General features: G+C 39.0%; 2 protein-coding genes across 2 annotated transcripts; one reads left to right on the top strand and one right to left on the bottom strand.

Moving 5' to 3' along the window:
* Positions 1–16,164: 16,164 nt before the first annotated feature.
* LOC131245792 (acid phosphatase 1) lies at positions 16,165–28,252 on the top strand. Its single transcript, XM_058245495.1, has 3 exons — positions 16,165–16,646; positions 26,370–26,579; positions 28,033–28,252. Exons 1-3 carry the CDS (start codon positions 16,264–16,266, stop codon positions 28,208–28,210), a joined length of 771 nt encoding a protein of 256 aa, XP_058101478.1. The 5' UTR covers positions 16,165–16,263; the 3' UTR covers positions 28,211–28,252.
* A 9,514-nt stretch (positions 28,253–37,766) lies between these two features.
* Positions 37,767–48,289, bottom strand: LOC131245793 (peroxygenase 1-like). Its single transcript, XM_058245496.1, has 6 exons — positions 48,111–48,289; positions 40,055–40,204; positions 39,599–39,684; positions 39,420–39,514; positions 38,955–39,080; positions 37,767–37,944 (listed from the first exon to the last, which is right to left on the bottom strand). Exons 1-6 carry the CDS (start codon positions 48,229–48,231, stop codon positions 37,794–37,796), a joined length of 729 nt encoding a protein of 242 aa, XP_058101479.1. The 5' UTR covers positions 48,232–48,289; the 3' UTR covers positions 37,767–37,793.
* Positions 48,290–72,089: the final 23,800 nt, after the last annotated feature.

Genomic DNA, 72,089 nt, shown 5'->3' on the forward strand with positions numbered 1-72,089 from the left:
CCCTTGTAATCTATCTTGGAACACTAATATAACCTTAAGATTATCGTAGGACCTTAATCGTAGGTCGAAGACTAGAAGACGTGGGTCTAAGGATGCCAAAGGGTCACCTTAGGACCCTTGAATCTTGTTGCACCTAATCGCAAGGGATAGGGAGTTGTTGAGCACCCATGCGATTCATATGATTTGTCTTACGATCTTAGGTTAAGACTTATTTAAACTTTTGAGGGCATAACCATAATGAATCCTTTCTTTTAACAGGATTATGGCCTCAAATTCCCGTCATTTAAGATCAAGAACTTCCCATTTGCTAACTTCGCCGATAGACAAGGTGGCTAGAGAAGGGAGTCCTGAGCACTCTCCTGCACCTCTAGTCAGGCCAAGTGGCCTTGAAAGAGAGCCTACATCAGGAACTATCCCGTCTTAGTCGCCTATGAGTCATGTGGGCACACCTCCACCAAATGCATAACCTGAAACCCCACCTGGCGATGTTATTAGTTAGCTGACTGCCATCGTACAACAACAATAGGCTTCGATCGCCTCACTGTTAGAGGCTCTCCAACGTAATATGGGTGCATCGACCTCGAAGACTGAAGAAGCTAGTGGAGCAGATATGTTTGAACGGTTTCAGAGGCTGAGGCCATCGTCTTTCTCAGGAGCACCAGATCCAGTCCTAGTAGAACACTAACTAAATAGAATGGCTAAGATGATGAGATCGCTGAGATATTCGGACCCCCAAAAGGTTATTCTCACCACTTATGCCTTAGAAGGTAAGGCTGATATATGGTGGGAAGGTGTGCTAAGAAGAATCCCATTTGATTATGAGTGGACCTGAAATGAGTTTAAGAAAATGTTCAATGAAAAATACTTTCCTCCATGCTATCGTCACGAGAAAATATTTGAGTTTCTCAAATTGGAACAAGGGAATACGACTGTGCCGCAATATGAAGCGCGCTTCGACGAATTGTCACGATATGTACCAAAGGCTGTTGAGGACGAAGAATATAAATTGGAAAATTTAAGGAAGGTCTCTGAACTGAAATCCAGTCGAGATTGTGCACCTTTGACTTTACTTCACTAATCTCATAGACAAAGCCATGCGAATAGAGAAGGACTTGGAGCGTAGGGCCAAAACCAGGTGCTTTTATTCGAGGTTCAGCGAGCAAAGCCAAGGCGGCACCAATTGTATCTCATATGACTGAAGAAAGGATGGAATTAATGTCTCACCCAACTCATTCTTCGAGTCAGGATAAGCTTTGTGACTATTGTGGAAGGCCAGGTCACTTCTTGAAGCAGTGTTTTAAGAAACGACGAGATAAGAGGATCTTCCCTCTAGTACAACGACTTCAGCCACCAAGGTACGACCTTTATAAATCTTCCTTAGTAGTCATAAGGTAGTTCGTAAGGATTATAAATTATTAAGAATGTGTAGTAATGTGACTAAAACAATTAGAAATGATTAAATTAAAGATTTTAGGATAGCACCCCAAATAGCTAAATTGCAATGTTGAAACATGAAGAATTATTTAGCCTTATCCTATAGGGGAGTAAGGAATTAAACGGCCTATCTCAAAGGACTAAAATAATCAAGAACACGAATTGACGGAACCACGTTTAAGAGAAGTATATGCGGTTTGACGTAAATTCTAAATCCTAATGATTACAATGATCTCAATGCCCTAATCAAGCAAAAGATTGATACTCACTAGGATTGAGGAGGATACTAGTAGACTTACTGCCCGGCTAGGCAGAAGTTTGACGTATTGGATTCAAACCTACTACAACCATTCTTCCGTGTTTACCCAAATAAGAAAAATGTAAACAACCTTTACCTTATATAGTAAAAAGCCATTCTTAATTATATTCATAAAGGGAGAATTGAATTTCGGGGTGAAATTCTCTTTAAGGGGGGTAGATTGTAACACCCCGTACTTTTCAGTACTCGGGTGTTACCATGAGGACCTAATTTAGGATCACAAACCCGATTTAGTGATTCTGTACGCAACTGTAAACTCATTGGATTTTAGGAGCATCGGTCTAAGTGTATCTAGAATTAGCCTAGGAATGTTGGAGGACAAACATGATCTGACCGACCACCTGATGAGGCCCACCTGAGTTATAGATCTATACTCAAAGTCAGATGGGTGGCCCATCTTAAGTTGATCCATAATAACTCACTCTAAATGTATAAATATATTATAATACAAAATGATTTTTAATCATTTGTAATAATACATATGTTACTTAAATTATACAAATTATGTATACTATTTATTTTACATTATTTGAACTATACATAAAATAAATTGTATGTCAGCACATTATCATATAATTGATGTATATCGACTAATCATTACATTTTGTAATTTAAACTACAAATTATTGTATTATACCACATATATATAAAATATATACATCACTTAGAATAGTTTATATATATATATATATATATATATATATATATATATATATATATATATATATATATATATATATATATAAATATATATAAGAAAAATACATAAAGACACATATAGATATTATTTCAAATTAAATACATTATTAATTGATAAATAATTATTTATATAAAGTGTAAAATAAATACAATGTATTATACGTCATACTATATTATATACTATAATGTAATTTGTATTACTTAATATATATTATTTTTTAAAAATTAATGGACGGGCCGGATTCCACTTAAGATTTCCATAGGCCGCGCAGACCACCAATCGAACATGACATTGGCGTGTATAGCCCACCTAGGCCATGGATCTACCCCATTCTTTGGGCCAGACCCTAAGTCCGGCTGACGAAACTAATGAACGATGTGGATCAGATCCATACATCACTGTGGACCCCACAATTGTTGCGTGTGCACAGTAGGAACATGCACTCGCTATGCACTGAACCTTGGAGAACTGTTAGAGCTGCTCTGACCGAAAAATTTCTAAAGAAGGAAATCCCTTCTTTCCTTTCTCCCGCGTCAGGCGCATTTTTGAATGGACGCAGGACTGTCCCTTTGTTCCAATCGTGGCCCACTTTAAGACCTGTATCCTAGTCCATATTGTTCCGTACAATCCCGCGATTCTTCCCAATGAATTTCGGTAACCTGTGACCTATGATCGACGTTTACGCGCAACCCTAAGTCGTATCCTGTAGATTTGAGTCGTCTTAATCTGAGACTTGTACCATTATGACCGCACCATCGCCTCGGTTCCAACGTCGCGTCTTGCATACCGATCCGATACCCTGGCCGAGAGATGTGAGCCCACGTTCAGTTTGAGGAAAAACACTACGCTTTAGCAATTTCAAGAGAATCTCTACATCATGTCCCATCAATCAATCAATCAATCAATCAAAGCTTTCTTTCTCCTCAAGTAAAGCAACCATCAAGTCAACTCTTTCTCACCCTCTCTCTTACACACCCATACATGTCAAGTACACTATCCTCTCACCCATCACTCACCTCACATCCATCACTCCTTACAACCCTCTCTCTCTCTCTCTCTCATTTCTCAACACAATTCCAAGCAAAGAGAGGAGTGGACGTCCAACATTTTCAAGGAGAGAGTGATTTTAGTGGCCCACCTTCCCATCCCAAAAAACCTTCATCCTATCCATTCATTTCTCATCTTCCACCATCAAAGTGAGACACAAGGAGATCGATTTTCCAATGGACCAAGAAGATCAAACGATGGGTGCTTTATAGGCTAGATTTTTCATGTTTTGATGATGGGCCAAGTGAAGCCTACCGATTGATGGTATGGATCTCACTTTGAACCCTAGGTGTGGCTGATGGCCCACCTTGATTCTCATGATCATTCCATGATGGGACCATTCTCCATGGTCCCCATCATGATGTTTATTTTCTTTGCATGAATAGGGTCATCTAGACCTTACATCTTGGTGGAGAAAGGATCTCTACCATTGATTTTTTATTTGATGGGCCCACGTATAATGGGACCCACTTGATGTATGATTGAATGCTTGAAAGGAGGGCCCATAGTGTCGGGGTCCCTTCATGCACATATGTCTCTCTTTCTCTTTCTCTCTCTCTCTCCCTTTTTTGTGTGATGATGTAGTTATGTGGCCCACTTGGATGGACCCCACTTTGATGTATGTACTACCCACGCTATCCAACCCTTTCTTTTGGTGGCCCACATCCCTAGGTGGGGCCCACCTTAAATGAATTGTGTAGAAGCCCAAACTGTCCAACGTCTAGGGACGCTGGACTTAAAATGGAAACAAAAATATTAGCCTTGGTTCAAGGCTATTTGGGTGGGCTACTTGTATAGGCCCCACCTTGATGTTTAAACCCAATCCACACTGTCCATTCTTTTTCCCAGACCATTTTAGGCGTTGAGCCGAAAAATGGGGCCAATCCGACTTTTGGGCGGGCCATAGCATAGCAAATAGCGTGTTTACCGTTGAAATACCTCCTGTTGTTTCTATACACAAAAATATATCGGATATTAGGCTTGTTTGGCTTGTCTTGCGCCATAGCGACCAATGGTTGGGTCAGATCCAACTGATGAGGGCCCCACATGGGAAGAACCACCGAAAAATGGTTTTTTTAAAAAATTAAATAGCAGCAAATGCTGTTGCAGATGATGCCAGCAGCAGCGTCTTGCTGCGTGAATGGTGGGTGGGCAGGGGCCGTGGGTCCCAGCCGTGGGCCCCACCATGTTGTGTGTTGAACATCAACACCGGGCATTTGATGGGTCCCCTTTGTATATGGGGCATCCCCAAAAATCAACTGTATACCACACTCAGGTGGCCCACATCATAGGAAACAGTGTTGATTGAAGGTCTGCCATTGAAACCCTTTTTGGGTAGTAGAAGTTTTGGATCAGTTATGAAATTTGTTTTTCCTCTTCGTTAGGGTCTGTGTGACCGTATCAACGTTGGATGGAAAATATATGTTATGGTGGGCCACACGTGTGGACCCACCTTATGAAGCGAATTGGCTGGGGTACCACACACGAGCTATATAACTGGTGTATGTGACGTCACCAAGTTATGTGGGTCCCTCCTGTTTCATCCATGCCGTCCATCTATATGGGACCCACCATGATGCATGTGTTGCATCCAAACTGTCCATCCATCTAACGTGCTAGCCACGCTCGTGGACCCCACCCATGATGCATGTGTTGTATCCAAGCCATTCAACAATTTTGAAAGCTCGTCTTAAGGTTTGAGAATAAAAATGAGTTAGATCTAAAGTTCAAGTGGACCCCACCATCAATGTGGACAGTGACCTCCACCATTCAAACTTCTTAGGAGCCGCAGTAGCTTCCAATTAAGCTTATATTTTGTTTTCACTTTATCTAGCTCTATGTTAACTTATGAATTGGTTGAATCTCGAACACATCACTACGGGCCACTCCGTGATATGATCATCTGTGAGATCCACCTTGATGTATTTTTGTGGTCCATCTATGAGGTCCACCTCGATGTATTTTGTGGCCCATTCGTCGGGCCCACCTTGATGTATTTTTGTGGTCCATCTGTGAGGTCCACCTCGATGTATTTTGTGGCCCATCTGTCGGGCCCACTTTGATGTATTTAGGGCCCATGGGTTGAGGCTCATTATGATATATTTTCGGCCCATTTGGTAAGGCCATTGTGATATATTTAGGGCTCATGGGTTGAGGCCCATTATGATATATTTTCGGCCCATTTGGTAAGGCCATTGTGATATATTTGGGGCCCATGGGTTGAGGCCCATTTGATGTATTCAAGGCCCGTTATTGAGGCCCACCTTGATGTGTATAAGGCCCGTTATTGAGGCCCACCGTGATGTGTGTGAGGACCATATGATGAGGCCCATTTTGATGTATTCTAAGGCCCATGGGTCGAGGCCCGATGGGATGTATACAAGGTCTATTGCATTGTGTGATTTCATCATGGGTTATGTAATGACATTTATAGTGGGCCATGCCTTGGGAGCAATGTTGGTTTGACGTCCACATTGTAAGAATAATGTTGGTTAAATGTCTGTATTATAACTCTCCCTAGGGCCCATTGATAGGCCCATACTTGTTGTATGTAGGCCATCAAGGCCCATCTTCGTTGTGAGGATAGTTCATCACCATATAACATGCTTAGTGTAACTTCATGATTCATGCCTATACACATCATATGTATGCTTGATATGAGGAATGTTTGATTATAGCATACGCCATTGGGCAGACTATTAACGGGACTCCTTATGAGAGGGAGTGCCCACATTATCGCACCGTACGCGCAAGATTGCTGCATGACTGGATAGTGTGACTCATGCATCTTGCATATATGTGACTTGATCATTGTATGCCCTAGCGCCATCAGGGTTATGACCTCCACAAACACATCATGGATGGCCAGATGGGACACCGAAAATGCTTGGTTCTAGCACTGTGGGCACGTAAGATGTCCTTGGGTGAAAATCCTAAAACCTCCTTGGTACCAGGAGTTGCTCCAACGTCTAAATCGAGTGGAATATGAGCGCTAGTGCATATACCATGAGGTCGTGTCTCCCACTATGTTGTGGTCGGTTGGAAGGGGGTGTGGCCTTATCCGCCCCGAGTGAGGGGACTATAAGCTAGGCTGAGTATGACCAGCTCGTAAATGGGTCCACTATCGACGAGCCGAGTAGGTATTGACAGACTGCTGGCTAAGCAGATAGTGAGGTCTCGTCCACTCACTGGGCTGTGCAGCTAGGGAGGAGGCAGTTGCTGTGGAGTGTAATAGACCCTAGTGATTTCCCCAGAGAGTAACCATACTGATATGTAGACTTATTGAGCCGGAATTGCATATCCATTCATTCATTCATTCACTATCCACTCGGGTTGGTGGTGCTAACTATTTGTTACGTGTACCTTCGCATGACCAGGATTTTGGTTGGGCACGCGACTAACCTGAGATCAAGAGTTTGCCACATTGAGTCGGACTATCCAAATTTAGGTATGGGACTGGTTTGGATAGAAGTCCCTTGTGGTAGACTCCGTAGCTTGCGATACTACGTACTATCATCCCGACTTCACATTCCAACATGGTCATTTCATTCACACCACATATTATATTGTATCTGCAATACTTAGCATTTTGGGTTACTATGTTTTTGCACTTATATAGCCTAGATGAGGTTGATGGTATTCGTGGCTCTCGGAATTTGCATATTGCATTGCATCCTCAACATCTGTTATTGTCTTGTTATGTTTTGCATCGCATAGCCTTGGTACGGCTGATAGCACTCATGGACTTACCAGTATATTTCTGCTTACTCTAATATTGTATGATTCATGATCTTGTCAGTACTTTCGCTTATTCCGATGATGTATGATTTATGGGCTTTATAGTATACTTGACACTCGTCTTGCGCACACACTTACATCACCCTCTAAGCTTTCTATAAGCTTATGCATGATAGATGCGTACAGGTGATGTTAGGATGCGGTCGATTCTAAGGCAGGAGGGTGCAGTGGAGCTTTTGGAGTTTCCTTAGATATCTTCATATGTATTTCCCTTTCAGCATTGTATTCAAATGTTTATATTAGTAGATATGTGATGATGATGTTGCCTTTGTGATTTGGGTAAACTTGTGGTTATGCTTCTTACGAGATAAATGTACGTTAAAAAATCCTCCTTATAGGATCCCAGGATTGGAATCTGACATATGAGTGCCGGGATCCGAGAATGGGGCATTACGGAGGCTGTCGGCGCCGGATTCGGCAGTTAGGAATTTTGTGAGCCTGGTTTCCGAGTTTGGGGCATGACACCCACCATCATGGCCTGTATAAGTGATCTGATCCGCCCATCTGGTGCGTAGCGGGGATCTGACCAAAACCATGTTTGGATCATGCCATGGGTCGCACTCATGAGACCACAAATGCCAGCGCAAGAGAGCTGCTTGTGTTTCTTTTCTTTCCAAAAATCAAAAAATTCGGTTTTCCTCCACGCTGGCGATCCGCATGAGAATTTCTCCTGAGATCTCAGCCATCCGGTTGAGTGAATCTCAGCCCTTCCTTTTAGGGCATTCCTTGTCAAAATAAAATGAATAAATAAATAAAAATAGAAAGAAACGAGAGAAACAGAGAGTGTCGTTTCTCCCTTACCGTGCCCCAACTGAGTTGGGTCGAGCTGCGGTTCGAGTCGGGGTCTCTCCCCTGTCAAAAAAAAGGAGAAAGAGGAGAAAGATCAGAGGAGAAGAGAGAAGCAGAAGAACAAGAAATTAGGGGAAGAAGGGGCGGAGAGGGAGACCGTCGCCGCTGCCATTGTCGCTGCAGCCATTGCCACACCACCTGATTTTCAGGCTAGAGCCTTGTTAGAGATCTAGCAGGAAAGAAAGAAAGGAAGAAGAAAAACGGAAAGAAAAGAAGGAAGAAACAGGGAGAAAGAGAACGGGAGAAAGAGAGAGAGAGAGAAGGTGGTGCGAAGAGAACGGGAGAGACAGAGAGAGAAGGTGGTGCGGCTGTGTTGCCGCACCCATCTGAGTCGGGTTAGGTCACGGGTTGAGTCGGGGATCCTTCCCGGACCTGAAAGGAAGAAGAAGAAAGTGGAGAGAAGGAGATCAGGAGAAGAAGGCAAAGAAAGGAAGAAAAGAGAAAGAGAAGTTGTGACTTGGTCGGAATCGAGTTGACTCTGCTGGAACCGAACCTGACTGGGCCAAGACGGGCCTGGACCTTTTCAGGTTGGATTTTGCTGAAGTCCCAGCTGGGAGTGAAAGAAGGAAGAAAAGAAAGAAAAGTAGAGAGAAAAAGCAAGAAGAAGAAGAAGAAAAGAGAGAGAGTTGGTAGTTGAGTCAACTCACTGCTGAGTTGACTCGGTTGAAATCGAGTCTAGCCGAGTCAAGTGGACTTAGGGCTGGTCTAGGCCTTGCTGGACACTCCAGCATGGGGTGAGAGTGAAGAAGGATGGGTGGTTGTTGCACCTATCAAGTCGACTCGGGTTGAGTTGGTTCAAGTTAAGGCGAGCAATCGGAACTAGATCGGATCGGTCAAATCAGGTAAGTTTAAGATAACTACTTAGATTAAAAATTATCATTAAATAGAGTTGTTAATACTTTTATTGTATATTGGGAAATTTTCTAACATGGGTTAAATTGATTCAAGCTAATTCACACCTTCAGACCCTACGAAGAAGCAGACTTACATCCTACGGTGAGGACTCACCCTTTGAGCTTTCCACTTGATCTCATCAATTTAGATATAGATGATGTCATGATCCCTTAACTGAGTTACTTACTTTACTATTGAATATGCTAACTTATTGTATAGTTAATTCATGTGTTGGACGATAAATGTTTCTTTTAAGTTATAACATGCATGAATGATTTGATGATAACATGTTGTCCTTTATTGTATATGTATTAATTTATTTATACGCTACCACTTGTGCTTGAATGATGAATTGAATGGAACTTACCTTGGACTTATGATCTTGCGGTCCACATTCGCCTCACACGGCTTGAATCGCACATTTGCCCTTGTGGCTTGGATGGGTCATTGGTGCCCTTCCTGGCTTATTGGTTATATTTATACATCTTGTTGTTTCTTAGCCATCTTGCGGTGTTCAGTCGTATCATGATTTCTGGGTGGATCTGAAGTTCATTTATCGATTTTCTAGCCATCTTGCGGAGTTCACGTACGATATAATTCCGGGTGGTCTAGAGTTTGTATGTTGATTGTCTCTTCATCTTATGGAGTTCAGTCGTACCATAATTTTCAGGTGGAGCTAAAGTTCGCTTATCGATTTTCTAGCCATCTTGCGGAGTTCACGTACGATATGTTTCCAGGGTGAAGTGGGGGTATAAAGGATGATTTTCTATTCGCCTTGCGAATTCCACTTGTACCATGATTTCTGGGTGGAGCTGAAGTTCGCTTATTAATTTTCTAACCATCTTGCGGAGTTCATGTATAATGAGATTTAGGGTGTAATAGGAAATCGTATGTTTGATTGTTTGATTATTTGGACATGTTTCCTTGTATTGCGACTGCCATTATATTTTGCTTATGATGAAATTCTGTTGATATGTTCGATTTTCTTAATATGAGTATGACTATGTGTAGATACTGAAAATCGGCGCCCACGCTGATATATATTAGGTTTTGGTGGGGGTGATATGACCGATTTGTGGATGTTGGGGTCGCCACTACCCAATTAATCTCAGAATCCACCAGTCGGCTAGAACCCGCGAAATATGTAAGGTTAGAGAAATCCGAAGACTCTCCTACCTTAGATTGACTCCTGGTCCATGATCCAGGATTCCGAGTAAAGGACCTCGGTTATAAAGTGAAAAGGTGTTAGGCACCCTCTCTGCCCGTACGAATATACGGTCTATACTTGGTGTGGTAAGAAAATCTTAAGAGATGGATGCTATGGTCGGGATAGGACTAGGCACACACAGATTTCTGATGCAGCAAGATCCAAAATTTCCGTAAGCTACAGAGCATACGTCCAGGAATGCGTCTAGAAAGTGGATGTAATGATGCTTATGCCAAAAGGTGAAGAAAAATGGACTAGATTGCTAGGAATTTCTAATGTGACAGGATCCGATGTTCGGCAAGTCACAGAGTATACGTTCACTAGAGATCTAAAGAAGCAGGGGGGTTAAGAAGGGAATAGATGTCATGATGAATGCTTGTATGCAAAATAAATGGATATTTCGCTTGATCTTGAGTAGGCTAAGACATGGACTGAGCCATGATCAGTCCGGGGTAGACTTGGAGATTGGGATGGTTAGGAAGGTAGGGAGTAGACTAAGGGGATAGCTAAAAAATCTGGACTTGGAGGCTTGGGAGCTCCTCCTCACTCTCACTCTTTTCCTCTCTCTCTCTCCCTCTCCTCCTCACTCTCACTCTCTTCCTCTCTCTCTCCCTCTCCTCCTCACTTAAGCTTAGAAAATGAGAAGTGGATGGATGCAATGTGAGGTCGAGAGGGTTATTTATAGTCTTCTCCAATGGTCTTATGGTAATTGTAGGATTTAAGAGGGGTAAAAGGTGAGGTGGCAAGTTATGGTTAGTTGAGGAGAGAGGAATGCTACGTGGCGCTCTCTCATTGGCTATTGGGATTGGTAAAATGGTAAATAAGCTCGGATGGAGGGGTAATTTCTTAGAAAAATTGACTTTCGGATGCTGGGGCAACTGTCCCCAGAGCTTTACACTCGGGCCGTAAACGGCGGCATTCCAAGTACCGCCGGCAGCAGTCAAACTACCGCCGTCGGTAGTTTGACTACTGCCCGATAAGGGTTCGGTCCGGGCTCAAGTGTGTGGGCTTGTTTGATGCACTGGTTCATCCGATAATCCCCTTTTGGGGTTTTGGGGTTCAAATAGGTGGACTTAGGTTTGGGTAAAAGGGGTCTGGTCAGGGTATAGGGCATAGGCAGGGTTTGTATGTGGATTGAATGGTTTGGATTGGGGCTTCAGGTTGCGGATTAGAAATTTGAGGTTTGGGTCAGGGTTTTAGGTTAGGTTTAGGTTTAAGCTGAGATTAAGGTTAAAGTTTTAATCATGATTCCCAGATTGTCTTTAGCCTTCTTAAGATGTTTGCCTAGGTGAGTGTCTACACTATGAAATGCCCTGTTTAGTGTATCTAATTTCATGGCTTGTAATCTATGTTGGATTATGAACGATGAGTGCGTAATCTTAGAGGGTGCTCCTCACTGCGATAGCCATTGACGCTTTCAAACCGTAATAGTTGATGCAGGTATAGAGTGAGTCGATGCTGTTCGCTGAGTTGCTAGAGCAGGTTGGATAGCTAAGGAACTAAGCGGGGTCCCTACGGCCCACATCGATCCCCCACCACTAGTCGAGGGACTCATATTTTTGCTTACCTGAACCTTGTTATTTGAGATTGTAGAAGTCCTGTATGGGCGCTACATTTGGAATTTCATTATGGTTGGAATGTTCTTATTTAATGCATGGTTTATTCTAGCTTCGTTGCTGTTAACTCTTATTAATGACAAAGGGTTCAAATTTACACTGGATTTTATAAGCTAACACTCGGGTTTTTGGGGAATGAGTTATATACTTGGGTCCTGAAAACACGGGGTGTTACAGGCAGCTCGTAAATGAGTCCGCTATTGACGTGCCGGGTAGATATTGACTGATTACTGGCTAGACGAATAGTGAGGTCTCTTCCACTTGCATGGTTGCGCGTCCAGTGGGTGGCGATCGCGTGTAGAGTGTAGTAGACTCCGGTGATGATCCTAGAGATGTACAATACGGATACGTGAACTTATTGAGTACGAGTTGCATACTTAGCATTTTTTTCATTCATTCATTCACTATCCACTCGGGCTCTTAGTACGCAATTAAATGTTGTGTACCTTCGTAATGACTATGATTTCGGTTGGGGCGTGCGACTAACCTAAGGTCAGGAGTTTACCACATTGAGTCTGACTATCTAAATTTAGGTATGAGACTATTTTGGATAGAAGTATCTTGTGATGGACCCAATAGCTTGCGATACCACATACTATTATCCCGACTTCACACTCTAGCTAGGTTATTTCATTCGCATTACATATTGCATTACATTCTCAGCACATAACATTTGGTTTACTGTGCTACTGTATTACATAACCTGATTAAGGTTAACGGAATTCGTGGACTCGGTATCTGATATTTGGCTTATTACGTCTCCGCATTGCACAACTGATCTACATTGTTTCCTTAGTATATGATATTGGCTTATTATGTTTTTGCATCGCATAACTTAGATAAGGCTGATGGTATTTATGGACTTACCAGCATGTTTCCACATTACTCTGATATTGTACGATTTATGGATTGTTAGTATTTCCGCTTACTCTATTATGTATATACTTGGCACTTACCTTGTGCACACACTTACACTACCCTCTAAGCTTTTTATAAAGTTCATGTATGATAGATGCGTGCATGTGGCATTAGGTCGCAACAGCGTTGAGCTTGGAGCATATAGCTGTCTTCTAGAGCTTTGATTTTTGATATATGCATATTTTCCTTTCCGCACTCTATTCAAATGTTTATAATAGTGGATATGTGATGATGTTATTGCCTTTGTGATTTGGGTAAACTTATGGTTATGCTTCTTACGAGATAAACGTACATTGGAAAATCCTCCTTATAGGATCTTAGGATCAGAACCTAGTGTATGAGCGCTGAGAGCGGAGAATGGAGTACTACAGAGGTTGTCGGTATCAGATTTGATGATTGAGAATTTTGTGAACCCGGTTTCTGAATTTGGAGTGTGACACCAACCTAATGCTGGGTCGGTCACGGATTAGGATTAGTCAGGTTCAACCCGCCCAACTTACAGCCCTAGTTGTCAGCTTAGAATAGCTGGTTTTCTCCGTGGTCGTTTATTATTTATTAGGGGTCTTGATGGGCTGGACTTGCGCCCAAAGAATCTGAATTTTAAATAGGGCGAGCTAGAAACAGATCCAGTGACAGCCCTATTATTTATAGGCAGAGCATTTATAGGAACAGATCCGGTGCATTAGGATGCACGCTGTCTCCATGTCATTTCTGCACTCATGGCATACTTGGATTAGATTGGAGCCATCCACTTGATGAATCAAGTAGTGAATCAGCCATACTCCAATCACACTCTTTGGAAAATTCTGACCCTTTAATTGTTGGGACACTCAAAGGCAAAAGTCAGGAATGGTTTGAATCCATTGATACAAGGTCCATTTTTAAGACGGTTATGATAGTCTGACAAAAGCAAATTTTGACTAGTGGAAAATCAGCGGTGGAGACTACAGGATGCTTGGTCTGGATCATCAGATGCATGTGCCACGTTTACAATAAAAGATATGGTGGCACGAAAGAGCTCCCACCATCAAATAACAAGCTATGAGACTTACTACTCATCATCACTATCATATACTCTTCCCACGCCTACTCATCAATCCAAACGCTGCTGGAGGCTAACATCATGCAACCCACTGCACCGGACATTTATTGTAGTAGTTTCGGGAGGCCCACATACACCCCTTCACACGCAGCCATCCAGCACGTGTGTAGGAATCCGAGCTGAGTATCAAGTCGGACCCAGTGTCTCTGTTTAAGTATCAGGTAGGCCATGCATATACGAATGAATGGGCACCTAAAACAGTTGGAAATCTTTTCCAAATAGAGATGATCTAATAGCAAAACAACCTGGGTCTTCTACTAGATGATTTAGATGATGAGTCCCACCTGATGTACGGCACGGATCATCGGATGACTTAGGCATGCATGATGTTGGCAAATGTGGGTGCATGAGGAGGAGCGCGTGGAGCTAACGAACCTCAAATCAAACAAGTGCAATTAAGATGTTAGTCGCGGTCCATGTGCCACACGTATGTGAGATCTATGACGTTCATCAGGTAGACCACCCCATGAACATGATTTGGCCGGAATTTGGGGATGGTCCACTGATCAGGCGTCATACACATTCATCTCTTGTATAGATTGTTGGTGACTCTTTTTTTACCGTCCATTTTTTTTTTTTCTTGTGGACTCTCGATCCAAATAGGCCTGGGACCACCCACCAATACGGCCCGTTTCCAACCTTAGATTGGAGAGAGACAAAAGTTCCATTGTCAAAACAAAATACCTTGGTTTCCGTGTGGGGCCCTTTGTAGGATAGAGCGCTTGACAAAAATTATAATTGCAAATTACTTTAGACCAGGATCATATGGGCCTCCTCCACCATTTAGTAAACGGTACCAACCCAAGGAATCACTGATTGGTTCACTTTAGTTATGATGGATCCGGACCGTCCCATTTACAGAACACATATCCGATCGGCTACTGCCAAAAAATCACACCCAATGGAAGTTTACAACCATCAGTTCCATCACCTCCTATCAAACAGCCGTCGCTAAAGCCTAGACCAACCAATCATGAAAGCTTCCACAGGTTAAATGGCCAGAAACAACCAAATTCGCATGAAATTTAGATATTTGACCTATGCTGAGATGGGAAATTAGCTGATCGGTTTGGATTGACGACATGCTAACCACTCGTCTATTACATGGTTGACGCAGAGTGGACATTGTTCACTAAATGGTATTAGACGCACGCAGAGTGGACATTGTTCACTAAATGGTATTAGACGCACACAGGATGCTAGAACATTGGACGCGGATTAGGCGGGGTTGCCAACACCAACCCCAAGCGGTGATGTGTCGATATGTTGGACACTGTGAGGCCCAACGTGATGTATTTGTTTTATATCCACGACGTCCATCCATTTTTCCATCTCAATTCCGGGAATATGACAAAAAATGAAGTGGATTCGAATCTCAAGTGGATCACACCACAAGAAAAAGTGGAGATAATGATACCCACCGTTGAAACATTTCTAGGGCCCACCGTAATTTTTATTGGTCATCCAACCTGTTGAAAAGGTCATTAACATCTGGATGAAATGAAAATACAAATATCATTCTTATAAAAAACTTGTGTGGCCCTCAAGAAGTTTTTAATGGTGATCGTTCGATTACAACTTTCTTATGGTGTGGTCCACTTGAGGGTCATATTTACTTAATGTTTTTATTGGTTTCCTAAAAAAAGTTTTCAAAATGGATGGACGGAGTGGATATAAAAAATACATCACATTGGGCCCCACAGCGCCCAACACATCGACACACCACCTCTGGGGGTAATGTTGGCAACACCCCATCCTCCGCGCCCGTTTCGAAAGAGAAGTTCTCAAGTCCAATATTAAAAGAGAATTTCTGAAGTCCAACCGGTTGTACCATGAATTACTGACCACCTAGTGGATATCATACAAAATTTCATGTTTGTGTGACATGTAACCCGTCCAATAGGTTTTCCACATCATGACGATCACCTTAATCAATAATCAGCCACATCCACACGTTGATTGCAACTCATTTGTATTTTTTTATATATATATCAATGGCTAGAAATTGTTTTCTATGTTGTGGCCCACTTAATAAGTATATAGGACTTATTTTTTTCGAATGTGATCCTAATGATAGGACCAACCTATTGGAAGAGCTGGATTTCACACAAGAACAATACATTGGAAGTTATTTACTTGGTGGACTGTTTATTAAGGTACTACCGGTTGGACTATAGAACTTTTCCAACACCAATAGTAAAACCATGTGATTACTCAAAGCACGATAATGCAACCTGGCCCACCACCCATGTGCCCATCTATCATCCCCATCAATCAAGCACCCCCTCAAAAACCCCAGAATCCCATAAGACTCAACCTCAGATCCACCACTCTCTCCTCCTCACATCCCCCACGCCTTTACTGCCAAGCAAGAACAAAATGTCCACAACAACCACATTGCTTTTGCTTGTAACCATCACTGCCATTTTTTCATTGGTTGCAGGAGACTGGAATATCTTGAGTCCAAAATGGAAAAATGGGGTTGGAATTAACTTGAAGAATTACTGTGAGAGTTGGAGGATTAATGTGGAGCTAAACAACATTAGAGATTTTGATGTAGTGCCTGATGAATGCGTCAACTACATCGGAAAATACATGACATCGACGCAGTACAAGGCGGACAGCGAGCGGGCTGTGGAGGAGTGCAGCATCTACCTCAGCAACACCTTTCAGTTGACTGGCGATGGTAAGGATGCGTGGATTTTTGACATCGATGATACACTTTTGTCAACAAGACCATACTTCAAGAACCATAATTATGGGTAATTCAATCTCTTTACTCTGTAGAGAATCCTATGTAGATAAATGTATGTTTGTGTTGTTAATTTTTCTAAGGTTGTTGTGTAGCTTCCTGATTTGTGATGTGTGGCCATTGATCTGTGGGCCATGAGAATAGATTTTGTGCACCATTTCTATCTCATCGGTGGATGATGGGATCCACCTCTGTATTTTGTGGGTGGCAGATGGTCAACCAATGGTAGTTGAAGGGACCAAATACTTAGCTTCCCCTGCCAGTCATGATGTGATTCCCATTGTGGACGTGCCATGAAAATCACATAGCACTATGTTAGAGTGTAGGATACATATGCACATTAAGGGACGAAGGGGTAAAAATCTGGCTCTGATATCACATTCCTCCATAAGAGACTATACGGTACAAATTGTACTATATTTATTTAATCTAGAATGACAAGCATATATAAAAGAGGTGGTAGATCTGTATAAATTTATATGAGATCTTAATAGATATACATGAATATACTCATATATTATTCATAGTATGTATAGCTATGTCTAGTGTATGATGAATCTACATATATCTATATGTATAAATTTATATATGATCTTAATAGATAAAAATGAATCTACTCATATATTATTCATAGTATATCTATATGTAGATCTGTATAAATTTATATAATATCTTAATAGATATACATGAACCTAAGCGGATTTCAGATGGACATTGCAATAGGCCCAACATATTGATATCGCCAATGTACGTATGTATGCATGGACGGATTGTTGGTGAGATGGATGGATTTGTGTGTGGGTGCGCACATGCACGCATGGATGGATGGATCATGAATGTGTTGCTGTATGTATGTACGTGCATGGATGGATTGATGGATCCACCATTTTTGCCATGCTTCCCTAATGTTTTCCCATCAACAATACATGCTTTCAAGCTCCATTAAAGGAAAACTTATTATTTAATTCTCAAATATACAAATATACATCTTTTTAGTATTATTTGATTTTTAAATATGCAAATATGTGTATTTTATCATATTTTGAAGTATCATTGAAATTTTTTACCATTTTCTTCATGTTTCTTTAATTTTATTTATTTATTATTATTATTTTTTAAAAGTTAGCATTACATGTTTTACAACACCAATTAAAGAGTCACTTATTTTGTACGCATTATTTTGCAATTATCTATTTCATAAATATGTAAATAAGTGTATTTTAGTATTTCTCGAAGATTACCATCTACCTCTAGTGTGCAAAATCTTGAATCCACAAGATTATTCTTGAATACACAAGCAAAAAGGAAATATTGAAAATTTTATTAATCAATAATGTGTAATATCTATGTTTTCTCAATTACATCGCTAATTAAAAAATAAAACCCTAATTCATAATTACCAAAAATAGAAAAGTGCTAATCTTAATAGAAGTTACTCAAAATTAGAGTTGTACATGAGTCGAATCCAGTCGAGCTTGGTATAGCTCGACTCGGCTCGGTCCTCGAGCCTGAATAGCAAGCTCGGCTCGATTTGGTTAGTAGCTCGGGCCAGTTTGAGCCGATTTCGAGCCAAGATCAAGCCTTGCGGCATTTTCTCAAACACATGGAGTGCACCTTCAATTTCACACGGTATGTAAAACAATAACAGAAGTTCACATGTGTTTCATCAAACACTTAGTAGGCAACATCAAAATCAAGATACAAGGGTATTTGTTTCATATCCATACCTTCCTCACCACCAGCTGACACTTTGTTGAGTCATTTCATCAAACACTTGGTCAGCAACATCAACCAAATCAAATCAACTCGACTCGAACTTAGTTTTGAATCGAGTTGAATCGAGCTTTTTCGAGTCAATTTGAGCGAGCTAATCGAGCTAACTCGGTTCATGTACAGCTCTACTCAAAATAGTAAAACTCATCTAAAGCCTAATTTACCAAAAATAAAAAGTCTAGATAAATCTTACTGGAGTAGTCCCAACACAATTACAAGTAATTTCTAAAAAATATGGAAATCTAAAACTCTAAAATAAAAAATAGTACAAAAATCAGAATTACAGACAATTATTATTATTATTATTATTTTCTAAAATCTTAATTTTGAACTAGAAGCATGTGTTTTCTTGCGAATTGGACAAACATGACCCATTTTGTAGGTTAGTTAACTCCAGATGGCCTATTACAATAAAGATTGATAGGTTGTGTGTCCCATAACGATACCCAGATCAAAAGTTATGGCTGATTTACGGTTCACACTTCTAACGACAATTTCTCCCTATTCAGAATGAATTTCTTCGAACTGGACGCGCTTGGGGCTTGATTACATCATGTCATACGTATGAACGGGCATGGATATGATAGATTACCTCTACTTCCATTTGGTCTTCTTTTGGTCTAGCCATGATAAGAATGCATTTATACCACGTCTTACATCAGACCCCTCCGCTTGAAAAAAACTCGTCCTTGAATTATTTAATGGACTTGGTTCATGACGCTCATACATGTCTACTACATTAAATGTTTATAAGATCTCTATGCCCTTGGGAAGATCAACAATAATATAGGTTTTATTATTGATTTTTCAGAAGATCGAAATATAACTTATTTCTTATTCATCAACTTATTATACATCCCAATCGAAAATCTCTCAATGTGTAGATGAACTAGTTCATTATCACCCACTTCAAACACCTTATGGCATCGACATTTATAAACCTCTTCCTTGTATTTGACATTAGAATCCGATAGCCTTTTCTGGACATTGACATACAATGTTGTGATTTGGTTCGTCATATTTTATGCTGCAACACTCCTAATCGATAACTTAGGCAAAGGGACCAGGTCAAGTGTATGTTTGGGAACATAATCATACACAACCTCGAATAAGGACTTACCGGTGGATCAATTCTGTATGTCGTTGAAGGCAAATTCCACCTAAGAAAGACCAATATCCCGCATTGGGAGCAATTCGTCGGGAAGTTCATCGGGCATAATTCTATTGGACTCATATAATATCAGTTTCAATTTCTTTAGGATGTCCATGGATTCTACTTCTTTTTCCTATACAACCAATGCACTAATCTCTCCCATCTCAGATTTTTTTGACAAAATATGGTATAGTTATGAGAGACCGCTCCTCCACTTTATAAGTCTTGTGTTAGTTATCTGTTCTGATAAGGGTGATGATAATCTTTCTACTATCTTTAACAAATGCAAATATGTTGTCAGATGTCTTAAATCTGACGTTTTTTGATATGCTCGACCGGTTGAGGGACTGACACGACCGGTCGTAGCCCGCTCGACTCAAAGTCCAGCAAGCTCAGTTTTTGGTGTCCGGGCCGCTTGACTGGTCGTCAGGGTCCCTCGACCGGTCGAGTATTCTTCTCGATCAGTCGAGGTTATGCAATTTCGTTTCCGGATTTGATGCGGACTGCGAAAATTTGAGTCGGTTTTCGTAAGGGTGCGAAAGGGAAGTTGCCTAAACTATAAGTAGGTGTCCTTAGGGCTTTTTTAGGATATGAGAAATAATTTCTAAGGCTTCCTAAAGGTATTCTAAATGGTTCTAGGGTTATCAAAGGGTGTAGCAATGGTGAGATTCGAGGTTGTTCGAATCGGGTAAGTCCTCTCTCTTTGTAATTAATGCTTTCATAGTGGAATTTTGTCGCTTTGTGCCGTGATTTTTTTTTCCCGTAAGGTTTTTCACGTTAAAACTTTGTGTTCTCATGTGATTGCTTGACATTATTAGATTGCTATCTTAGATCTAGATCTGTGTGATTCTGCAGCATAAAGCCCTAACAAGTGGTATCAGAGCAATTGTTGGGGCACAGATCTGAATCTGCAGGATTAGTAATAATGGCAAGTACTAGGTATGAGATTGAGAAGTGCTCAGGGAAAAATAATTTTGAGTTATGGAAGATCAAGATAATCAGTTCCTTAATTAAGCAAGGCGAAGATGGTGCTCTTGAAGAGCGGAAGTTTACTATGACTGATGATGATTGGAATACTCTTGATAAGAAGGCTTTATCATTGATCCGTTTATGTCTCACGGATGAGGTTCTCTACAACGTCATGAGGGAGAAAACTGTGGCTAAGTTATGGGCGAAGTTCGAGGATGTTTATGCGAAAAAATCTTTTGAAAATCGCCTACACTTGAAGCGGCAGTGGTATAACTTCAAGATGACAGAGGGTGAAGATCTGGAGGCTCATATCAGTAACTTTAACAAATTAATTTCTAAATTGCTGGATATGAAGGAAGTGATGAAAGATGAAGAACAAGCATGTATGTTGCTGAATTCTCTCCTAGTGTCTTATGAGTCGTTCAAGGACACAATGTGCTCCACGAATAAAACCTTGAGTGTCGACACCGTTATCTCGGCCCTTCAAGGGAAGGCTATGAGAAAGCTTAATGTCGATATGGGGATATCTTCTGAGGCACTGCTTACAAGGGGGAGAAATTCTAAATAAGGTACAGGTTCTTTAGGTTCTAGATCCAAATCCAGGGGAAAGGGCAAAGGAAAGGTAAAAGTGCTGGAACTGTGGGATGGAAGGACTGTGAAGAAGGATTGTGAAAATCCTAAATCTAAGAGAGAAGATTCCGAGGCTTCGTACAGTGAGGCCAATACTGCCACGTCAGATGGATCGAGTGAATGTGATGGTAATATTTTGTCTGTGTCTACGATCAAGCGGCCATACGATAATCATAAGGATGAGTGGATGCTAGACACAAGAGCGTCTTTTCACATAACTCCTCATCAGAGTTAGTTCACCAGCTACAGAGAGTGCGATGGTGGATAGGTATTTATGGGCAATGACATTGCCTGTAATGTTGTGACTGTTGGTTCAGTGCGCATCAAGATGTTTGATGGGGTGGAGCGTACTTTGATTGATGTCAGGCACGTTCCTGATTTGGAGCAGAATCTAATTTCTCATGGTGTACTTGAGGCAAAAGGATGCAAGTACACAACTATTGATGGTGCTCTTAAGGTATCTAAGGGGGCATGAGTAATTATGAAAGCGCAACGACTCGGTAACTTGTATAAGTTGATTGAGAGCACTTTAAAAGGTGGAGCTGCAGTGGATGTAGCGGATTCCACCTCTGCACATGTGTGACATGTTGGGCATGGCCACATGAGCGGGTAGGGCAGGAAGGCTGAGATGCGCGGACAGGGATATAGAGCAGGTGGAGCAGCCACCTGCGCGAAGAATCACATGGCATGATCGCTTCGGCGTGGTATATGGACGACTCCAATATCATAGGGGATTCATCTTCTATTCAGATGGCTCTAGGTGAGCCTGGTGCTGAGAAGTGAAGGGTGACTATAGGTTATGTGATAGATTCGTTGTACCAGACTGACATATGGGAGCGGGTGGAGCTTCTAGTGGGCCGGAGAGCGGTTAGATGCAAGTGGATCTTTAGGAGGATACAACATAGATACAGGGCGAGGTTGGTAACTAAGGGTTATGCTTAGAGAGAAGGGATCGGCTTCTCAGAGATATTCGTGCCGATAGCATAACAGGTGTCTATTAGATCCGTGATTGGCGCTGGTTGGCCAATGTGATCTTGAGCTGGAAGGATGGATGTGGAGTCTGAACTTCTGCAAGGGAAAGTGAAGAGTAGATCTACATGAAGCAATCGGAACAGTTCGAAGGGGCTGAGAAAAGACTTTGCAGGAGGTTGTGGTTTGACTTGTTGCCTAGGTGTGGTTTGATTTCTTCATGGTGAGTTAGGAATTAATGACATGTAGATCGCCAATTATGACATGTCTGAAATCAATGTGCTGAAGACTCGGTTAAGTGGGACAATCAGGATGAAGGATCGAGGGGTTGCAAAGATGGTTCTCGGCGTTGAGACTGAAAGAGGAGTAAACTTTGGTTATCTCAGGCAGAATACTTTGGATAGGTATTGATTAAGGAGGTGATGGACCATGTAAAGCCGGAGAGCGTTCCATACGCGTCTCTCCTCAAGTTTTCCTCATGACATGTCCCAAAATAGTTGAGGAAAAGCAGGATATCTCATGAGCCTTATTCGAATGCGGTTGGCAGTGTATGCCATGGTCTGTATTAGACCAGTTATTTCACAGGCTATCAGTGTTGTGAGCAAGTACCCCGGCAAGCAATATTGGGTAGCGATGAGATGGTAAGAAGACTACGTCTTTTCTTTTGAGAAGACAGGAGCAAATGTGGTTGGGCATGCGGATTCAGATCTGGCAGACATGCTCTCCTAGATCGTTCCTGCAGAGAAGTTGAAGTTATGTGTAACTTCTCTGGGCTTGACGATGGCATAAAAGAAGGACGAAGTGTGCACGAGAAGCATTGATTGAAGCTATGATGCAATGCAGAAATAACAAAAGAGGTAAAAAATTTACACGGTTAAAGATTGAAGACATGGTGGAGATTGTTGTCAGATGTCTTAAATCTAACGTTTTTTGATATGCTCGACTGGTCGACGGACTGGCACGACCAGTCGAGGGAGCTGCACGATCGGTTGTGGCCTGCTCGACTCAAAGTCCAGCAAGCTCAATTTTTGGTGTCTAGGCCACTCGACCAGTCGTGGAGATAGCTTGACCGGTCGTAGGGGTCCCTCGATTGGTCGAGCAGTCTGCTCGACTAATCGAGGTTACGCAGTTTCGTTTCCAGATTTAATGCGGACTGCGAAAATTTGAGTCGGTTTTCGCAAGGGTGCGAAAGGGAAGTTGATTAAACTATAAGTAGGTGTCCGTAGGACTTTTCTAAGATATGAGAAATAATTTCTACGGCTTCTTAAAGGTATTCTAAAGGGTTTTAGGGTTATTAAAGGGTGTAGCAAAGGTGAGATTCGAGGTTGTTCGAATCGAGTAAGTCCTCTCTCTTTGTAATTGATGCTTTCATAGTGGAATTTATCGCTTTGTGCCGTAGTTTTTTTCCCGTATGAGTTTTCTACGTTAAAACTTTGTGTTCTCATGTGATTGCTTGACGTTATTGGATTGCTATCCTAGATCTAGATCTGTGTGATTCCGTAGCACAAATCCCCAACAAAATATGTTTTTTCAATCTTTATGTGTAGCGTCAACATGATACTATCATGGTTGACCAAGTAACATGTGACAAGCTTCCGTGTTAACTATGTCATACATTACTTCATCCTTATAGCATTTACCAATGGAGAAGGGAATACAATATTGCTTAGTTATCTTTATTTTTCTCACCTCTTTAATCCATCCAATTGTGTATGGAGATAAGTATTTTTCTGTCTTCAATTGCAACTTTTCCATCATAGTTTTCAACACGAGGTTCTTACTATTCATGTTATCTCTTATCAGATCATAGACCCTTTGGTTCACAGAGCACCTCATTCAAAATATATTGTGTCGCTGTAAATCTATCTCCTCCTTTGGCGTGTACAATAATTTCTTCACGATCAAAGTGGTGGCATGTGATTCACAATTATCGGGTGGTGGCCTGCGATTTATCATCATGTCATGCCATGAATATGATAACTGTGAGCTTTATCGCCAATCTCCTGTTGCTTATTATTATGAACGTGGGTCTATCATATATCTTTCATCAAACAGTTAATCACTGCCTATATTCTGGCTCGTAAATTTTTCTACTGTGCCACCTCAAATACTATCACCGTCAAAGTATAATTCCCACGAACCTTGGTTATATGTCATTGAGCCAAGGAAAAGCCTCACTTTGGTACCAACTGATGAAGGGAAGCGTGTGATGTGGAAGATCACCATCTACCTCAACTGTGCAAAACCTTGACTCCACAAGGTTATTCTTAAATCCACAAGAAAAAAGGAAATTCAAAATTTTTATTACTCAATAAAGTGTAATGTCCATGATTTCTCAATTACACTAATAATAAAGAAAAATAAAATCCTAATTCATAATTACTAAAAATAGCAAAATTCTAACCCTAATAAAAATTACTCAAAATAATAAAACCCAACTAAAGCCTAATTTTTCAAAAATAAAAATTCTAGATAAACTTCCTGGAGGAGCCCTATCATAATTATAAGTATTTTTTTTTTTTTAAAAGATGAAAATCTAAGACTTTAAAAATAAGAAATATGAAAAATAGAAATAACTAAAAATAGTAAAATTTTCCTAAAATCCCAATTTTGAATTGGAAGCATGCATTTTTTCACAAAACGGATGAATGCCACCCATTTTGTGGGTTGGTTGATCCCCAATGGCCTATTACAGTAAAGATTGATTGGTTGCGCATCCCATAACAATACCCGAGTCAAAAGTTACAGTCGATCTACACTTCACGCTTCAAACGAAAATTCCACCCTCTTTGAAATAAATTTTTTCGAACCGGACACGCTTAGGGCCTAATTTCATCATGTCGTACATGGGAATGGGCCCGAATATGATAGATTACTTATGCTTTTATTTGACCTTCTTTTGGTCCAATCATACTAGGAATATATCTGTGTCACGTCCTACATTATTTTCCTTGAGAATTTTCATCATTTCTTTATGTTTCCTCTGTTTTCCTTAGTCACCTATACATTTCCAAGTATCAACATTGGTATCGATGATATGAATATATATATATTGTATCCCCAATTAGCGATACATGTAACGGCAGTGATACTATGAACACTTGGTGGGACACCACATGGAGGCACTTAAAACCTAAATTTCACTTGTCGTGGCCTACACAAGTTTTAACTCCGGCTTAGTTTCAATGTCTCCTTTTATTTTGCTAGGGGCACTTGATGATTGGATACGATGGCATATACAAAAAAGAGGCGGTTTGTGTTCCTTCTCACATATACAAAGAAAAAAGGTGGAACCTGCGTTCCTTTTGACATATATGAAAAAGTAACACATCCTACCAAACATGACACTTTTGGTATTACCATCTAGAACTGGCATCGAGTTGAGTTGGACCGAGTTTGGGCTGACCTGACTTGATCCGGTTTTGAAATATGCCTGACCCAAACTCGACCTGGCTCGGTACCGAGTCTATCATGCCTGACCCAATCTGAGTCTAGGTTTGGCCTGCACTAATCTGGACTGAGTCCGATCCAGTCACAAATACCGAGTCGGGTCGGGTGCAGTAGGTATCTATGGGCTGAAATCGCAACTCAAAATATAAATTCACTTAGCATAATTGCAACCAATTCCCATCAACTATATAAAATCTCAGATGTGAAACGTCATATTTGAGTTTTTTTAAATATATATGTACGAGTCGAGTTGCAGATCGAGTTGAGTAAGTACCAAGTTAGATTTTGGGTTAGGTCGAGTCAAGTTACTAGGTGACTCGAACTTGACTCGGTTTGAATTCGGATTGCATGAAGTCAACTCAATTAGGATCGACTCACCCACTCGGTTTGGATCAAGTCCGATCTGAACGAGTCGGACAAGTTAAATTTACTGAGTGGAGTCGTCCCGTGCCTAGCTGTATTACCATCAAATACCGCTAAATCCATGTTGCCAAATGACTCCTTATGACTGTTCCCTTCCTAGCATTTCCCATTGTTCTCTTTGATGTAGCCCAATTGAGTTATTTGATTAGGCTAGATTTTGGGAGCCATCATTCAATGGATGGGTCGATTGTCACTAATTCACAAATCAAGATGGGCACTCGCACCAGGCAACATGAACTTACAGTAATTACCATACATTTAAACTGACTTGATCATTCTCCATTTTAATTAAGTCATAAACATGCATATCATTTTGTTTGTTTTGTTTTATTTTCTTTTTCTTTTGAATTATGTGTGTATATGTAGAGGAGAGATATTGAATAAAACATCGTTGGAAGAATGGATGAGAAAAGGGAAAGCACCAGTTCTTGACCATACACTCCGCCTCTATAATGAAATCAAAAGAAGAGGTCTCAAAATCTTCTTAATCTCATCTCGTGGCGAATGCTTGAGAGATGCCACCGTCAATAACCTTGTCAAAGAAGGATATTACAGTTGGACCGGTCTCATCTTACGGTTCGTATTCCTCCTTTTATGGTTCCGTTTCATTTTCATTTCCTTTTTCTCTTCTTAATTCTACGTAGCGTATGGCCATTACTACAACGGAATCTCTCTCTCTCTCTCTCTCTCTCTCTCTCTCTCTCTCTCTCTCTATTTATCTATATTTATTACGCTCATCTCTCTCTCTATGTATATATGGAAATGGTTCTATGCGGTGGAGCTTACGGGAACTTCTCTCTCTCTCTCTCTCTCTCTCTCTCTCTCTCTCTCTCTCTCTATATATATATATATATATATATATATATATGTATGGAAATGGTTCTATGCGGTCGAGCTCATGGGAACTTCCCATGAGGTCAAGCTGTGTGGGCTCCACTGTGATGCGTGTTGAACATCAACACCGTGCATTTGATGGGTCCCCTTTAAATTATGGGATATCCCAAAAGTCAGCTGTATACGGAACTCAGGTGGTCCATATCATCTAAAATAATGTGAAGATATTCCTAAAAACATATACAAGCACTTGGTGAGGCCCACCTAAAATTTGAATGCGTCTGAAACTTGGTCTTACCCCTCATCCAATTGGGACACAAATGGATGGGCTGGATTTGTGAACCACATCTCAGTGAGCCTAACAAATGATTATGAATGTTTTAATGGGAGGGTAACCCCTCTCAACTTTTTTATGTAGTTTGGCCCACAAAAGTCACCGATTGTGTTGATTTTTAAGCTCAAGACCCACCATTGAATGGTGCATCTGACTAATGGGATTGATGTTCAACACGCATCATGGTAGGGCCCACACAGCTCGACCTCATGGGAAGTTCCCATGAGCTCCACTCCATAGAACCATTTCACACACACACACACACACACACACACACACACACACACATATATATATATATAGGATGCTAAGCTGGCTACCAGTTCACTCGTGTAAACTTTTTTGAAAACTCATCATACGTGATGTGACTCCAAAAAATAAATGGTCCATGTGAACCAGCACCTCATGAAAACCCATGCCCAATTTTTACTTTGACCCAAATGTTTATGGGGCATAAAAAATGAAAACAGTTTCCTCCAAAGATTTGCATTTCTCTTTGCTATAGCCCACCGTAATTTTAGATCGGGGTGAAAATTTGTCCAATGAAGTATTATGGGATTCCGTATCAATGTATTATTCGGATTAGACACCCATAATATGTGTGCAAAAGTGCGCACATTCATAGGTCCGTAGGTGAGCATGACAGGTGAGCATGACTCTCTCTCTCTCTCTCTCTCTCTCTATATATATATATATATAGGTTCATTTGTTTATTTGACCATTGGATTGGTGGATACTATTGGACGGTTAAAAATGAAAGTATCTTACTGTCCTATTTCCGTGAACAAGTGTCCACGAATGGAATCAAAGGTTAGGATTGTTCAACCAATCCCATATTAACGTTTTGAGACACGTCTACAGGGGGGCCGAGGACAGTAACAAAGGAGTGCAAAAATACAAAACGGAGCAAAGGAAGATGTTGATAAACAATGGATACCGCATCTGGGGAATCGTTGGGGATCAATGGAGCAGCTTGCTTGGCCTTCCCAATGCCAAGAGAACCTTCAAGCTTCCCAACTCCTTGTACTATGATTCTTGAAACAAAGCATCTCAGCCATTGAAATAAGGTGTTGTTGCTATATAGTGACTATATATATAATATATGCTTGTCCAGAGACTCCAATGTTATTATCGTTTCTATTTCAAACTGTTAGAAGTCCAATATAAATAGCAAAATCCATAAAACACGTGCATGTCACGTGCCTGTGACGGATTTAATAGGTTTGATTTGCATTATTTCTTTAAATTAAAGGTTTTTGTCGCAAATTTCTTAATTCAGAATTTTTATAGTGCCTCCATTATACGTATACGAAATTGCTGAGCGGTGCTTTCTGTGGGTTGTAATTTCCAAAATAGTGTCTTTTTATTTTTATTTTTTTTATTTTTATTTATTCCTTCTCAAAGGGCAGGCACTAGTATGACATCCAACTCATCTGACAAATGCACCCCACTAGAAAAGCCAGATGAATAGAACTTTCTGATGGATGCAATCATTAGGTGGGCCACACTGTAAAAACCAATCACACCACACAAAAATATCCAAAATGCACATGTAACTTTATCCAAAAATATCCATATTCATGTGTAACCGATCAGATAATTTCATCTGCCATGTTGTTAGAAATCAACTAAACTTGATTTTCAAATCTGAGTACAACTAGAATTGGAATTGTTATTTTGTTTTGTTTATTTTTTTATCGTTTAAATATCTATTTTAATTTTGAGTCTTGGCTTTTTATTTTTAAGAGCAAATTTTGTTGTTTTAGAAAAAAATTATAAATATTAGAGAGGTACAAATTAAATTGTATGAGAAAGAGTTAAAAAGTGTTAGAAAGCAATACGGTATTTTTTTAATTTATTATTTCCTTCAGTTCTTATATATGAGGTATCACAACCATGGTGAAGAAGTTTATCGGTGAGCCAGGGTTAAAAAAATGTATGAGTAAGAATTTTGCTAGGATCTTGATGTGTGTACATGGCATTTATGGTATATAGCAAAGAAAATTTAACTTGGGTCCTTATAGATATTCAAGGCATGCATTTTAGACTTATACATTGGTAGAATACTCAGAGTTTAAATTTAGTAGCGGTGGTGGTATTAAGGAAATTGGAGATTATTCCTTGTAGAAGTGATGAACATGTTTAATCCATAATGGCAGAAAAGCTACTACTAGCTAATTACATGATTTGGAGAACTAAAATATGCATCATGTGGAAGGATATTGATGGAAACAAGATCGAGATACTAAAGAATGGATTATTAAGATTGATTTGGAAAAGAAAATTAAAAGAAAGTACTAGTGGTTTAAAAAAGATGATGAGTGAAGATGTCATTATTTCGAATGAAAATGAGAGTGAAGGCCATGTGATCCTTCTAGTATTATGGAAAAGGCAGAAGCAAAACATATGACTGATGATTTTGAATATGCCAACGAGTGAAATTCCCTAGAGAGATTGAGAATACTGAAGAACCGAAGAATTTGATTGGAAGACGATATTAAAGACATGAGATTTGTAAAAAACAGAGAAGGATGAGAAATGGAAATGAAATATTCGACTTTAACTTATAAACATCAATAAATACTAAGAAAATTATTACTTGCTGTTTACTTACAGCTAAGAAACCATATCGTAAGGCATTAATAAATCTAATGGAGTATGAGAAAATTCAAATTCAAAATCCATTGATGAAAATGTGAAAGTAAAATTGGATTATTATTATTATTTTAAAAATTAAGATCTTTAGATATGAAGAGATTCAAAAATGCATTTACAAAGCCACAAGTCATGACAGACCATATATAATACAGTTCGAGTTCTATCATTAGTTTGACATAGAAAGTGTTCGGATTTGGTCTGCGGAATCACACAGGGATAGATCGAGGATAACAATCCAAGAACACCAAGCAATCGCAAGAAACACAGAGATTTAACGTGGAAAACCCTTACGAGAAGAATCTACAGCACAAAGCGACAAAAAATTCTACTATGAAAGCACAAATTACAAATATAGAGGACTTATCCGACTTGAGCAATCCTCAAACCTCACATTTTCTCCACTCCTTGAAACTCTAGAATACTTTTAGAAACCTTAGAATGCCTTAGAATTCCCTTAAAAATACATCTCAGTCTTGTATACACCCCTTTATATAGGTTTAGAAAGAAGTCAAAATGGAATAGTAAACAAAAATCGCAAAATCTGCATTTCCGTAGAAAATCTGCGTAAACCCTTTGATGACATCGAACTAGCTTCGATGTCATTGAAAAATGACAAAACATGTCCAGTGAGCATGGGTGAAAATCTCAGAAATACTCGATGGCATCGACCAACTTCGATGTCATCGACTGGCTTCGATGACATCGAAGCTGGTTCGATGTCATCGAACAATGAACTGTCAGATTGAAGGCATCTAACACCAACAATTCCCACAATGTCTTCAATTTTCAAATATGTAGCTTCTTGTTATCTTCTCTTATCTCTATATTGCATCATAGCTCCATTAACACTTCTTGTGCACATTCTATCCTTCTTTTACCCCATCGCCAAGCCCAGAGAAGTTGCAGAGAACTTGAACTTCTCTATAGGAACGACCTCAGTGAACATGTCTGCTGGATTCACATCGGTATGAATCTTTTCCAATGTTACGCCTCCTTCCTCAAGCATCCGTCAGATAAAATGGCGACGAACATCAATGTGTTTAGTACGTGAGTGATAAACAAAATTTTTATCCAAATTGATAGCTGACGCAGGGATGAACGTGATGAGGATAACTACTCCGAATCCACGGAGCTTCTCTGGACTCCTCACAGAGACTTCTCGAATCCACGAGGAAAGAAAGCAGAAAATAGAAATAAATTCTAATAAATTCGAAATTGATTAATTGATGAATAAAAACGAGTTCACAACCCTTTAAATAGGGCTACCAAGCAATGGGAAAGAAATTAGAAGCAAACTACAACTCAAACTCTTAGAATCCGCGACTTACTATAAATAGTAAACTTACTATTTATAGACGGTCGTGATGTCTACTAGTGCGCAAGGTTTTCGGCCAAAAATAGTAAGTGTCCTATTTGGCTTCACCAAACCGTTCTCCTAATTATTCTAAGCTCTTTTCACGTTGGGCGCAACTCCTAAAGCCCGACGGATGAAGAGTTATAATCAAACTAAAACTTACTATTTATAGTAAAAACGAAATTAAAACAGGGAAACGACCGTCAATCCAGGGGTTTTTCGCAATTTCGGGCTGCGTAACCCGGCATAGCGGGGTTGGTTGGCTTCAGTAGCTCGTTCTACCCCAAAATCATATATTTTACGTTAGATAACTCATTCCGGATTGCAAGATACTCCCGATTTAAGGTTCGATGGTCTGGATCACTTCTGTCGTCGACCGGGCCTTTTCTGATCCATCTTGGCCATGTAATTGTCTGCGATCCGCTCTACATCAAACTTCATCCTAAGTTTTAGCTTATTATTTAAGGCACTACATTAATAGCACTCTTGCTATCACAGTTAACCGGCATGACCTCTTGTTGATGTTCCAACTGATTTATCATGCCTCTGAGCCAAACACCTTCTTTAAATGCTTCCGTTACTGCCATATATTCTACTTCGATTGTTAAAGGAACCACCATGGACTAAAGCTTTAAAATCTAACTGATTGCTCCACCCACTAGTACAAACGAGTATCATGAAGTAGAATTTCTGGAATCTACACTGCCGCGTAGTCTGAATCCACATACCCTACCAACTTCACCCGTCTTCTCAAAAGTTAAGACAGTCTTTTGTACTTCGAATGTATCGAAGTATCCATTTCACCACTTCCCAATGTTGCTTGTAGGGTTTGATATGTATCTACTCACAACATCGACTGCCTGTGAAATATCTAGTCTCGTATAGACCATGACTTACATTAAACTACCAATCACATTCAAATAAGACATATGAGACATAACTTACTTTTTCTCATTTGATTTAGGACATTGTTATGAGAAAAGCTTGGAGTGAGCCGCGTAGGGAATAATATTGGCTTTGCCTGGTCCATCCCATACTTGATCAGCACATTTTCAAGGTATTCTGCTTGTGATAACCAAAGCCTTCTCCTCGTCCTGTCTTTATGAATATTTATGCCGAGAACCTTTTTTACAAGCCCCCAGATCTTTCATCTCGAATGTCCCTGATAACTGAGTATTCAGTATGTTGATTTCAGACATATCATGACCGGCGATTAACATATCATCAACATACAATACAAGGATGATGAACTGCTATCACTCAGTATCTTATAATAAACACAGTGATCATATTCACTCGTAGACACAGTAATCATATTTACTCCGAGTAAATTTCTGACTCAACATGAAAGAATCAAATTTTTTATACCACTGCCTAGGCGACTGTTTCAAGCCATATAACGACCTCATTAACCTGTAAATTTTTTTTCTTTGCCTCTTTAACTTCGTAGCCATCTGGTTGCTTCACGTAGATCTGCTCTTCCAATTCCCTATGCAGGAATGCAGTCTTAACTTCTATTTGTTGCAGCTCGAGATCGTATTAGGCAACCAGCGCCAATATGAATGTGATAGACACTTTCTTAACCACTGGCGCGAATATCTCTGTGAAGTCGATTCATTCTCTTTGATCATAACCCTTTGCTACCAACCTTGCTTTGTATTTATTATGTTTTCTTTTTAATAACCACTTGCATCCGATCGCTTTTTGGCCTACTGGAAGCTCCACCAGCTCCCATGTGTGATTTTTGAGTAACAAGTCCATCTTATCGTCTATAACCGCCTTTCACTTTTCTGCATCAGACTCACTAAGATCCTCCTAAATAGTAGATGGGTCCCCCTCATTTGTAACGAGGGCATATGCAATTTAGAGTCGTCCCTGTATCTTGCCGGTAACCTGCGATCACGTGGTGGGTTTTCTTTCATAGATGGCTACTCCACCTGCTCTTGTACCTCTTTCTGCACATCTGTCTCTGCCTGAGTATCATCTGTATTAGATTTTTCTTTATATTAGGAATGTGCCTGACATCAGTCAAGGTATGCTCCATCCCATCAAACATCTTGATGCTCACCGTACCAATAACCATAACATTACATGCATTGTCATTGCCCATAAAAACCTGTTTACTATCGCATTCTCTTTAACTGACGAATCAACTCCGATGAGGAGTCATGTGATATGACGCTCTTATCTTGAGGATTCACTGATCTCCATGATTGTTGCCACTTGTCTCTTCATCAGATTTGACAACATTGAAAAGGCTGCTAAATTTTCTTTCTTCGCTTTAGGATTGGTACAATCCTTCTTCATGTGTCCAGTCATCCCACAGTTTCAGCATTTTAGTTTTCCATTATCCTTGCCCTTGGATTTGGATCTAGGTCATGAAGATCTTATACCTCGCTCAAAATTCTTGCCTCTCGTAAATAGTGCATCAGAAGATGTCCCCATCGCACCGTTTAGCTTTTTCATATCATTTCCTTGAAGGGCTGAGATAACGGTGTTGACACTCATGGTTTTATTTACGGTGCATATCGTGTCCTTGAATGATTCATATGATACTGGAAGAGAATTCAACAACATACATACTTGTTCCTCATCTTTGATCACTTCCTCTATATTCAGTAATTTGCAAAATCAATTTATTAAAGTTGCTGATGTAGGCCTCCAGATTTCCACCTTCTTCCATCTTGAAGTTATACGGCTGTAGCTTTAAGTGTAGATGATTTTCAGAGAACTTTTTCGCATAGATGTCCTCTAACTTTGCTTATAACTTAGCCGTGGTTTTCTCCCTCAAAACATTATAGAGAACATCATCCGTGAGACATAAACAGATGGAGGCTAAAGCATTGCTATCAAAAGTCTCCCATTCTTCATCTTTTATAGTTGATTTTTGCTCTTCAATAGCTTTAACTTCACCTTGCTTAGTTAATAGACTAATCGTCTCAATATTCCATAACTCAAAGTTATTTTTTCCTGAGTACTTCTCAATATCAAATTTGATGTTTCCCATTATTACTAATCCTGTAAATTCATGTCTGTGCTCCAACGATAGCTTTGATACCACTTGTTGGGATTTGGTCTGCGGAATCACACAGAGATGGATCTAGGATAATAATCTAAGAACACCAAGCAATCACAAGAAACACAGATTTAACATGGAAAAAACTTGTGCGAAAAAACTACGGCACAAAGCGACAGAAAATTTCACTATGAACGTATAGATTACAAAGATAGAGGACTTTCCTAACTTGAACAATCCTCAAACCTTACCTTTTCTCCACCCCTTAAAACCCTAGAATTCTTTTAGAAATCCTATAATGCCTTAGACTTCCCTTAGAAATACATCACAGTCTCGTATACACCCATTTATATAGGTTTAGAAAGAAGCCAAAATGAAATAGGAAAAAAAAAATCGCAAAATCTGTGTTTTCGCAGAAAATCTGCATAAACCCTTCAATGACATCGAACCTAGAACTAGCTTCGATGTCATCGAAGAATGACAAAACATGTCTAGCGAGCAAAGGTGAAAATCCTGAAAATACTCGATGACATCGAGCGGTAGTGAATTGTCAGATTGAAGACATCTGACACCAATAGAAAGTGAGATAATTGAATATAATTCATACATCAACAGTAATTGGAATAACTAGTGTAATTTGTATTTTCAACTCCAAAGATAAGTGATGGACAAATTTATAAAAGTTACTAATAGCTAAAGGTCCCGGGAACATGAACCATCTCCTATTTCATTAGGAAAACAAATACATTGACACACATTTCACTATATACACCATGTTATGAAAGAAAAAAGGTCCTGCGTTTTAGAAAGGCATATATATATATATATATATATATATATATATATATATATATATATATATATATATATATATATATAGTTGGAAGAATTGACTGAAATAAGAAACAATTGAGTTTAAAAGAGGCAATGATCAGAAGTCAAGTAAAGATGATTTTTAAATATTGGTACAATTAAAATTAAAATTAATAGTTAATTTACTTTTTCGACAATTATAAATTTCAAACCTACAATAGTGAACTTTCAATTTTCAAGTATGAATTGTATTCCTTGAAAGAATTTATAAAGATGAAGAGGTATAAGCTTGAAGAGAAATTATGAGAGAAAGGAGAAAAGACATGTGACCAATACAATATCTTTTATTTTATCAATTTAGTATGCGTCTTGAGAGAGTTGAGAGAATCGGAGAACAATAAAATAAATTTTATTTTGTTCCTTTTGCATGTAATATTATGCGATGGTACCTTTATAGTCTACACATGTTTTGATTTAGGTGATTACATACGTTTTTTGTTTAGGTTTTGTCAAGGTGCACATGTTGAACAGGTCTGAATGGCTATTACGTGGGCTTCACCAAAAGCACCTCCCAACTATTTCAATTCATGAAGGCGCATGTATACATATGGCATAGTTGGTATTGAAAAAAAAATTAAAAAATCCCTTAAAATTTATTATAGGCCCTAGGCCCACCTTAAGCTTGTGACCACCACAGGTGTTCGAATGGCCCACGTTAAAAGAAATCAACTAAACTTGATTTTCAAATCTTAGTACAACTAGAATTAGAATTGCTATTTTGTTTTGTTTTGTTTTTTATTGCTTAAATTTCTATTTTAATTTTGAGTCTAAGTTGGCTTTTTTTAAATTTTTAAGTGCAAATTTTTGTTGTTTTAGAAAAATTATAAATAAAGAGGTACAAATCTAAGAGAGTTAAAAAGTGTTAGAAAGCAATATGGTATTTTTAATTTTATTATTTCCTTCATTTCTTATATATGAGGTATCACAACCACGGTAAAGAAGTTTATTGGTGAGAAAGAGCAAGGGTTAAAAAATGGAAAAGGAAGAATTTTTCAAGGATCTTGATGTGTGTACATAGCATTTATGGTCTATAGCAGAGAAAATTTAACTTGGGTCCTTATAGATATTCAAGGCATGCATTTTAGACTTATACATAGGTAGAATACCCGAGAGTTTAAATTTAGTAGCAGTGGTGGTATGAAAGAAATTGGAGAGAAATTGGAGATTATTCCTTTTAGAAGTGATGATCATGTTTAATCCATAATGGCGGATAAGCTACTACTAGCTAATTACATGATCTGGAGAACCAAAATATGCATCATTTGGAAAGATATTGTTGGAAACAAGATCAAAATACTAAAGAATGAATGATTAAGATTGATTTGGAAAAGAAAACTAAAAGAAAGTACTAGTGGTTTAAAAAAGATGATGAGTGAAGATGTAATTAATTGGAATGAAAATGAGAGTGAACGCCTTGTGATCCTTCAAGTATTATGGAAAAGGCAGAAGCAAAACATATGACTGATGATTTTGAATATGTCAACGAGTGAAATTCCCTAGATAGATTGAGAATACTGAAGAACCAAAGAATTTGATTGGAAGAAGATATTAAAGACATGAGATTTGTAAAAAACAGAGAAGGATGAGAAACGTAAATGAAATATTTGACTTGACTTAAAAACATCATCAATAAATACTAAGAAAGAAAATTATTACTTGGTGTTTACAAACAGAGAAGACACCATGTTGCGGTCCATTAAATGTAATGGGGTTTGAGAAAATTCAAATTCGAAATCCATTGATGAAAATGTGAAAGTAAAGTTGGATTAAAAAAAAATAATCTTTAGATATGAAGAGATTCAAAAATGCATTTACAAAGCCGCAAGTCATGACAAATGGTAAGTGAGATAATCAAATATAATTCATACATCAACAGAAATTGGCATAACTCAAGTGTAACTTGTATTTACGACTCCAAAGATGGAAAATTTTATAAAAGTACCTAATAGCTAAAGGTCCCAGGAATATGAACAATCTCCTATTTCATTAGGAAGGCAAATACATTGACACATTTCACTATATACACCATGTTATGAAAGAAAAAAGGTCCTGTGTTTTAGAATTCGAAGATCAGATTATAGATCTTTTAGAAAGGCATTAAGGGCCAAAAAAAAAAAAAAAAACTTAGTTGGAAGGATGGGAATAAGAAAAAATTGAGTTTAAAAGAGGCTATGATAAGAAGTCAAGTAAACTTCATTTTGTTCCTTTTGGATGTAATATGTGATGGTACTTTTATAGTCTACACATGTTTTGATTTAGGTGATTACATACGTTTTTTATTTAGGCTTTGTCAAGGTGCACATGTTGAACAGGTCTGAATGTCTATTACGTGGGCTTCACCAAAAGCACCTCCCAACTATTTCAATTCATGTAGGCACATGTATACATATGGCATAGTTGGTATTGTCAAAAAAAAATTCCCTTAAAAATTATTATAGGCCCTAGGCCCACCTTAAGCTTGTGACCACCACAGCTGTTCAAACGGCCCACGTTAAAAGACCCTTATCAGCCAATGGCCACACAATGGCAGCCGGCGAGAGTTAAACACACAATGAGAGAGAGAGAGAGAGAGAGAGAGAGAGAGAGAGAGAGAGAGTTAAACGGTCCAATATCAAACATTCAATATAAAGTAGTACTTAAAATATACAGACCTCATCTACCTTAACTTGGTTATCAGTTATCACATAAGGTGTATATATATAGAGAGAGAGAGACATGCCCTTAACTCATCTTGTCAGCAGCCAATCGCTGCTTAGCAACATACTCGAAGAGACTACCGTCGAAAACACGCCTAGCAGCCTCTTTGGATAGGAACCCTTCTTCATCTCGTGCCAATACGTACAGTAGCCCCCACTCCAGCTTACTCGCAATCCTGCACCAACCCATTCATAACTTCCTCAATACATACATTTCCAAACGTAGAAACCAATTCCAATAAATTCAAGGGGTGCGCCCCACAGAGAAACACGGCCACAACCGACACGTATAATGTTGCATGTGGAATCCAGACCGTCCAGACCCTTCATTTGTACATGTTGAAGGGTAAATGGCAAAAGCCACTGTTGTGCAACCCAGGTGGGCCTCAGCGAGAATAAAGGGAGGGCATTCCCACGCAACTTATTCCCTGTGACGCGGCACATCTGAGTTTTGGATGGAGCTGATGTTCAGTCCCTTCCTTTGCATCCGATGGATAGGTTGCACGGGTTGGATGTGATATATGCACCACGTGGGCCCGGCACCATGGGAGCTGACACGGATTGGCTGATCTGTGGGCCCAAAATGATGTATGTGTTTCATCCACGCCGTCCGTCCATTTTTCCATATCATTTTATGGTATGAGCCAGAAAATGAGCTATATACAAATCTCAAGTGGACCACATCGTAGGAAACGGTTTTTATTGAACACCCACCATTAAAAACTTCCTGGGAGGACAAAAGTTTTGGATCAATCTGATATTTGTTTTTTCCCTTCATCCAGGTCTGTATGACTTAATCAAGAGGTTGGATGTCAAATAAACATTACAGTGGGCCCTAGGAGATTTTTAATGGTCAACATTCAATAACTACTGTTTTCCAGTGGTGTAGTCCACCTGAGATTTAAATATACCTCATTTTTTGGGACCAATCCTTAAAATGATGTGGAAAAATGGATGGACGGCATGGATAAAACACATAAATCATGATGATGGGGCCCACGGAGCACCGACCACTAGCTACCTGGCTCGTGGCAGCGTCACTAGCCAAACCGCGTCCAGTTCGGTGTAAGGGCTACTGTTCTCATGGTACGTATGTCTTACACTAATGGCATGTCTGCAGGCAGGACCGTACAGTAGCTGTGGGGCCCCAACGCAGAGATAAAAACCAAGGGTCGAGAGAGCTCACCAGCCGAAGAAGTCCATTGTATTACGGTTGCCTTCAGTCATTTGCCAGATCTCCCGAAGGGTAAGCTTATCCGCTACAGTGAGTGCATACTTACTGAATATGTTCTCGAAGTTCACTGGAACAAACCTGAATTCCACCCATGAAATGAAACAGTTAGCTTAGATGGACGAATATTCAGCCTTCTTCGAATGGGGTCGTCCAATCTGCAGCGTTCATGCAATATTCCATCCATTCACTGGGCCACCCTTCAAGTATTGCCACATGTGCTCGTCCATTACCATCCACATCAAACGTGCCAACAAGGAACTCATGGACGAGATAAGTGATGTCCATTAGGTGGGCCTTCTTCAGTATGGCCCACTCATCAGTAACACTACATGGTATTCATCACCATCCAACGCTAGGGAGTGGGCCACATCACATGTCAGCAGCATGGACCATGCAACCAGATCTGAAACATCTCACCTTCCTTCCGTATCGTACGTTCCAGTGTCGCTTCCGTGCTTAGATTTATGGATGTTGTGTACGTATATTGGTAAGAATGGGGAAGGTATCCAACCCTGAAATAATCACCCCAAAATAGAAAACATCAGCTAGGGAGCATGGCAAACCATGGTGCCTGTTGGAAGAAGGCATGAGCTTACTGGTAGAGTAGTGTAGCTCACTGCCCCATTTATGATAACGGCCATGATTGCAGATGCAAAGAAATTGAACCCAATTGCCCTTAGTCCTGGAAAATCACATGAACACTTAGCTTACACATAGTATGTTATTGCCACATAAAGAAAATGCACCTACGCCCCTGTTCTGGTTCATTGGGCATGCATTGGTCTGACCGTGCATCCGTTCACGCGGAGATAGATGGGTGATCAGAACAATCCATCACTGAGTAACAATTCTGATTATTGATGTTTATAGATGAATGTGGACCATCATCGATAAGATGATTTAATCATTCGACCACACTGCTAATATAATGTCCAGTGTGATCATTGGATGGTGGGCCATCTACAATTATATCTCTATGTGGGTCTTGTGGGTCACATAGGCTAACCAACCGAGCATAAGCCTGTGCCATGCAACGAACCTAAAAGCCTTACCTGTGTAAGTCTCCCACGGGTAGATGATGCCATTATCATCCTGGTCGAAAAAGGCAGCATGTTGTTGAAGAACACTTAGATGGTAGTGTTCATGACCCAATGTGCCATAAACATGTTCAGTGTCAGCAGCAACTAGAGCTCTAGCCATGTCTGAGTAAGAACATATGGATGTCAGAATATCTAATGAAAATTTGATTGTATGGAACACATTGCATATGGATTTCTCATGTTTTTTCTTTGCAGAAGAGAATCATTGTCACCCCTCAAACTCAGAAATCAGACTAACGAAATTTTCGGCCGCCAAATCCGGTACTGATAGCCTTGTTAGCACAAAAAACGAAGTGTACAGTCGATCACACAAGGTGATGGGTCTTACAACCATCCTAACACTGGGTGTAGGTACAATGGCACTACTGCTAGGTGGGAAAATAAGCATGGGATCCTCCAGTCCATCAGGTACATTACCCCCAAAAACACAAAAAATCAGGGCCATTCAAAATCCAGTAGGCTACAGCATAGGGACATTTGGGATGGGGACACTCACTGTGGGGCTTATGTACCATCATTCATCTGATGCGCCTCGATCAAGAGCGAAAGTAAAAAATCACACTATTTCAAAACTAAAGTGGGCCATAAAGTGTGGATTTATAGTTATAGGGCATGATTGTACACAATTCCTACAATGTGGCCTACTAATAAGTTTTGCATCTTCCAGGTTTTCCCAGAAATCAATCTATTATATCAAATTGGATTGTTCATTTTGCATCCACAGATAGGATGAATAGGATCATCAAAGTGATTTTTAGGAGGAATGATGATGATCAATGAAGGTCCCACACGATGTATTATGATGGGATTATTTCGGTAATTTTAATAGGGTTTGCTAACAGTTGGATGGTTAGGATGATATGATCAATGTAAAAAAGGAATGAGCAATCAAAGGTAGCCTTCCATAATGGACTCCCTGGATCAATGATTAAGCATTTTCTTTTCAAATATCAAAAAAGATGGACCATTTTCCCAAACATTTAGGATTACCACATGAGAGTGATTTTTGAGAGGGATGGTCAAAAGGGAGGCCCCATGTGTACAATGACCCAGCCTTGTATGGTATAAAAATGGATCAACCCATTCCAAAATCATACATCAGATGGTTAGAGTCAAAAGCAAATATTGGGAGTGAGATGGAAAATAGAGGTGTCTGCATATGATGGATGGTCCAGATCAGGGATAAACCTATATGGCACAACTAATATGGACTGTTTACTTTCATAGCCACTAGATGTTTGGCTATGATCATCTAATCAAAATCACAAGTCAAAGTCAACTTTTAAAATGCACTTGCAATAAAATGTGGGCCCCACTTATAGGCATTCAATTTGGGTGATTGCACTTTCTTCAACATAATCAATTTGAACAATGGTTTAGACTGGCAAAAGTGCTTTAGAAACAACAAGTGTGGAATCTACAGTGGAGCACATGCTCAAGATCAATGATCAAACATTTTCCAATGTGATCAATAAGGACCAACTACATTTGAGCTATTTATCAGTTGTTACAGTTGTTACAGTTGCATGGCCTAAAATTTAGGGTGGTCCGTCACTTGAATGCCTTAGATCTCTGACACATGTTTGCTTGCCACTTGTTATTATTATTATTATTATTATTTTGAAAGGTTATTATTTTACTAGAAGGCATTTCTTGAAAGGTGACTATTGCATTACAAAAGTAAAGACAAATGCCACTAGGGGGCGTTCGGATCTTAAGTTACTTATTAAAGTGAAGTGATTAAGTAACTTTAAATAAATAAATCCTACTTATAATTGATCATAAACCAAGCTTACTCATCTCAAATAAGTTACTTATCTACTGCTGTACGTAGAAGTAACTTATCTGTGGTGTTATCCAAACGGGCTCTAGGAGGTGGAAGAAGCCAAAACACAGTGCCAACCAAAATTTAGCATAGAGGTCTAAAACCCAAATATAATCTTTTCTTAGTCCTAGCCAAACAAATTTCATATATTCCCACAGGAATTCTCATAATCTCAGCCAAATAAATGTTAACAATTTCGAAAATGTGTGCCAAATAAAATTTAACAATTTTGAAAATATGTGGATTTGAATGGGCATGAAATTCATGGATTTGATAAATATGCATGAATTATGTAATTAATGTGTTTTTTTAGCTTGTTAAATACAGTAATTGCTGAATTACAAAATGGGCATAAACCATGAACTTGGCAAGTAAAAAATTTACTAATTCATGAAGTGTAAGCCTGTTTGATTGGATGTTTGACTGGAGGTAAATGGTTATATTTGGTGGTAATTCGTTCTTATCCCAATGGTTGGTTCAGTTTATGCATGGCGAAAAGGAGCATTAGAATGGTCTTAGCTCCTGAATATTCAAACAATCAAAATAAAAAAAGAAGAAATAGATTACATTGAGACATTGATGAATTTTATTTAATTTCTGTTACTGGACAGAACAATTCAAAATTCAGTTATTTCAACTACATTGATTGATCTTCAGTTATTTGTAACTACATCAATCGATCTTTCAAACTATTGGAGATCATAATCGAATGAACTTCTTCCTAACAAAAACCTTTTTGTTTTTTAATTAGTGGGGCCCTAGGTTACTTTGTTTGGTGATGCCTTACAAAGAAGCTAGCTCGCTTTGCTTTTTAAGTATAATGATAGTTTTGCCATCAAATAGATGGAATTTCACTTCAAAAACTACGCAAATTTTAACCTCTTTTCAAAGAGCAACTCTATAGGCCCCACCATGATGTAGCCATTTGTTCATTCTTTCAAATCACTTTAGTGCATGAGCCCAAAAATGACGTAAATCCAAAGATCAAGTGAACCACACAAGTGAATACAGTGGAAACCCACCGGTGGACGTCATTATTCCCACTGTGGGCCACTTGAGCTTCGGTTCTGCCTCATTTTTGGGCTCATGCCCTAAACTGATCCGGCAAAATGAATGGACAACATGGATGAAACACATAAATCATGGTGCTGCCTGTAGAGTTCGCCACATTGCACGATGCATGGGGCACAAAATCCCAGGCTCGTATGGGATGTTGTACTAATACAAAAAATGCGCTAGTAAATAATTATTACTTATTTACATTTGATTACCTATAACTACAATCAATCAAAGGTTTGTTAGGGCCTCTTTGACTGGTCATACTTACATGTAGTTAACTACAAATAAGTAATAATTATTTACATTTTCATTTTTTGAAAATGTACGACATACATTGAGTAGTGTACAACGTGGCAAAATTGTGGGCCCCATCATGATCTATATGTTTCATCCACACATCTTCCATTCATTTTGTTAGAACATTTTAAGGCATGAGCCCATGAAGGGGCAGATCCAAAGCTTAAGTGGCCCATGATGGGAATAATGAGATTCATAGTTGAAGCCACTATTTTCTATGGTGTGGCCCACTGGAGCATTGGATCTACTTCATTTTTGAGCTTTGCACTAAAATGGTTTGAAAAAATGAATGACCAGAGTGGGAATAACACACACACACACACACACACACACAGGGCCCATAAATTTTTGACTTGAAAGGAGGTTGAAATTTGCACCATTTTTGAGGTGGAAATTATGCCCCTTCCAAACACCCGGCAAAAGCTATAATTGTGCTTTTACCATGATTACTTGTATTTATTGATCATCAAACATGTCCTTAGGGTTAAGCTTGAGGAGTGTTCCCTACCTTTCCCAAAGTGACATTTTTTTAACCATCAGTCTGACAGCAATGATTCTTCAATTTAAGGGATCCTCAAGAGAAATGAGCAATCAAAAGGAGGGTGGTCCAATCTTTATGACCCTTTCTAGTATAATTACTATGGAGCTTTAAGTTTCTATGCTATTGCTTAGATGAGTAGCATCATCTAGTCAAAGTAATTTTTGAAAGCGATGGGCAATTAGAGATGGACACAATTAGACATGGACTGCATGTAATGAATACTAACCATACCTTTTTTGTATAATATATGTAGATTGTTCATTTTCTAGTCATTAATAAGCGACTAGGATTATTCCATAGAAGTGACTTTTAGGAGTGATTGGCACTACAAGTGCAGGCTACATAGGCTCCACATGATGGAGGGTCCAAATCACCGGATATGAGATTTTGGAGTATAATAAAATGAAAACGGATATGAGAGAAATGGCAATCAAAGGTGTATCCATTTCAAGGATGGTCCAAATCAGCAACTGGACTTCTATATTATAATCAATATGGAGTATAGGTATACCTAACTATTGATCAGATGACTACTATCATCCTATCAAAGTAAGCTATCGAAGTGACTTATAAGAGAGCAGGGCAATCAAAAGTGGGTTTAATATGATAGCAGTCCCAATTGGTTATAAGAACTTCCTTATTACAATTGATATAGATTGTCCACTTGTCATTGATCGATGGTTAGAATCATCCGAACAACTTGATTGTCAAATGGATGAACAATCAATGGTGGGCCAGCATAACAAGCGATCCAGATCATGTATAGAAGTGATGAGTATCCAAATATATATGGAGTATCGGTATATATCCTTATGATAATCAATCTGGAGTATCGGTATCGCTAACTATTGATCAGATGAGTATGATCATCCTATCAAAGTGAGCTATCGAAGTGACTTATAAGAGAGTTGGGCAATCAACTGGATGAACAATCAATGGTGTGCCCACATAACCGGCAGTCCAGATCATGTATAAAAGTGATGAGTATCCAAATCATGTCTAGAAGTGAGGAGTGATCTAAAAGGGCAATTGATCATCCATTCTTAACTATTAATTGGATTCTTACGATCAATTAACTTATTAAAAAACAAATTGAACAATAAATTTAATAACACAATTTCATGAAGATGCCAATTAATGAACTCTCAGATTTAAAGAATTTATATTTGGTACCTTTTTCAAAAAAGTTTTCAAAAAGCTACCTTATTAATCGATATAATTATCATTCCACTACCTTCTGTCGTCATATTGCGTGCAAGCAAATGGGTTGGTGGTTTAGGTGGGCCCCCCATGATGCATATGTAAAATCCACCTCAACCACTAGGTGCATCACTCCATGTTAGGCTAGGCGCTCAAAAATCAGATCCATTCATGATTCAAGTGGATCACATGATTGGAAACAATGTATAGGGTAACTGTCGCCCTCCAAACTGTTTTCATTAGTGTGGCATATGCCAATTAGGGATGGGTACGATTTTTGGACTAGGGCCTAATTTTTCGGTGGAATCTAATAGTTGGAGTGGATTTCACGTCAGTACCATGGTGGGCCTTGTAAAAATCAAGGGTGGACGTCCTCTCTTCCAACTATTTCCTTTTGTGTGCCCTACTAGAATCACGAGTAAACTTTTTTTCTATTTTTTATTTTTATTTTTTGGGTCTTTGGCCTAATATGTGACTAAATATTGAACGGTCAATCGGATCTTACATAAATGGCACAGTGGGCCTCATAAAATCAAAAGCAGTGTCCCAGGCAATTTTTATTTTTATTTTTTTCTTTTAATAATCTCTTTGTACAACTGCATAGGGATGGCCTCACTTGACTTTTGGCAGAGCCCACATGATGTATATGCAAAATCTACATCAACAATTACATGCATAATCCAATTTAGGCCTAGAGCAAAAGTAAAAATAAAAGTAAGCTGACTTGTGATATACGTGGGCTACACCAAAGAAAATAGTTAATAGGGAGACTTATACCTTTGACTTTTACAGGTTCCATCATAGTGATCATATGAAATCTAACACAATCATTAGATGCCACATCAAAATTTAGGCCAGGGCCCTAAAACTTAGGCTCATCTATAATTCAGGTGGGTCATAGCAAGGGAAATAGTTTGGAGGGTGATTGTTGTCTTTTACATATTTTCCAATCACATGTCCCACTTGAATGACAAATGGGGTTATTTTTGCGCCCCTGCCTAGCTAACATAAGGTGATGCACATGATGGTCGGGATGAATTTTACATAAACATCATAGTGGGACATACTCACAACCAACCTATTTGTTAGTACACCCACCAAATTGTGGTTAAAGAAATGTAACCAGTAAGTAGTGGAATGATAATTACATCAAATAATGAAATAGCTTTTGAAAACCTTTTCCAAAAAAAGGTAACAAATGTAAATTTTGGCATTAATTAAGTAATTTTTGTAAATTTCCCTCATGATGTGAATCTAAACGCCGCAGCACCAAACATTGGGGATGGAAAATCCATCCCAGCTTCGGAATCTTTCTAGGGTTAAAACTTGATGTTTATATACCATTCAAATTGTTGATAAGGCCATTCCAATTAGGGTTAATGGAAAATACAAATATTATCCTGATCCAAAACTTCTGTGTCCTGTGAAGGTTTCAAGGGTGAGCGTTCAATTCCCATGGTTTCCGTCGCACACATGCCACTAAACACTTTTGGATCTGCCTCATCTGAGCCAGCAGGTCTGGCCGATGAGTGGGTGTGACATGGATTCATGTCCTTGGCTTGGAATCGGCTCTCAACCATGGTGCCTTAGAGGCTGCCACGTGCACAACAATGGCAATTTCCTAGTAAAAGGAAAAAGAGACTGACACCAGCAATTGCCTGGGACATAATTTCTATGAGCCCATGCCACAAGACTTTTGTGGCATTTCCTGACGTCTGTCTGCCCGTCCATGTTATGCCAATGTAACCCCAAAACTCAGACGGGTCAGTGGGCCACACTATATGAAAGAGCAATGATGGTATTAAGAAAAAGAGTCGGGATCCTCTGTCATCAAGTCAACAGAGAATTCCTGTTACCCTAATGGTTTGGCGTCCGAAGCTGTTTTTTATTATTTTTATTTTTTTAGTGAGTGGTGACGTGGACCAATGGGAATTAGGGTATCAGGAATTCTCTATTGACCTGATAACAGAGTATCAGGACTTAAAGAAAAATAATACCTTTTTGACCATGCACTCAGCAATATCTATCAAAAGATAAATGAATAAAAGATGTAAACCACAACACAAGATAAATGAATAAAAGATGTAAACCACAACACAGAGAGTTAAATGGTTTCTTTTCTTTACATCTAAGGATTCCCACGATCCACTACACTCAAAGTTTAAAAAAAAAAAACAAGGAAACAGATCTCAATAAAACTACATCTCTCTCTTTTTCTCACGAGAGAATAAATAATATCTCAAAATGAACTACGGTTTACGTAAAACACTTAATACCCATAGCAAGCTCAATGCAGAGCTCGACTTATAATAGTGATGGTAGGATGAATAGTACATCTCTTAGGCTCTATGAATCCTAACAACTAAGATTCCCTCCATTGAAACCTTATTGGAGTCCACTTGAGTTTTAGAGTAAGGTGGACATATGATGGTTTCGATGGTAGGCTTCCCCACCCCCATTGTTTTGTGGGGCGTGGTCCATTTGAGTTTTAGATCAACCATATTTCTTTTAAAACTCAAATGTCCTAGCAGAGTAGGCACAACTTATGAATGAAAAACATCAAGTGAGCCCCTCAGAGTTTTCTGTTGCATGTGCTCTTTACATCACATGTAGGAATTTCCACCCGCAATTTAGCTTTTGAATGTGGACCATCTACCAATAATCCGAACCGTCTATATGAAAAGTCTCACTCTATAATACTAGGGAAAAGAAAACAGATAAAAGCTTTCGACTGAACTATTCCAGCAAATCGTTTTTTCCTCCTAAATATTTACCTGCCCGAAACTTACTCTCTCGGGTGCCAGATCCAGCACGTTCATCTAGTGGGCCCAACGTTGTACGTTTTATTTTTCAAAGTAATCGGATTAAGCCATCAGCATCAGGTGGGCCACGTCAAATGACGGCTGCGATATATACATGCATGCCTACCCACATGTTAAACATACCAGCCTGATCTTCAGAACGAAAGGCATACAACAATTGGGCCCACATGATGCACGGTGAGGATCTTTCGCCCACACGTGTAACTAGAAAATTTCAAAAAAAAAAAATTTTATTTTTTTTTTATTTTAAAGGAGCGGTCTTACAGGGCTTTGGAAGCTTAGCGTCCAAGTCTCCTCGGACCCTTCTCTCTTTGGTGACGGGAGCCTGTGGGGCCACCGTCTCCATCGCGTCTCTTGGGGGCGTCACCTCCTTCGTTTCCTCCATTGTCTTCTGTAGTTGCCTCCTTCAAAGATGGATTTCTTCTTCGCCTCCACACGCTTTATATATCGCTGGGTTGTAAGAGAGCCGTTAAAGCGTGGCTGTCGTCTGTTTCTTTCCTACCCGCATTACTCAGCTTTTTTACACGTGGAGCCTGGCATGTTTATCTTTTCTGTTTGTGGCGTGGAGATCATGACACCCCTGTTAGAGTCCTCGTCACGCTTCTCTGTTTCGCCGGTTTACGACGCGTTTCAGTAATACAATAATACACTCGCGGAACGCATCTCCAAGCGCCTGAGACACGCTCCTCCCACGTGCCACTGGCTCGTGCGTGTGAGAGATGAGGGTGCTTCAAAGGTGGGCCCTAGGGCTACGTCGACGGAAATCCTTCGCTGTAACGTAGGGGGATAAAACGCACTGGTTCTGTGTGCTACAGAGTTGTAACATTCACTCCATCGGAGCGCGACTTATCTGTGACGACGAATCCAGCTATCTGAGTATAACATCACCTAGGGCCATGCATTGTATATCTATGCAATTCATCCGTTTTTCAAGTTCATTTAGGACACGGACTAAAAAAGGAAGCTGATAAAAATATCAGACGTACAATAACATAAGAAATAGTGGTCATTAAATGTCCACTGTTAAAAGTTTTCTAAAGTCTACAGTGATATTTATTTGCCAACATAGACCTTGATGAAAGGAAAATACATGTATCAGCTTAATTCAAAACTTTTGTGGCCCATAAGAAATTTTTAATAGTAAAGCATCATTATTTCTCCTAAGATTTGTATCTGAATATTTTTTGAAATTGCTTTAAAATAAGCTAGCAAAACTGATAAACGGTGTAGATGTACAACACAGACATCCATGTGGGCCAAACACTCTTGGTCCCACACACACATTGCTGGAATGAGGGTTGTAGCTAAGTCGCGTCCGGAAGGGAATTACCGTGATCCTCGATACAAAGCTTGTTGGGTGATCGCAGAAGCACACAAAGTAGAATCAAGAGAAATAATCCAATCGTGCAAACCAAGCACGACAAGAACACATCGATTTAATGTAGAAAAACCCTTGCGGGAAAAAACCACAGCGCGAAGCAACAAATGATCACTAAGAAAGTAGAAATTACAAAGAGAGAGAGAGAGAGAGAGAGAGAGAGAGAGAGAGAGAGAGAGAGAGAGAGAGAGCTCTTACTTAATTCGAATAACCTCGAATCTCGCTTACACCCATACATATAGCTTATAGAAGGATCCCAGGAAAAATTGGAAACAAATCTCACAAAATCATAACTTTGCGTAAAATTGCGTGAAAACTGTCGATGGTATCGAATAGTCTTCAATGTCATCGAAACTAATCCTTCGATGACATCGAAGCTACATCGATAGCATTGAAATAACACATCTACTATCCTGAGACAAAATATGATTTTTCAAAAAATTCTCGATTGCATCGATCTATGTTCGATGGCATTGAACCTTACCTTCGATGTCATCGAACGCCCTCCTATGGCATAGAAAAAGCACCCTGATAGTCCAATGACCAATTGGAGAAAATCATAAAAATCTTAATGAGATCGAGAACTATTCGATGACATACATCGACAGGCCATGTATTTGAGTAGATTTAAAACATTAAATACAACAATCTCGACCATGTCTTCAATAATCAAATGTGTAGTTCTAGTCCTTTTACCTTATCTCTGCCTTGCATCATAGCTCCATCAACGCTTCTCTTGCACACTTTGTCCTCCTTTTACATCATCACCAAGCCCATAGAAGTTATACATAATTTGAACTTCTCTGTAGGGACTACTTTGGTGAGCATGTCCGCCGGATTCATGCTGGTGTGAATCTTCTTCGAAGTTACGCCTCCTTCCTCAAGCACCTGGTGGATAAAATGGTAACGAACATCAATGTGTTAAGTACGTGAATAACAAACATAATTTTTAGCCAATTTGATAGCACTCTCGCTGTCACAATTAACTGGCACGGCCTCCTGCTTGAGCCCCAACTGATTTATCATGCCTCTCAACCAAACACCTTCTTCGAATGCTTCCATTACTGTAATATACCCTTTGCTTCGGTAATGGAAAGAGCCACCACGGACTAAAGTTTCGACATCCAACTGATTACTCCACCAGTTATTACAAACGAGTAACTTGAAGTCGATTTTTTGGAATCCACACTGCCCGTGTAGTCTAAATCCACATACGCTACCAACTTTGCCCATGTGTTCTTAAAAGTTAGGATAAAGTCTTTTGTACCTTGAATGTACCGAAGTATACATTTCATTGTTTCCCAATGTTGCTTACCAGGGTTTGACATGTATTTTCTCACAACACTGACTGCCTGTGAAATATTTGGTCTTCTATAAAGCATAACATACATCAAACTGCCAACCACATTCGAATAAGGTACACGAAACATATCCTTCTTTTCCTCATTAGATTTAGGACATTGTTCTGAGAAAAGCTTGAAGTGATCCGCATGAGGAACGCTCACTAGCTTTACCTTGTCTCTCCCATATTTAATCAACACTTTTTTAAGGTATTCTACTTGTGATAACAAAAGCTTGCTCCTCTTCATATCTTTATGAATATCTATGCTGAGAACTCTCTTTGCAACCCACAGACCTTTCATCTCAAATGTCCCTAATAAATGAGTTTTCAGTACGTCGATTTCAAACATATTATGACTGACGATTAATATATCATCAACATACAATACTAGGACGATGAACTTGCCATCACTCAGTGTCTTGTAATAGACACAGTAATCGTATTTACTCCTAGTAAATTAATAACTCAACATGAAAAAATTAATTTTTTTATACCACTACCTAGGCGATTATTTCAGTCCGTACGATGACCTCATTAATCTGCAAACTTTGTTCTCTGCCCATTTAGCTTCGTAGCCTTCTGGTTTATTCATATAAATCTGCTCTTCCAATTTCACGTGTAGAAATGTAGTCTTCGCATCCATTTGTTCCAGCTCGAGATCGTATTGGGCAACCAACGCTAACACGAATATGATAGATACCTGCTTAATCACTAGCGTGATTATCTCTGTAAAGTTGATTCATTCTCTCTAAGCATAACCCTTTGCTACCAACATTGCTTTGTATTCATCATGTTTCCTTTTCAATAACCACTTGCATCCGATCGCTTTTTGGCTCAATAGAAGCTCCACTAGCTCCCACATGTTGTTCTTGTACAAATAGTTCATCTCATCATCTATGACCGCTTTTCACTTTTTTGCACTATGCTCATCAAAAGCCTCCTGATTAGTAGACGGGTCCCCCTCATCTGTAATGAGGGCATATGTGATATTATAGTCGTTCATATACCTCTGTCTGTACATTTTTCTCAGCCTAAGTAACATCTGTGTCAACATGAACGTCTACAATTATAATTTTTTCGGTTCCTCCTTATTCTGCTCATTCTTTCATAATATGGAGCATTCATCGAATCTGACGTTGTGGCTAGTGATGACCTTACGTGTGACTTTGTCGTACAACCTGTAGTCCTTCACACCAACGTCATAGCTAACAAAGATGTATTTTTTCGCTCTTTGGTCAAGCTTATCTCTCTCAACTGATGGTACATGAGAGTAAGCCTTACTACCAAATATGCACAAATCTGAGTAGTCAACCGTATGACCACTCCATGCTTCCTCTGGGATCTTACAATCAATTGTCGTAGAAGGGGACCGGTTCACCAAGTAGCAAGTCATGTTAACGGCCTCAGTCCATATGTCCTTGCCCAGCGCAACTTTACTTAACATGCTCCAGGCCATCTCCAAGAGTGTCCGATTCATCCGCTCAACCACACTATTTTATTCGAGCATATGCGGTGCATCATATTGTACCTAATGATCCCATCATCTTTGCAATATTCATTAAATTCAGTAGAAGTAAATTTACCACCATTATCAATCTTTTTTACCCTGACTGTTTTTCCACAATGGCCTTCCATTATTTGAATTTGGTAAAAACTTTGGATTTATATTTCATGAACTAAATCTAAACTTTTCAGGAGTAGTCATCAATGAATGTGACAAACCATGATGACCGTTCAACGAAAACCACGGGCGATGGCCCCCATACGTCAGAATGCACATAATCAAGCACTCCCTTACATACATGTTTACCAGTTTTAAATGATAGCCTAGATTGTTTACCATGTATATAATACTCACATTTATTTAAATCTGAATTCTTAAAAACTGAAATTAAACAATGATCGGAAAGTACCTTCATGCCCTGTTCGCTCATGTGGCTCAGACGAGCATGCCACATACGTATAGACGTGGAGTCCGCAACAGCCATTGTCACTCCACCTATAAAAGTGCTCCCTATCAACCTGTAAAGGTTATTATGCCTTTGCGCTCTCATAACCACATGTGCCCCCTTTGATACTTTAAGGACACGATTAACATCGGTGAAGTTGCACCCTATTGCCTCGAGTGTACCGAGAGAAACCAAGTTCTTCTTCATGTCAGAAGCGTGCCTGACCTTAGTTAAGGTATGCTCAATCCCATCAAACATCTTGATGTGTATCGTACCAATAACCATAACGTTACAAGCATTATCATTGCCCATTAACACCTATCCACTATCTCACTCCTTGTAACTAGCGAACCAACTCTAAAAAGGAGTCATGTGATACGAAGCTCATTTGTCAATGATCTACTCGTTTCTACGATCATCATACAAGTGTCCGATCATAGACACCAACAACACATCACCTTTACTTGTCTCTTCATCAGACGTGGTAGTGTTGGCCTCCCTGGAAGAAGCCTCTGAGTTTTCTTTCTTTACTTTAGGATTTGTACAATCCTTCTTCATTTGCCCAGCCATCCCTCACTTCCAGCACTTTAACTTTCCATTGCCCTTGCCCTTGCCCTTGCCTTTGGATTTGGGTCTCAACTGAGAAGATCTTATAGCTCGCTCAGTATTCTTATTCTTTGTAAGTAGTGCATTAAAAAAAGCCCTCATGCTACCATTTTTCTTTCTCATGGCCATTCCTTGAAGAGCTGAGATAATAGTATCCACACTCAAGGACGTATTGCCATTACATAAAGAGTCCCTGAAAGACTCATACGATGCGGGTAGAGAATTCAGTAAAATACATGCATGATCTTTATCTTTAACCACTTCTTCCATGTTTAGATGTGGGCCTCCATATCTCCACCCTTTGTCATCCTGAAGTTGAACGACTGTAACTTGAAGTGTAAGCGATTTTCCAGGGACTTTTTAACATAAACGTCCTCTAATTTCACCCATAACTTTGTTGCGGCTTTCTCCCTCATGACATTGTAGAGAACCTCATATATTAGACACAATCGAATTATGGATTTAACATTTCTTATCCAAAGTCTTTCAATCATCATCATTCATAGACTCATGTTGCTTCTCAAGAGCCTCATCTACCATTGCTGAGTTAATAAACTAATCATCTTAATGTTCCATAACTTAAAGTTATTTTTGCCTGAGTACTTCTTAATGTCATAATTCAAATTTTCAGCCATTGATACTTCTCCTTATAGATTCAAGTTTGTGCCCCAACGTTAGCTCTGATACCACTTGTGGGTTAACCGCAGAAGCACACAGAGTATAATCAAGAGGAGTAATCCAATCGCACAAACTAAGCACAATAAGAACCCAATGATTTAATGTGGAAAACCCCTTATAGGAAAAAAACTATGGCACAAAGCGACAGATGATCACTATGAAAGCAGAAATTACAAAGAGAGAGAGAGCTTATTTGATTTGAACAACCTCAAATCTCACCCTTACTACACCCTTTGAAACCCATAGACAAATTAGAAACCCTATTAGTAACTCCCAATCTCACGTACACCCATATATATAGCCTATAGAAGGATAGGAGTCCAAAACTCAGGCATATCCAAAACATAGGTGGGCCACACCAATGAAAAGAGGGAACGAAAACATCCACAGTTGAAACCTTCATGGAGCTGACCATGATTTTTATATGCCATCCAAACTGTTTATAAGGTTATTACCACTAAGATAAATTTTTACAGTGTTCATGTTGGTGATTTTTATATGCCATCTAAACCGTTTATAGGGTTATTACCACTAACATAAAATTTTACACTATTCATGTTAGCAAAGCCTACTGAGTTTTTTTTATTGGGTTGATCTTTTATATATATGGTGAACATATGGAGCCATTTGGATGGTTGTCATATCCTTAAGTTGTAAATGGATTACAAGTAATTAGATTGCAGAGGTTGTTTGGAAACTTAAATTTGCCTATAAAGGATTTGCAAGTTGTAAACACATTACAACTTTTACTTGTAAACTTGACGAAAAGCCATGATTCATATTATAAGTAAAATCTTTATAGCTAAAAAGACATTATATATAATAGAACACAATGGTCGATTCACACTCTGATGTGTAGGCCTATTATATATAGTATGTTATATTCAAGTTGTAAATTATGTGCTTCCCTTGAATCTCTCTTATTGTAAAAGAAGGATGAGATGTTCACCATTAAAAACTTTTAAATTGCATTGAAGGCTCACTGTTATAAGTGGAGGACATCCAATCCGTTCAGTGCACACATGCTTTAATGCTCTCCTAGGTAGGGGTACCCCTGCAAATCATTTTTTTTTTAAATGTGATTTTTACACATGGAACATGTGTGTGGTCCACTTGAAGAGTTAACCTGAATCTCCTAGACATGTCCTACATCGCTCTTGTTGGTGTGAACATGTGTTTGCTCTAATTGATGAGTGGATCAAAATCTCCAACATGCCCTTGCACGTGTGCATCGTTACCACTTGTAAGTAGTAGTCTCATGAAACTTGTAACATATTCCACCTGAATCTAAGATTGTCAGGGCCACATGGGTCCCGAAAGTCAAATGAAAGGTAGATGAAGCAATAAACAAGTTTAAGGCCCGACTGTCAGGGCGACCAGTAATGTGGAACGCTCTAACACTTGCCTACGCTGGCACCATCATTATTCGATTGATAGCCATAACTCTCAAATTTGACACCTATAAGATGGCTTTCAACATCTCAATTGACCAGAATCTTAGGAAAATATTTGCTATAATTTGTAATATGAAAGCAGTGAGAAATGTGCTTACAGATGAGCAATAGATCTTAGCCGTACTGTGCTTTCTTTCAGATTCCTGAGAGAAAGCAAAACTCACGTTGATGCATAATGAAGGCATTAAAACCTTCGTCTAATTGTCACATCATCTACAGTTGGAAGTTGAACGCTATTCTCTGTATAAGCAAGATGTTGCATTCTTGGCAGAGCCCAACAAACACAAGGGTAAAAGACCCCAGTGCAAATGCAAAGGCAATAACTCCTAAATGAATGACAAGGAAGGAAAAACTTATACTAAAAAGTAGCATGGTGGCAAGCGTAAGTGAGGAAAAAGTGGCAGCAAGAAAGATAAGTCCAAGGCAAAGTGCTACAATTACATAAATCTTAGTACTTCGCTCGAGAATGCTCGGAGCTGAAAGTCGAAGAAGGTACTAATTCACATTGATTTAAATAATTGTGCGTTTATTTGCACTAAGGTTTTAATTACTCATACAACTGAACATAACTGTGTTGTGGATTTAAAAGTAACATAGCACATATTTTGGGATAGGATGGGGTTCATAGAGTAGTACCAAAAATACCTAGCTGGAAGCTAAAGGATCTACATGGGAAATGGTTTGTTAGAGGATGTACTAGGAGTTGTATCATTCCTAGTACATAGGGAATAGAAAAGTTTTAAGAAAGGTCAGGTGCATGATAGGGTATGAGTTGTTTAGTAATGAAATTTGGGATAGATCTGTGGTGATGGTTTATGTGAGATGGAGATTGTAAATTATGTGTTGGAAGGGTTGAATTAGTAGGTTAGTTTATGGAATTGATAGTAAATTTGTGATGAATATTAAAATAAATATTATTAAAAGAACATAAAAAAGAGAAGATAAAAGTAAAAGAGAAAATTCTAATAATAGAACTAGTTCTTATACCAAAATAATGCAACTATATTACGGAGAAATTACTTGTAATAAGATTTAACATACCAAATTGAAAGTTTGAATCACAAAGACAAAGGATGTAATGACTATGACCAAGTTCGGCAGTCCTCTAACCTTATACTTGAGTGTTTTTCTACTTTGAATTTGATTATTTAAATATCAAGTCGAGTCACTTAAAGACATTGTTAAGTATTTGAGTTGACTCAACTACATCGAGTCAAAGTTCTTAGTTTTCAAACAACGATTCTAAGAATTGATGCCCTATTAATCGATTAATGAATATGATAGCATAATGAATATGATTGACTAATTGTAATGCCATGAAGCCACCCTTTCCAAGATGATGCACTAAGATGTTAACATATCATCATAGTTCCCTATTCTAAATGGCTAGTTCCGATTGACTAGCTTGCAACTAAATGTTTTTAACTCGTTAAAGTTGTTGCAGTAGTTGTGTATACTTTCCTTTATCTATGGTTGTACACTTCTATGTATTGCAATGCATTTTACAAATCCAATGTGGATCAATTTACCTTTTTATCAAGTCTTTACATGGCATCAGATGTCTTCGAAAGAATTTCTCTCTATCCATCCTGAGTCCTTTCAATATTAGGGTATTTTTCCACATCTACTTCTCTGCCAGCGACTAGAGTTTATATTGCATCGACATCTACTTATAATAATCACTCATTTTGGATATTCGATCGTAATATATGGATTGATAACTTCCTTGCCGATTATCATGTCTTGTTAAGGTTTGACCTATTCACCCAAGTGGTAGTCGGAGCATATCAGTTTTGATCTACTACCAGATCCGAACTATTGTCATCTTGTTTGATTATTGAGACATTTTTTAATTAATACATTGCGACTGCTGTCTCCACCTCGTTCGATAACTGTAATCTGTTTGAATTTTTTATTATATTTGAAAGCACGATGTGACGAATTCTATAGATTATTGTCATACAGAAAAGGAAGAAGAAAAGAAGCATGTTGAATTGGGAGTATGCCAGGATGCTTGTTTAGATGTACATGTGATGAGTTAACATGCAGTGGGAGCTCTCTTTCAGAATAAATCACCAATGAAGCTAATAAATGCTCGTGTTTATTCCCCTATCTTTTGAACTGGATATTGTTCTCATTTTCAATCGACCTTCTTTATAAAAAAATGGGTATATCGACGAGTCTCTAGATTCTTCTTCTAATTTTGCCAACTGATTCGGATCTGATTCTCACATGTTTCTTGCTGTAACTATTTGTGTCATTTGCACGTGTGACTCTGGTTCAACTAACTTCAACAATGTATTAATTTTTTCCATTCATCATGGCTTGGGATTACCACTAGACTTCATAAACCTTTTTCTCAAAAGGTATTTTCTGGACTTATCTTGATTAAATGGATACTTCTGCTGCTTTGTTAGTCTTTAACGTCATTATTCTACTTTTGATTAAATTGGACCGCGATAATTACCTCCTATCAAATAGTTAATTTCTTCCAATACTTCGTAACCAGATGCTAAAGTACATTGATGGCTCTTTCATATGTCTTGCGGGATTTCTTCCAAACGATAATGGTGAACTGTCTTCTATTGAGAACCTTAAATTTGAAGAATGGTCGAAACACGGCTCTCTTGTGTTTGCTGTAGATTTATGTAACTCTTACACTACCAGTTCTTCAATAGGCGATTGGCCTTCAAACTGCACATGAGGTGTGACTTCGGCTTAAGAAACTACATCTCATTCAATGTTGTATTTGATGTCTTAAATCTAATTAGATTTTTTGCAGATTTTTTTACAAAATTGCGACAGTGCGGAATTTGTTTCTAATTTTGTTTAGGATTCTTTTCGATTTTGTTTAGGATTTTTTCTACAACTATATATATGGGTGTAAATGGGCTTGTGAGGTATTCTAAGGGATTCTAAGGCTTTCTAAAGGGTTCCAGGGTTTCTAAAAGGGTAGAGCAAGGGAGAGATTTGAGGATTGCTTAAGTTTGGTAAGTCATTCCTCTTCGTAATTTCTGCTTTCATAGTGAAGATCTATCGCTTTGTGTTGTAGTTTTTTCCTGAAAGAGTATTCCATGTTAAATCTTTGTGTTCTCTTGTATTTGCTTGGTGCTCTTTGATTCCTATCCTAGATCCATCTCTTTGTGATTTTGCAGCACAATCCCCAACAAGTGGTACCAGAGAAATTGTTGGGGCACAGATCTTGATCTGCAGGATTAACATCAATGGAAAACGCTAAGTTTGATATTAAGAAGTACTTAGGCAAAAATAATTTTGAGTTATGGAATATCAAGATGATTAGTCTATTAACCAAGCAAGGTGAAGTTAAGGCTCTTGAGGAGCGAAAATCGACTATGAATGATGAAGATTGGAATACTCTTGACGTGAATGCTTTAGCTTCCATCTGTTTATGTCTCATGAATGAGGTTCTTTATAATATTTTGAGGGAGAAAACTTTGGCTAGTTTATAGGTAAAGTTAGAGGATATCTATGTGAAAAAATCCTTTAAAAATTGCCTACACTTAAGCTACAGTGGTATACCTTCAAGATGATAGAGGGTAGAGATCTAGAGGGCCACATCAGCAACTTTAATAAACTGATTTGCAAACTGTTGGATATGGAGGAAGTGATCAAAGATGAGGAACAAGCATGTATGTTGTTGAATTCTCTTTTGGCATCGTATAAGTCATTCAGGGACACAATGTGTATTGCAAATAAAACCTCGAGTATCGACACCGTTATCTCAGCCCTTTAAGGGAAGGTCATGAAAAAGCTAAACGACGGCATGAGGACATCTTCCGATGCATTGATTACAAGGAGCAGAAATACTGGTCAAGGTAAAAGATCCTCAAGACCTAGATCTAAAGCCAATGGTAAGGGCAAAGGAAAACTAAAGTGCTAGAACTGTGGGATGACTGGTTATATGAAAAAGGATTGTACCTATCATAAAGTGAATAAAAAAAAACTTAGAGGCTTCTTCCAAGGAGGCCAATGTTGTCACATATGATGAAGAGACAAGTGGTAGTGTTGTTCTGTCTGTGTTCATGATTGGTCACTTGCACGATAATCATAAAGATGAATGGATCCTTGACACATGAGCATCATATCACATGACTCCTCATCGAAGTTGGTTTGCTAGTTACAATGAATGCAATAGGGAACATGTCTTTATGGCCAGTGACAATGCTTGTAATGTTGTGGTTATTGGTACGGTGAACATCAAGATGTTTGATGGGATGGAGCATACCTTGACTGATGTCAGACACGTTCCTGATATGAAAAAAAGTCTGATTTCTCTTGGTGCACTCGAGGCTATAAGGTTTAAGTTTACTGGTATTGATGGTGTCCTTAAAGTTTCAAAAGTAGCAATCATGGTTATGAGAGTGCAAAGGCACAGAAACCTTTACAGGTTGATCAGAAGCACTTCAATAGGTGGAGAGACAGCGACTGGTGCAGATTCCAAGTCTGCATATATGTGGCATGCTCGTCTGGGCCACATGAACAAGCGAGGTGTGAAGGTACTTTTTGATCGTTGTTTGATTTTATCTTTTAAGAATTCTAATTTAGATATATACGAGCATTGTATGTATGGTAAATAATCTAGATTATCTTTTAAATTTAAAAAAATATGTATGTAAGGGAGTGCTTAATTATGTGCACTCTGATGTATGGGGGCCATCACCAGAGGTTTCCATTCGGGGGTCATCATGGTTTGTTTCATTCATTGACGACCACTTTAGGAAAGTTTGAGTTTACTTCATGAAACGTAAATCTGAAGTTTTCACCATATTTAAACAATGATGGAAAAACAATCAGGGCGAAAAATAAAGTTTTTGAAAAATAAAGGTTTTAAGGACTAACAATGGTGAAGAATTTACTTCCAATGATTTTAATAAATATTGCAAAGATAAAGGGATCATTAAACACAACATAGTGCGTCACACACTTGAACAAAACGGTGTGGCTGAGCGGATGAATAGACTCTCTTGGAGAGGGCCAGATGCATGTTAAGTAATACTGCGTTGGGCAAGGACTTATGGATTAAAGCCTTTAACACGGCTTGCTACTTAGTGAATCAATATCCATCTATGGTAATTGAATATAAAATCTCAAAGGAAGTATAGAGTGGTCATACGATGGACTACTTAGATTTATGCATATTTAGTTATAAGGTTTACTTTATGTCCTATCAGTTGAGAGAGATAAGCTAGACCTTAGAACCAAAAAGTACATCTTTATTGGCTATGGTATTGGTGTGAAAGGTTACAGGTTATTCGACAAGGTCACATGCAAGGTCATCACTAGCCGTGATATTGGGTTGGAAGAAAGCTTTCTATTCCACAAGAATGATCAGGAGAAGCAAGTGGAACTAGAAAAGTTGATCATAGATGTCCAGATTGACACAGACGATACTCGGGCAAAGATAGATGTGCAGACAGAGGTATATGACCAGGTGGACCAGCCACCTGTGAGAAAGAACCCATCGTGTAATCGTAGGTTACCGGCAAGATAAAGGGACGACTCTAATATTGCATATGTCCTCATTACAAACGAGGGGGACTCATTAACTATTCAGGAGGCTCTTGATGAGCTTGATGAAGAAAAGTGGAAGGCGGCTATGGATGATGAGGTGGACTCGTTGCACAAAAATCGCACACGAGAGCTGGTAAAGCTTCCAGTAGGCCGAAAAGTAATCGGATGCAAGTGGTTATTAAAAAGAAAATATGATAGATATAAAACAAGGTTAGTAGTGAAGGGGTATGTTTAGAGAGAAGTAATCAACTTCACAGAAATATTCGCGATAGTGGTTAAGTAAGTATCTATTATATTCGTGTTGACGCTAGTTGCCTAATACAATCTCGAGCTGGAACAGATGGATGTTAAGACTGCTTTCTTACATGGAGAGTTGAAAAAGCATATTTACATGAAACAACTAAATGGATACGAAGTTAAAGGAGCAGAGAAAAATATTTGCAGGTTAATAAGGTCATTATACGATCTGAAACAGTCGCCTAGGCAGTGGTATAAAAAATTCGATTCTTTCATGTTGAATCAAAAATTTACTCGAAGTGAATACAATCAATGTGTTTATTACAAGACACTGAGTAATGACAAATTCATCATCCTAGTATTGTGTGTTGATGATATGTTGATCGCCTGTCATGATATATCTGAAATTAATGGACTAAAGACTCAATTATCAGGGACATTTGAGATGAAAGATCTGGGGGCTGCAAAGAAGGTTCTCGACATAGATATTCATAGAGACAGGATGAGGAGCATACTTTGGTTATTATAAGCAGAATAATTTGAAAAGGTGTTGATCAAGTATGGGATGGACTAGATAAAACCAGTGAGCATTCCCCACGTGGCTCATTTCAAGCTTTCTTCAGAACAATGTCTTAAATCAAATGAGGAAAAACAGGTTATGTCTCATGTGGCTTTTTCGAATGCAGTTGATAGTTTAATGTATGACATGGTTTGTACGAGACCAGATATTTCATAGGCAGTCGATGTTGTGAGCAGATACATGTGAAACTCTGGTAAGCAATATTGGGCAGTGGTGAAATGGCAACTTCGATACATTCTAGGTACAAAAGACTACATCTTAACTTTTGAGAAGACATGGGTAAAGTTGGTAGGATATATAGATTCATACTACACAGACAGTGTGGATTCCAGAAAGCCAACTTCAAAATACTCGTTTGTACTAGCGGGTGGAGCAATTATTTGGATATCAAAGCTTTAGTCTGTGATGACACTTTCCACGATCGAAGCAAAATGCATGGCAGTGACGGAAGCGTTTAAGGAAGGTGTTTGGTTAAGAGGCATGATAAATTAGTTGAGACATCAGCAGGAGACTGTGCTGGTTAATTGTGATAGCTAGAGCGCTATCAATTTGGATAAAAATTCTGTTTATCACTTTCATACTAAACACATTAATGTTCGTCACCATTTTATCCGACAGGTGCTTGAGGAAGGAGGCGTAACTCTGGAGAAGATTCACACTAGTATGAATCCAAAAGACAGCTCACCAAGGTTGTTCCTTTAGAGAAGTTTTAAATTTTGTGCAACTTCTCTAGGCTTGGTGATGGCGTAATAAGAGGACGGAGTGTGCACGAAAAGCATTGATGAAGCTATAATGAGAGACAAAGATAAGAGAAGAGGGAAAGAAGATATTTGAAGATTAAAGACATGGTGGAGATTGTTGTATTTGATATCTTAAATCAAATTAGATTTTGCACAGATTTTTTCATAAAACTGCGAAAGTGAGCAATTTGTTTCGATCTCATTAAGGATTTTTTCTGATTTTATTTGGGATTCTTTCTACAACTATATATATGAGTATAAACAGGATTGGGAGCTATTCTAAAGGATTTTAAGGCTTTCTAAAAGGGTTTTAGGGTTTCTAAAAGGGTAGAACAAGAGAGAGATTTGATGATTGCTCAAGTCTAGTAAGTCCTTCCTCTTTGTAATTTCTGCTTTCATAGTGAAGATCTGTTGCTTTGTGCCGTGGTTTTTTTCCGAAAGGATTTTTCACATTAAATCTTTGTGTTCTCTTGTGTTCGCTTGGTGCTCTTGGATTGCTATTCTAAATCCATCTCTGTGTGATTCCGCAACACATTCCCCAACATTTAATCCCTCTCATGGGTTCTACAATTAAAATACTGGTTTTATAACCTCAAAAAAGGCGAGTTGTCCATTACCTCTTATCTCGACTAGCTCAAGAATCTTCTTTATGCTCTTGAAGCCATTAGAAAACCAAATAGTGACTATGACCTTTGTAATCAGGCCTTAAATGGCTTAGGACATGAATATGATTCGATGCATACTTCTATCGGAAATCATGAAAATTCAATTGCCTTTGAAGAATTGTTCAGATAGCTTTTTACTCCTGAATATCGTCTCGAGTCGCATCATTCTGTTTCGTAGACCGACCAACCATCCACTGCCTTTTACTCTTCTCTGGCTCCTTCCACTCATGATGCTCATCGAGACAAGGCTTCCTTTCATGGTCCTGGAAGGGAGCGAGAATCTAATAGTATGGACAATTCTTTCATACATTCTTCTTCTCAGAAGTCGATGTCTCATATTATTCCTACCTGTCGGACTTGTAATCATGTTGGACACTTGGCGCTCGACTACATTTCATTGTCTGGATCTCTCATTTCAAGTATATCAGCCTCCTCAAAAAGCTTCAATCTATGGTTGCCATCAACCAAAGCAATGCTACATGGTTTCCGGATTCGAGGGCAATTAATCATGTAACCTTTGGCTTAGGGAATCTCTCTCATTCATCTGAATACTTAGACAATGACTATATTGCAGTGGGCAATGGTAATAGGTTACCCGTTTCTCACATTGGCTCTTTGTCATATTCTTCTCATCATTCTTATTTTCCTTCACACAGTATACTTCATGTTCCTAGCATTACACACAATCTTCTATCTGTTTCTCAATTCATAAGGGATAATGACCGTTCTTTTGTATTCATCTCTTCTGGTGTTTGTCTTCAGGACAACAAGTCAGGGAGGATCCTCTTCCACAAATGGATGGATAAGGGCCTTTATCCACTCTTGTTGTCTCTCATGTCTCCCCAGTGGCTCTTTCTGCTACTTATGACTCCAACATTTTCTAGCATCATCAACTACGACATCCTTCCCCTTAGACATTCAAGAAAATTGTGTCCTTTCTTCTTCTATGTGGTTTATCTCAGCTATTAGTGCACTGCCTTCTTGTTAGTTGGGAAAACGCTCTTGGTTACCCTTTCAATTATCACAATATGCCTCTTCTTTTCCTTTGGACCTAATTCACTCCAATGTTTGGGGTCTTACCTTGTCTTTTACATTGAATGATGCTAAATTTTGCATCTCCTTTATTGATGATTTTAGTCATTACACTTGGCTCTTTCTTATTCAGTATTAATTACAGGTCTTTAATATCTTTGTTTCCTTTAAATCTCTCGGTGAAATGATATTTGAGAGAAAAATTAAAACCCTATGAACTGATGGTGGTGGTGAATACACAAGACATCATTTAAAAAAGAAAAAACTTGTTAATGACATTTCTCATTGCATTTCATGTCCACATACCAAAGTAAAATGGTATAGCATAATGGAAACATCGGCACATTGTTGACACGGGGTTGACTTTGCTAGCCCATTCTCACTTATCTCATTCCTTTTGGGATGCTACTTTTGCTACAACTGTTTTTCTCATCAATAGGATGCCCACTCGTACCTTTTAAGACATTTCTCCTTATGAAAAGTTATTTTATATTGTGTCAGATTACTTAAATTTTCTTGGCTTTGGTTATTTTTGTTATTATACATTCGTCCTTATCAATGTCGAAAACTTGCTTTTCGTACTATTCCAACTACGGTAGGAAATACAAAGGTTATAAATGCTTTGATCCTTCAATTAAAAAAAAAAAGGTGTGTATGTCTCGCCATGTCATTTTTTATGAATGCTCTTTTTAGTCTGTGGCAATGGATAGGACTTGTTGTGCGCCTTTTGGATAGGATCTACTCCTCTCCAACATTGATGGCTCTTCTAATCATGTCTATTTGAGTGACATTTGTACCTCTTCACCTAAACCTATTTCATTGGCTTTGCCAATTGTTACCTTTAATACACTCTCTCCGGACATATCTTTTTTTTCGGCTATTGCATTCTCAGCCCCCATACTACTCCATCTAACCCATTCCCTTTTTTGTTCAGAAATTTGTCTAATTTAAATCATCTTCCTTATCATATGTGCACTCAATACATGGATGGTATCTTTAAGCCAAAAGTTTTTTTTTTTTTTTTTGTTAACAAGATATCCTTTACCTACTGATCTTCAGCTTACTAGTGCCCCGGCTGAACTTACGCGTTATTCTCAGGCTGTAAGGTCACTTGAATGGCGTGCTGTGATGGCTATTAAATTTGAAGCTTTGCAATGACAAGGAACATGGTCCTTAATTGCTCTCATAGTTGGTCAAGACTTGGATAGTTGCAAGTGGGTCTATAAGGTGAAACTATGGTCTGATGGTTCTATTGAATGCTATAAAACATGACTTATAGCCAAAGATTTTCATCAACAACCTGGACTTGATTATGGTAAGGATTTTAGTCTTGTCACCAAGCATACTACCATATGTGTGGTTCTTTCCATTATAGTTCATTATGGGTGGCCACTTCGCCAATTTGATGTTCAAAATGCATTCTTGCATGGGGTTCTAATAGAAGAGGTCTATATGACTTGGTCCCAAGGGTTTGTGGATCTGTCATGCTCTACTCATGTCTGTTATCTTCATAAAGCTATATATGGACTTAAGCAGGCTTCGCGTGCATTGTGTACTCGTCTAATAACTTACCTTCATAGCCTTGGGTTCCTAGCATCCAATGTCAATACGTCTCTTTGTGCATAATTGCTATTAGCACATCACAGCTCAGCAACCAGAATTGTGATAAGGTTGAAGATTAGCACATCACATCTTAGCAACCAGAATTGTGATAAGGTTGGAGATTGTGATAAGGTTGGAAATACTCTCGCATCTTACCTCAATCAGTGGGATACTCTCGGCGCCTCAATCAGTGGAGATACTCTCAATCAGTAGGATACTCTCGGCCTCAATCAGTGGAGAGACGTTGAGGGATATCCGCAGCAGATTTTATGGGATTATGTATTCATGTTTAAATACTTGTCTCTATAACGCCTAATGTAAGTATATTCATGTTGCCATCAATTGAAATAAAAAATGGTATTTTTTCTTTAAAAAAAATACTTTTTTTTATTTCAATTGATGGCAACGTGAACATAGTTACATTAGGCGTTACAAAGACAATTATTTAAACATGAATACATAATCCCATAAAATCTGCTGCTGATATCCCTTAACGTCTCTCCACCGATTGAGGCCGAGAGTATCCCACTGATTGAGAGTATCTCCACTGATTGAGGCACTGAGAGTATCCCACTGATTGAGAGTATCTCAACTAATTGAGGTAAGATGCGAGAGTATCTCCAACCTTATCACAATCTCCAACCTTATCACAATTCTGGTTGCTGAGCTATGACGTGCTAATCTCCAACCTTATCTCAATTCTGGTTGCTAAGCTGTGATGTGCTAATAATTAGAACGTGGACTTGATTATTTTACAGATTTATGTGGATGGCATAGTTATCACTGGATCTCGCCTTGAGGCTCTTTCCTCTTTATATTTTGACCTACAACGACTTTTTACCATAAAAGACTTGAGTCCTCTTCATTACTTTCTTGGAATTGAGGTGAACGGCTCCTTGACCAATCTATATTTCACTCTATCCAAGTATGTCTTATACCTTCTTCATTGTACAAATATGGAAGGATCGAAACCTTTATGTTCTCCAGTCGTGGCCAGTTCCAATCATGACTTGATGGTGATCCCTTATTTGATCCACATCAATATCGTAGTGTTGTGGGTGCGCTACGATATGTTAATTTGACTCAGATATTGCCTTTACCGACCGTTGCGTGCAGGTGACGTGGGATCGCAGCAGCGCTGAGGCTTGGGCGCGTAGCAGATCTTTTTGGAGCTTTTGGTCTATCACCATTGTATTTCCTTTTATGCTTATTGTACTTGTAAAGTTTTTGATCATAGTGAAAATGTGATGGAGTTTTTGGTTATTGTTTGTGGGTTATGCCTTTGGTTATGCTGATTACGAATTAAACTGATGTTGAAAATCCTCCTTGTAGCATCCCAGGATCGGAACCTGGCGAATGGGCGCTGGGAGCCGAGAATGGGGTTCTACGGAGGCTGTCGGCTCCAGATTCGGCGATCGAAAATTTTGTGAGCCCGGTTTCCGAGTTTGGGGCGTGACAATATACATGGGTGTAAATGGGCTTGTGAGGTATTCTAAGGAATTCCAAGGCTTTCTAAAAGGGTTCCAGGGTTTTTAAAAGGGTGGAGCAAGGGAGAGATTTAAGGATTGCTTAAGTTTGGTAAGTCATTCCTCTTCGTAATTTCTGCTTTCATAGTGAAGATTTGTCTCTTTGTGTCATAGTTTTTTCCTGAAAGGGTATTCCATGTTAAATCTTTGTGTTCTCTTATGTTTGCTTGGTGCTTTTGGATTGCTATCCTAGATCCATCTCTTTGTGATTCTATAGCACAATCCCCAACAAGTGGTACTAGAGAAATTGTTGGGGAATAGATCTAGATCTGTAGGATTGGCATCAATGGAAAACGCTAAGTTTGATATTGAGAAGTACTCATGTAAAAATAGTTTTGAGTTATGGAAGATCAAGATGATTAGTCTATTAACCAGGCAAGGCGAAGTTAAGGCTCTTGAGGAGCGAAAATCAACTATGAATGACGAAAATTGGAATACTCTTGACATAAATGCTTTAACTTCCAACCGTTTATGTTTTATGGATGAGGTTCTCTATAATGTTTTGAGGGAGAAAACTGTGGCTAGTTTATGAGCGAAGTTAGAGGATATCTATGTGAAAAAATTCTCTAAAAATCGCCTACACTTAAAGCTACAGTGGTACATCTTTAAGATGGCAGAGGGTGGAGATCTGGAGGCCTATACAGCAACTTTAATAAATTGGTTTGCAAACTGCTGGATATGGAGCAAGTGATCAAAGATGAGGAACAAGCATGTATGTTGTTGAATTCTCTTTTGGCATTGTATGAGTCATTCAGAGATACAATGTGTACTGCAAATAAAACCTCGAGTGTCGACATCATTATCTCAGCCCTTCAAGGGAAGGCCATGAGAAAGCTAAATGATGACATGAGGACATCTTCCGATGCACTAATTACGAGGAGTATGAATATTGGTCAAGGTACAGGATCCTCAAGACCTAGATCTAAAGCCAAGGGTAAGGGCAAAGGAAAACTAAAGTGCTGGAACTGTGGGATGACTGGTCACATGAAAACAGATTGTACCAATCTTAAAGTGAATAAAGAAAATTTAGAGGCTTCTTCCAATGAGGCCAATGTTGTCACATCTAATGAAGAGACAAGTGGTAGTGATGTTCTGTTTGTGTTCATGATTGGTCACTTGTATGATAATCATAAAGATGAATGGATCCTTGACACATGAGTATCATATCACATGACTCCTCATCGGAGTTGGTTTGCTAGTTACAAGGAATGCAATGGTGGACATGTCTTTATGGGTAATGACAATGCTTGTAATGTTGTGGCTATTGGTACGGTGAGCATCAAGATGTTTGATGGGATGGAGCATACCTTTACTGATGTCAGACACGTTTTTGATATGAAGAAAAGTCTGATTTCTCTTGGTGCACTCAAGGTTATAAGGTATAATTTTACTGGTATTGATAGTGTCCTTAAAGTTTTAAAAGGGGCAATCATGGTTATGGGAGCGCAAAGGCACAGAAACCTTTACAGGTTGATCGGAAGCACTTCAGTAGGTGAAGAGACAACAGCTGGTGCGGATTCCACGTCTGTATATATGTGGCATGCTCGTTTGGGCCACATGAACAAGCGAGGTGTGAAGGTAATTTTTGATTGTTGTTTGATTCTATCTTTTAAGAATTCTGATTTAGATATATGCGAGCATTGTATGTATAGTAAATAATCTAGATTATCTTTTAAATTTAAAAAACATGTATGTAAGGGAGTGCTTGATTATGTGCACTCTGACGTATGGGGGCCATCACTAGAGGTTTCCATTTGGGGGTCATCATGGTTTGTTTCATTCATTGACGACCACTCTAGGAAAGTTTGAGTTTACTTCATGAAATGTAAATTCGAAGTTTTCATCATATTTAAACAATGATGGAAAAACAGTCAGGGTGAAAAATAAAGGTTTTAAGGACTGACAATGGTAGAGAATTTACTTCCATTGATTTTAATAAATATCGCAAAGATGAAGAGACATTAAGCACAACATAGTGCGTCACACGCCCGAACAAAACGGTGTGGCTGAGCGGATGAATCAAACTCTCTTGGAGAGGGCCGGATGCATGTTAAGTAATGCTGCATTGGGTAAAGACTTATGGACTGAGGCCGTTAACACGGCTTGCTACTTAGTGAACCGATATCTTGAAAGTGCCCTAGATTGTCAATTAGCGTGAGTGCTGAGTCAGCTAGACTGCAGAGCCTCATAGAAAGATTAATTCAAAGCATCTGCCTTAACCGGATGCGTGCAAGCTCGCCATAGGTAAATCTAAGCCTCAAATCCCATGTCCCAAAACATTAAGTATTTAAACTCTTAAAACAAGTTAGAACATCATAGGGTTTTTAAGTTAAGAAAACTTTTTCAAAATCAGAAAATCTCTAAGTTTTCTTGCTTTGTCGATTTTATCGATACATTGCTCGATATGATCGACCTACGTTGTCGATGTCCTTGATGACAAATCGATTCCATCGGAATGAGGACAAAAGTGTCCAACAACCACATATATCTCTAGACGGATTTATTGATGTATCGATATACCTATCGATATCATCGATATTTGAATCTCGAGTCCATCGAAGGTGACTCGATAATATTGACAGGCAGATCTCCGGTGCCCCTATTTTCACTTAAGAATATCATATGTGCATCGATATATTGAAGCCCCCTCGATACCATCGAAGTTCAAATCTTGATGATATCGGAAGACTCTCGATGATATCAGTCATGGGCATGAAGTTTTCCAGCAAAATATTTCAAGATAATTTATCTATGATTGAGGGTCACTTAATAGAATCGATATTCAAATATCGATGATATTGGTATGGTTTCGATGGCATTGAACAGGGACAGAAACTGTCCAGCAAGCTTAAACAAAAATCCTCTAGATTTATCGATGCCTCCACACAGTTATCGATATCATCGACATTCAAATTTCGATGATCTCGAAGGTCCCTCGATCATTCTTATAAACCTGAAATATTTCATAGAAAGTCTCTCTCATTTTTAAATGTCGAGGAATCGAACCTCGCATCGATGAAATCAGAGTTCGAAATCCGATGACATCGACACGAGTTTCGATTCCCTCGATCAGCTAGCAATAGGTTTCAAAAGCGTATGACATTTGAGTTTGTGTCATCGAGCGGACCTTCGATGATATCGAGAGTATACGCTCGATGATATCGAACTCTGTCATAAATGTGATCATTTGATATTCGTTGGAACCTTTTGCCTATATAAAGAGGACTTGTCTATTATTGCTGGTAGAGAAAGAAAAGAGGGCTTTTGAGTGTTTAACCTTAGATCATTTACCCAAAGCCCTTTCTCTCAAGGGAGTCCATCTTCCAATCCACTCTATTGAATATCCGTTGGAACCTTTTGCCTATATAAAGAGGACTTGTCTATTATTGCTGGTAGAGAAAGAAAAGAGTGCTTTTGAGTGTTTAACCTTAGATCATTTACCCAAAGCCCTTTCTCTCAGGGGAGTTCATCTTCCAATCCACTTTCATTATTGATATTCAATAGAGTGGATTGGGGAATAAACTTCCGTATTCAAGGATCCTCCAGCTACCACCTTAATGACAAATCATTAAGCTGGAATGCCTTAAATGCATAGATGATTGGAATCACTCTATCTCCTTTATAGGAAAAATTTGAGAGTAGGATTCCATCTTAACCTTGACCCAACCCGTTGCCATGCATCGGTATATCTTCTGAGTTGCGGTTCAAGGAAGCAGAAGACTCTTCATCAACAAAAGAGGAGATCTTCATCAACAAGATAAAATGGGACTCATCCACTTATCTGTAAGTAACTAGAGTCCAGAGGACCCTTGTGATCATTCCTTAGTAAGATTAGGTCTAAGGTGTTTCTCACCCTTACAAGTCCTCTAGGAGGCCTCTGATGAGAGTGTACGTGGTGGGTACGTAGTGTTGACCCTTGCTCTGTGGAGAGCATAAACTTCCAGTTAAAGGTGAACTTGTCTAAAATCTTGGGTTCGAGGTGAACCGTGTGAAACCTCCATTAGGGTCTTGTGGAAGATCCTTAACAAGTGTGCTTAAAAGTAGGCGCGATATGTTGACCCTTGCTCGTGAGAGCATAAACAGTTAGTCTAGGTGTAGGTTGTAAAGGCTAAAGGTGAACCTGATTTAAAACCTTGAGTTTGGGGTGAACTGTGGGAAACCTCCTTAGTGAAATCCGGTACACTCAAGGGTTGAGTGCGATTACCGGGAGTGGAGTAGACAAGTAATCGAACTACTATAAAAATGATTGTGTTTGAGAATGTTGTTGTCTTTCATTTGATTATGTGATTTCTTTAATTACTTTCATATTATCTGAGATCACACCTCACACACACTCATAGTCATATCCATCATAGACTAGTTTGCATTTTGTTCATCTCTCAAATAGTTTATGATTGGATCCTCTACCAGGCTTGAAAGCCAGTAGAGTTACTCTTGAGTAATCTAATATATGCTTATTGTTGGGATTAGTGTGATAGGATTTTAAAATATCATAAAATTATTAAAAAGTCCTATTCATCCCCCTCTAGGACATATTGGCATATTCCTACTTCAACTAAAGCGGTCTTTACCGCAATTTCATATCCATCTATGGCAATTGAATATAAAATCCCAAAGGAAGTATAGAGTGGTCATACGATGGACTACTTAGATTTGCGCATATTTAGTTATAACGTTTATTCAATGTACTGTCAGTTGAGAAAGATAAGCTAGACCTTAGAACTAAAAAATACTTCTTTTTTGGCTATGGTATTGGTGTGAAAGGTTACAGGTTATTCGACAAGGTCACGCGCAAGGTCATCACTAGCCGTGATATCAGGTTCGATGAAAGCTCCTTATTCCACAAGAATGATTAAGAGAAACAAGTGGAACCAGAAAGGTTGATCATAGACGTCCAGATTGATACAGATGATACTCGGGTA

This window comes from Magnolia sinica, chromosome 5 (genome assembly GCF_029962835.1).
Source record: "Magnolia sinica isolate HGM2019 chromosome 5, MsV1, whole genome shotgun sequence".
NCBI classification, from domain to species: Eukaryota; Viridiplantae; Streptophyta; class Magnoliopsida; order Magnoliales; family Magnoliaceae; genus Magnolia; species Magnolia sinica.

Coding starts and splice junctions, on each gene's coding strand:
- LOC131245792 (XM_058245495.1), top strand. CDS start 16,264: ATGTCCACAACAACCACATTGCTTTTGCTTGTAACCATCACTGCCATT. Junction 16,647..26,369: donor TTCAAGAACCATAATTATGG/GTAATTCAATCT, acceptor GTGTATATGTAG/AGGAGAGATATTGAATAAAA. Junction 26,580..28,032: donor TGGACCGGTCTCATCTTACG/GTTCGTATTCCT, acceptor ACACGTCTACAG/GGGGGCCGAGGACAGTAACA.
- LOC131245793 (XM_058245496.1), bottom strand. CDS start 48,231: ATGGAGGAAACGAAGGAGGTGACGCCCCCAAGAGACGCGATGGAGACG. Junction 40,205..48,110: donor CGCTAAGCTTCCAAAGCCCT/GTAAGACCGCTC, acceptor GTTCTTACTCAG/ACATGGCTAGAGCTCTAGTT. Junction 37,945..38,954: donor ACAATGGACTTCTTCGGCTG/GTGAGCTCTCTC, acceptor GGGTTGGTGCAG/GATTGCGAGTAAGCTGGAGT.